This window comes from Corvus cornix, chromosome 24, assembly GCF_000738735.6.
Source record: "Corvus cornix cornix isolate S_Up_H32 chromosome 24, ASM73873v5, whole genome shotgun sequence".
In the NCBI taxonomy this organism is placed as follows: domain Eukaryota; kingdom Metazoa; phylum Chordata; class Aves; order Passeriformes; family Corvidae; genus Corvus; species Corvus cornix.
In genome coordinates this window covers 3063819-3127538 of record NC_046353.1, presented here as the reverse complement: position 1 = coordinate 3127538, position 63720 = coordinate 3063819, and the positions used below count along the sequence as shown (strand labels likewise).

Here is a 63720-nt window from a genome sequence, read left to right as displayed (position 1 = left end):
GAAAGCAGCAATGGGCGAAAGGGAATTTCTGCGAGCGGTTTGTGGCTCTGCAGGGAGGGCAGAGCTTGCTGAGGCGCTTGGGGACATCAGGAGCTCCCAGGGGGCACAGTTTGGGTTCCCCGTGTCCCCTTTGCAGGTCTGGTTATTCCAGTTTAGGGCCCCCCCGGGGTGTGATAACCACGGACATCACATTTATCCAAGTCTATTTTATGGTTTGTGATTTCCAAAAAACAAGTTTTGGCAGATCCTCTTCTGGCCCTCCATTGCAGCTGCCCAAAGTTCGGTGTGGACAACTCTTACCATCAAAATGAACTGAGTTTAATAAGATAATTACGGTTTAAAACCCGTTTGCATTTGCAGGATGTGGGTTGGAGCAAAACGGACAAAATAGTTAATTATAAATCCACTGTGTGTTTTATTTGTGATTCATTCGGACCTGTTTCCATGAAACTTTCAGGTGCAGGGAAGGGCATCACTCAGTTGGGCATTTGGTTGATAAAAGCTATGGTTTTATGCTCATCATCATTAATCAATTTTACTGGAAAACAGAGCTGTGGCTCACGAATTTAAAGCAGTTAGGTTGAAAGATAAAACTCTTGCTGGATTAAAAAAATCCAGATTAAGAAAAATGTGTTGGAAAAGTCGGTTTGGTTGGAAAGTTGTGCCTTCAGTTCCATACAACCAAACCTGAGACTGGAGTAACTCTGGGGAAAAACTGAATCCAGAGGGAAAACTCCATCCCTGAGCATGGAAAACCAGAGCCGAGAGAATTTTGTGCCATCTGCTGCCACGTGAATGAATTTCAGCCTCAGAAAAGGAAAAATTCTACCACGCTCCAGAGGAAATCTGAAATAGGAAGGGTGGTTGGCATCTTTATTAAATCACCTATGAGATACTTCTGTCTGACTTCCAAGAATTCCATTTAATGTGAGAAGCAAATTAAAATGCAGTGGTTGTTTTAACAGTTGTTAGCACTTGAAACTGAGATTAAAAACAACCACCCACCCTCCCTGCCTGCCCCACCCCCAAAATAAAAAAATACAGATGTCACAGGTAATTACAGCTATTTTTGGCAATACAATTATTGGGGTTTTTTTAACAGCAAACATTTTTTTTCCTCAAATAAATACAATCTGCTCACACTAAAAAAAACCCCAACATAATAAACAGAATGATACAACAGGTTGAAAATGAAACAAACAAACAAAAAGGAGCCGTTGATAAGATCAGGTCTGAAGAGATGTGACAGAGAGAAAGTTTGGAAAATACATTTTAATGAGAAATAACGAAGGAAGTGGCTATTTTCTGTTGTGGGTCATGAGGATTCCCTAGGGAATGCATTTGAGGAAGTGGGGAGCAGCAAGAAGCGATTTAGAGCCTTTGCAGCCACTCGCAGCCACTGTTAATTGCATTTATTTTGTTCCTTGATCGCCATCCCAAGCTCGTCTGCTCCCCCGGCCCTTCCATTTGTGACTGAAAAATCATTCCCTCTGTGCCTCTTTTTAAAGAGACGAACCCAAACCACAAACCAAAGCCATCATTTGGGGATAAAAATGATCACTTTCGTTAAATTCACTGGAATTTAATAGCAGAAGGAGCTGCTCTCCGCCAGCTTCTGTCTGAAACTGTTCAGTCGGAGTGAAACGGGAAATAGCAATTTTTTTCTGAAGTTATTATGGTCTGGATCCTCATTTTGCATAAACAAGCAAAGCTCTGTTGATTTGGGTATAACGACAATTTAATTCTTGTCTTTTTCTAAGCCATAAATTGCAAATGACGAAAATGAAACATTAATTCTTGGCAGGTTTGCAGCTTTATTTCTTAATTGTGGAGAAAGGGAAAAATCTGGAAAGTGCTGTTTGCCTCCTGGAGTAAAAGCTGGGATGTGATGCAGCTCACAGTGAAGGAAAAGACTCTGGAGGGATCAGGTTTAATGTTCTGGGACAAAACACTGGAGTGATGTTAAATCCACATTAATGAGCAGCAACGGAGTGAAAGTGAAGCAGCAATTCCTTTGTACTCTTGACTTCTCAATTAGACATTTAAAAGGAATACCTTTTTTCTCCTTTTTTCCCCCCAAAAAGCTTTTTCAACATGAGACTGCTTAACACAAAACCCCCAAGAAAACTCAAAATGCTGAAGAAAATAAGATTTTTCTCCCTGTGATTCTTGACACCTAATTGGAGACAAGACTACAGTTGTCAAAATATTTCCCAAACATCCAAAAATATATATATATATTTTAAAGAAGAGTATTTTAACATCTACCTCCTCAACCAGAACACTTTTTTCTCTATTACTATATGCAAAGAGCAGCTACCACCACTCAAATTGTGCATTCAGGTTTTGCTCCTTCTCTGTTTCACGCTTCTAAAAAAACTCCTTTTAATGTCACAACTCCAGCAGGATCTGAGTAGCCTCCACTCTTTCTACAGGCAATAAATATTAGAATATAACAACATTTATTGCCCCAATTTACACCTCCTGGCATGAAACAGAAAATCTGGAGAATTCATATGCCTCATACGCCTCAGCAACCAATTTTTTTTTTTTTTTTTGGGTGTGATTGTCAAATATTTCATTTCAAACTTTTGGCATGGAGGAAAACAAGCCAGAAAATGCTCTTCAGAATGTCCGTACACAGCCAAAAATAGTTTAAATTACAACAAAAAATTAACCTGACAGCAATAAAACCACACAGGAGCAGGGTTTTTTTCCTGCCCTGTCCTAAACTTCCTCCCTGACTTTTCAGTTCCATCCCTGCTATAATAATGCCTAAGGTGTGTTACACAGTCCTCAAGGTATAAATAACAGAATATTCCTATGGATTGTGGGAATATCCGGGATACTGCCCAGGATGCTGACTGTAAATATGGACAGGATGTGCTGTGCCCTCCCTGGCGAGCTCAAAGTTGAGCTCAATCCCTTGGGATTGGTTTGATCCCAATGGTTTTGCCTCGTTTGGGAAGAGGGAATTGCAGTTTGTCACTCCTCAGTTGTTGTGGCAGCTTGCGGGAGGTGACACCAGCCCTGTGCAAGCGGAAAATCCACTCAAACACCACCCAAAATTTGACTTTTTAATGAATAATAAACATCAAATCTGGCCAGTGTTGACTCCTGTGCCTCTCACCCATTTCAAACGAGGGCATGCAGCACTTTGAGCAGAGGCAGAGCTGGGCAAGGACGGCAGAAAGTCTCTCCTGCCACATCTGAGCGGGCCTTGGATGCTGTTTTTTATTATTTCGTGTTTTTAATTCATTGCCCAGAGCAGCTGAGGCTGCCCCATCCCTGGAAGTGTCCAAGGGCAACCTGGTCTGTGAAAAGTGTCCCTGTCCATGGGACTGGACAAGCTTTAAGGTCTTTTCCAACCCAAACCAGTCTGGGATGATCCCATTTCTGTGAATACTCAGACTTGTGGCCCAAACGAAGAAAGGAGAGAGCCTAAATCTCTTTCATCCCATTTAAACACATCTTTAAGTACCTGCTGACAGCAAGTCTGCCCTGCTGAAGTGTCTGCAGCAACTTTACCAAGACTGGTAATTTTAGATAATTCTAATCCTAAAAATCCCTGCTCTGATGGCACTTTATGTTATAAATACCCACTGTGGTGTATTTTGTGGTGCAGGTGGTTTGAGCATCCTGCAGGCTCTGGCACCAAGAAGATCCCCCTTGTGATCCCAAACATTTTGGTTAGAGATGGAAACCCTCCTCTTCCACTTTTCCCCCGATCCCAACCCTTCCCCCAGTGGATAAATAGCATCTTAATAAGCCAAATGTTGTTCCTAAATTTAAGAGTGCTGGGTTTTTTTAGTTGCTTTGTCTTTATGACAGATGGCACTTGGGAATTAAGGGTAAGGAAGCAAAGCACTCTGCAGAGGCTGAATTCCAACAGTTTTTCATTCCATCATTCCTGGAGCAACATGCTGGCTGCAGAATCCCACAAAGGGACACAAAGCCACCTCTGGGTTAATGGCCAGCACAAAAATCCTGGTATGAAAGGGGAAAATCCCTTTTCCAAAGCCTTCTGAAGGGAATTCAAGTGGCACAAACCTTTTAGGCTGTGTCTGGGCACAAGGGTGGATGTCAATAATCAAAGGAATAAAAACCCAAATCTGAACTTCCTAAATCTCTCAGGTTTGGTTGGAAAAGGCTTCTTTAATCTCCACTTCAAAGAAATTCCTCCCAGCTTTTGTTGTGCTGACTTTTGATGCTCCAACTTCACCTGGACCTGATGTGAAATTCAGAATTTTCCTCTGATGCAGATCAACACCAACCAAAGCACAACATCCAACAACATTCTGAGCACTCCCAACTCTGTCTGCTCAGGCAGAGCAGAGGAATAACCTGGTGCTGCCTGCAGAGGCAATGCTGGACTCTCATTTCCAGCGCTGGGGACACACTTTATTTTCATGGAAAGTGCTGAGGCTTTGGGGGCTGTGAGCAGAGCAAGCACGTGGTGCTGAACAAGCCTGCAGATGCTTTGCAAAAATAGCAGTGAGAAAACAGCCCCAGCATCCTGCCTGACCCAGGGCTCACTGTTCCTACCGTGGTGCAGTGAAAGTGTCACCAGAGCTCCCTTCAAGGTGGGGAAACCAACCTCGAGCTGACTCTGTGCTGTGCAAGAGCCTCAGGCTGGATTTTCATTTTTTTTCCCCCTCAGATCAGCCCCTTTAGCTGAGAATGAGACTTTTTTTATGGCTGTGGCTGTGTGAGATATGCTTGGAGTGACCCACTGGACAGATGATGAGGATTTTTCCCACTGTCAATAAAACACAAGGAAGAAGAGACATTCTCCAGCGCTTGGAAAGGCCATGGGTTGTCCTTGCTGGGCTTTCCCCTACTCCTGGAGCAGGGTTTCTCTCCAGTTAAAGCCTCCAGTTGGTCCATGTGTGAGAGGCAGGATGGGAGGGTCTGTGAGCTGCCAAACACCAGTGTCTCCCAGTTCTTCGCAGGAGCAAAACCCCAGGTAAGGAATCTGTGAGGAGAGAGATGGAATCAAGGCAGTGAGCAGGGACTGAGCTGGGCAATCCCAAGGGATGTAGCCCTGCTGTGCTACTCAAGGGTTTCACCCTTTTTTCTCTCTTTCCCTCTCCCAAAGTCCATTTTCAGGAAGTGACTGACTGACTGTGCACCACTGCTTGTGCAGAACACTGGGAAGAGGAGATTACACCCTTGGAATGCACTCTGAAAATGTAGTTTTAAATGGAATGTAGCTTTAAACTGAGCATAGTTTCAAATGGAATGTAGTTTCAAATGGAATGTAGTTTTTTAAATGGAATGTAGTTTAAAAAATGTAGTTTTAAATGGAATCTGGTTTTAAGTAGGGGCCACATCAAACTAAATGTGGTCCCAAACTAGCACAGCTTTGGAGGGAAATGTGGATGTTCCTGCAGCTCAGGTGTCCCCACATGAGCCCTGAATATGCGAGAGAGCCTCTAAAAGGCTGGCAGAGAGCAGGAAAGGAGAGAAAGTATAAAAACCCATTATAATTTCCAGCTTTTGGATGGTTAACATCTCTTTAAACGAGAAGGGGAAGTGCTCTAGGGCTGAAGTGCCCTGCTCGCTGTGCTGAGGGGCCTTGGGGCACTCTGCACAGCTCCTGGTACCCACAAAACACCAAACAATCCCTGCAAACCCATCCCAGGTGGGCACCTGACCCCAGAGAGCACAAAACAATCCCTGCAAACCCAGCCCAGGTGGGCACCTGACCCCAGAGAGCACAAAACAATCCCTGCAAACCCATCCCAGGTGGGCACCTGACCCCAGAGAGCACAAAACAATCCCTGCAAACCCATCCCAGGTGGGCACTTGACCCCACACTCTGTCCCAGCCTCTCAAACCCTTCTCCTTCACCCTCCTGACAGGAGTAAAACTCACAACAAAGCCTGGTTCAGCAGATTGCAAATTGTTTTTCCTCTCTGCAAAGCCAGGGCTTTGCTCCTTGCTGGCAATTACCTTTCGGACCATCTGTACAAAATCCTTGGAGTTCTGAGGCGACAGCCCTTGGAGCTGGCAGGTACAGGCCTCCAGGGAGGATGCATGAGCCACTATCAGGATGTTATTTCCTGAAATAAAAGGAGAAACACAGGTTGAGGAGGGAGGCAAAGCCAGATTTAGGGGCTGGTGCTCAAGATCAAGCAGACATTTAGAGCACTTTATCATATAACAGCACATCATTAATGGGGAAAATGTGATTTGTTAACAGGTTTAGAGCGTTTCTTGGCTTTCAGGGTAATGGTTAAGCTGCTCCTACTTAGTTTAAAAATGCTTCCTGGAGATACCAAGAATTCCAGCAAGGTTTCAGCAGTGTTGGGAAGCAGATGCTTTCTGCCTGTGCAGAAATTAATTCCTATGACAACAAACACTTTAATTTCACTGGCTGGCTTTCCACAGTGGCAGCTTTACGTTGCCATTTCCATCCTCCTTTACAACCAGTGCCCCACTGGGCTACTGAAGTCTGTGGGCAAAGCCTTAAAACCAAAGCTCAGAATGCAGAGGCAGGTCAGTGAAATGAAATCAGTGAAAACACCAGAATTTAGCAATTCTGAGAATGTTGTGAATGAAAGATAACAGCTGGGGATTTAAAAAAAAATTCAGTATTGTGTTTGGAGAAATGTTCTAAGGTCTCTTTGGAGGAGGAGCTCAGACAGGGGAGGGAAAATGCCCCATTTAATTCTGGGAACACATAGCAGAGAGCAAATAACTCATTTATGCCCTTGGGAAACAGCTGCCATTGGTAGGGATCCCTAAAAAAATTCTGCTATTTAACTTTATGGCCTTTTCTTGTAAGCTGAGTGTATCTAAACTCAGTTCTGATGAACACAGGGGTTCCCAGTGCTTCTGGGAGAGAGGATGAGAGATTCAGGTGTGGGAATTCATCCCCTAAAGAGGGAAAAACTGGTCAGGAATATTGGAATGCACATCCCAGCCTGATTGGCTTGGTTTTCACCCCCTCTGCAGCACTCACCTTTGCCTTTACATTCACTGATGATTTCCTTTGTTACCTGGTAGCTTCTGCTTATGTAGGTATCATAAGACTCAGAAACCACCAACTTGCTGACAGGAATATGAGGTCTGTGAGCAGAAAAACGCATCCAGTGAATGGTAAAAATAAAGAATTCTAAGTGCAAGGTCTGTGAGCAGAAAAACACGTCCAGGTTGTTTTTTTTTTCTTTACCTTTTCCTTCTTTTTTCAAAGTTTTAATGTTTCAATTGCTTATTCCACCTGAGGGTTCTTAAACACAGGGGTGCAACAGGACAAGGGAAAGACCAGGATTTCAGGTGATACCTAAAAGCAGATAAGGCCTGACACAAAATATCTGTCACCAAGGCCAAGGAGGTGGCACTCCTGTGTGTGTTAACTGAGCCCAAACTCTCAAGTTTTAGGAAAAGCATTAAAAATGCTTTGGGGGTTCCTTGGAAACACAAAAGATCCCAGGACAAGGAGTGCTGGAAAGAAAACCTCCATGATCAGGAATATGGCTGGAATTGCCAGGGATGAGGGAAATTTGGTTTATAATAGGCCTTTTTCAGGTCATGTTCAGCACAGCAGCCTCAAGCCTGCTCCAAGTTTATTTTGGGAGCCTCAGCAGCTCTTCCAGTCAGTGCCTAAACATCAAAACTCAGCAGAGTTTGGTGCTAAATCTTCAAATAGGCAACAGCAGACCCTCTCAGCCCCCTTTTGTGCTACCTGTAGGTTGTATCAACGCTTAGAGTAGCTGCAGCTAAATCCACAGGGGGTATCCAGGCTGGCAGAGTGCTCCCAGACACCCACTTGGTCCACTCAAACAAGCCTGGCTCTATCCGGATTTTCAGGTTGTTCTCCTGTTGCATACCTGGAAAAGAGGGAGAGGAGACCAGATATCAGTGGGAGTAGCTGGGGAGGAAGAAAGCAGCTTTAGTGCTTCAGTTTGACTGTTAATTTATTTATTTTCTATGGAAAATGAAGTACTGAGTGCATGTCTTTAATATATGCCAGGGAATGTCAGCCTCTGGCTGGCAGCTGGTGCAGTTAGAAAAGGATTCCTTATGGACTGTGCTAATATAAAATATATTCCTATGGAAATTATAGTTACCATCCACTTAGGCCCATGCTTTTTATCAGTTGGTCAGTGTTTCATGCAGAAAGTGAGGAGAATTCAGCCTCTCCCTCGTGGGTTCTTACCTTTCAGGATATTGTGAGCTGTCTGGACACACCGCAGGGATGGGGAGCTGTAGATGTAGTCTACAATGGTATTTGTTTCTAGCAAGGCTTCACCTGCAAGAAAGTTTTGATCTTTGTGAATAAATGCAGGTAAATGGCATTGCAAGGAGCTGCTTCTCATAGGTCTGGCCAAAAAAACACCCAGAAAAATTGTAAAGGTCTTGGATTTGATTTAATTTCATTTCATTTGAAAGCTGTAAATCAAATGATTCAACACAACTCAAAGCTAGCTTAATTCAACTGGCTGGATTCTCAGCTAGCATAAATCACCATTTCATTACACAGGTGGGAGATCACTGCAAACGAGATAAGAATCAACTCCACTGTCAGGGTTTTGAATATTCCTGCAGTGCCTCCGGGAACCAAAGGAGAGCAGGGATCTGCTCAGGCTTGTAGTGAGCAGCAGCCACATTTTTGTTCTGTTGGAAGAGCAGGACAAAGGAGGGGGAGCAAGGAGGGGACATTAACCCTGACAGTGGCTGTCACCATGGCAGGCTGACCTAGAAATCTCTTGGGAGAAGTGGGGTCATTTAGAAGGAGAGGGACATCTACCAGCCCTCTGTCACAGGGAAGCTGCTCACGGGCTTTGGTCATCACAGGAATTATGGCAGAAGCACCATCGAGGTCACACGGTGCCACCACAGCTGCAGCCGTGTCCTTGGACCCCTTGAATGCCACCAGCAAAGCATGTCCTTGGAACCTTTTAATGCCACACAAAGCCAGTCCTCAGACCCCTTTATTGGCACCAGCAAAGTTTGTCCTTGAACCCTTGAATGCTACCAGCAAAGTGGCCTCAGACCCCCTGAATGCCACACAAAGTGTGTCCTTGGATCCCTGAATGCCCCACAAAGTGTGTCCTTAGACCCCTTTAATGCCCCACAGTGTGTCCTTGGACCCCTGAATGCCCCACAAAGTGTGTCCTTAGACCCCTTTAATGCCCCACAAAGTGTGGTGTGACACTCCCAGCCGTCCTTCCGTCATGTGCAGATTGCAAACCCCGCTGCCATGTGGCCAGGAGTCTGAGCATCCTCCTCGTGCTGCTGCTGCTGCTGCTGCTGCTGCACAGTGATTTATTTGTGTTCAAAAAAGCCAGGATAATTTTAGCTGCCCTAGTTTGGATGTGACCAGCGAGGAGTGCTCGGAAGGATTTGAGCTGGAGAAAATGCTCAGTGCTGGAGCTCGTGTCTTTAAGGGGCTGGGCTCCCCTCATCATCACAGCTCTCAAGATGTGCTCTTTGACTGGCAAAGGATTTTCTGTCTGTACACAAACCAACAGGCTCAGCAGTCAGGGACAAGGATGGGGAGGGTGGGAGAACACTGGAAAAGATTTGGGCTGTGTTTATGACAATATAAAGCCAGGCAGATTGATAAACGTGTATTGGTGAGGCAAACTGGAGATGAAAAAAGCGCATTTTGCATGAGGTGCCAGTCACACTGCTGCAGCTCTCCCCAGCATCGATAACAACAAAATCTTCCCAATGCACCCATCCTGCTGATGGCTCTGATTTCAGCCCATGTCCTACAGATCCTGCTTTGCCTTTTCCTCAGCTGCAGCAGCTGAAGGAAATGAGCTGAAGGATATTTCCTTTGAAAGAGGGAAATTGCTGGGGAAGGTGAGGGGACTGCAAAGCTCCTTGAAACGTTTAATTCCCATTAGCTCAGGGCATCCAATCAATTTCCTGCCTTGCACTTTACCTTTCTCTGATGGGGGGTGTGGGAGGAAGATTGTGAAGCTTCCTTGGTCAAGCTCTTCGTGGAATCATGGAATAATTTGGGTTGGAAAAAACCCCCATGGGCAGGGACACCTTCCACTATCCCAGGTTGCTCCAAACCCCATCCAGCCTGGTCTTGGACACTTCCAGGGATGGGCAACCTGTGCCAGGACCTCCCCACCCTCACAGGGAAGAATTCCTTCCCAAAATCCCACCCAAATCCCACCTCCTTCAGCTCAAAGCTTTGCCTGCTGAGCAGCACTTACCCACGAGCCTGGCCTGGGTGCAGCCCAGCACGGTGATGGGAGCGTCTTTCTCGTAATCCCTGAAACCACCACTCCTCTGAGGTAAGTTGTGAGGCATATTCAGGTTACTGCGCATGTACCTTCCTGCAGGGACAGGTGCCAAGCTGGAATTATTCCCTCAGACAGAGGCAGAAACATCACACCTGATTTTCCCCTCTCCCACCACCTCGGCTGTGCTTTGCAGCTCCTGCCCAGGCCTGGCTCGTGAGCACTTTTTCCCATGTAAATCCATCAGGAATCTCACAGAATTAAATCAAACACCTTTCACCAGCTCAAAGTCAGCACAGAATGTTGTTAAGGTTTTAAAATTTTTCTTTAGAATCGATTCTCCCCAAGGCAAAGTCACTTCTCTCCCACAACGAATACACTTTTACAGGACGCTGGAAATGTCAGAGCTCTTCAGGCACAGTTTAGAAAGAAGGGAGTTGTGAAATCATCCTTCAAGAAACTGGTGGTTTTGAACAGAAAAAAGACTTTTAGGACAAATTTCTGATCAGCTTTAAGGCCAACAGAGCCTGAAGTTATAATTTTTTCACTATAGTCTGAAACCCAAGCATAACACTGGGTTGAAAACACTAATTTGTGCCCCCAAAACCACTCTGAGCAGTGTTATTTTCATTCAGGACTGAGAGCCAGCAGTGCAAAATATTTTCTTGATGGTAGCAAATGTTTTCACTGAACACTGGCTACCAACATCATGCCTACTTTGCTCTTTGGTGATGTAATTGTAGAGTGTACCGCAATATTTTCCCAAATATTGGCAAATGGAGTATTTCCTCCCTGGATTACTTTCTGCTGCTGACTGCCAGCACAAAAAGCATCATTTTATGTAAACAACCACAGCTTCCACCAGGCAGTGGCCACTCCTAGGAAACCCCCCGGGCTCACCTTTGGCATCGAAGCACTGGGACAGCCAGTACTTCCCAAAAACCACATCCATCCTCTCCCCGTGCCTGCAGACGAACAGGCAGCGCTTCTGAGGGCCCGGCTGGCTGCTGATCCTCAGCGGCTGCAAGGGAAACAAAAGCAGCTCTGACCTTCAGCAGAGACATCTGAGAGACCCACAGGAGCCAGCACCAGGCCCCTGCTGCTTTGCCCTTGTGCAAACACCACAGGGAAGGCTGCAGGATTTATGATTTTTATGGATTTATGGAGCTCTTTGGGTATTTATCATCCTGGTAAGTTTATGCTGCTGTAAAGCTGCTGAAGGGGGCAGAGGATGGGGCCCTAAAGGAGGGGGAATGATGCCTTAGGTTTTAACTTTTATATTTTTCAAATCTCGTGCTGCTCAGTGTGTGACTCTGGAGTTTCTTGTGGCCTGTTAATTTCTGCTCTCTCAGGCCAGGCAGACATAACAAAGCCTCTCTGGGCCTGCTCTCCAAGGACACCCAGACCATCCTAGGCCAAAAATATAAACCAAAAGCCTCTGAGAGGGGGGCAAGCTGAGGGGAAATTACATCATTAACTGAAGCTTTAAATGGAGAATTAACCCTGATATGCCAATGAACCAAACCTATAAAAGTGTGAAGAACTCGTGACCTGGGGTCCACCTCAGGGTCCATTTTGAGAACAGCCTCTGGCTCCCCAGGGGTACCTCTGAAGGCCTTTCAAATAAATTCCTACCTTTATTCCCTTACTCCTGTCTAGTCTCTGTTTTTAGGTGGCCTCTCAAGGCATCACTGCCACCCCATCCTCTGCTGAAGAGGCAGTTTGGGGACAGGGCTGATTGTGCCATTCAAAAACTTTGTAACTCGTGCTGCAGGCAGTGAAAAGAGCCCCGGGGATAAATTTTGGGGGAAAATCCATTCACTGGGAGCTTGTCCCTAATGATTTACGGCTGTGGGGTCCCTACCTGCACGTTCTGGCAGATGATGGTCAGTGGCCCTGCATCCCCTGGCCCTTGGTCTTCCTGCTGCCTTCTCTCCAGAGCTCCGTCAGCGAAGGCTTGAAGGGATGGGGAAGATGTGGTGTTCAGAATGGAGTAGGACCTGCCAAAAATAGACGAATATTGGCTTTGGGAATGCTTTGTGTGCTCAGGCTGCTCTCAGGATGTTTCTGTAGCCTCCAGGAGCTGGTGGTAATTACTGTTGCGATGTTATTTCAGTATTATTTGGGTTTTAGTGCTGCCCAGAGAGCAGCTTGCCAGGTGATGCTGACACATGAGGAGGCAAATTCCATCTCCACAGGCTGTTTCCTTAGAAACAGGTTACAGAACAGTTCCCAAACTTTGGTCTGGGAAGCTCTCTCTGCCCTGGAATATTCTCATGGAAAATGCCAGGACCTTCCTGACGACCACAGGATGCTCACTAACATCACCTGGGCACCAGTTCACGTCACTGACCATGGGCTTGTGGTCCAAAGTTTGGGAATTAAAGGCTACAGGGAGTTTTCACTCACCTTTGTAGCACAAGCTGTGTCTTCAGCAGGAAGCTGGGGCCTCTCCCTGGGCATTTTTCAGGGTTCCTGTGCCCAGAACAGCTTCTACCCCCTGGCAGGGACCTGGCACACTCAGCCCTGTTGTTCCTGCATTATTCAGTGCTGCCTGTTCCCTTCCCCACCTCCTTGGGAATTTATTCCCCTCAGTGCTTCCTGTTAAGTGCAGCCAAAGGGATATTACAGACCCCATTCCCCCTCGAGGGCCTTGCCTAATGATGAATAAAGCTCTCACTCCCAGATCCTCAAGGACTTTGACCAAAACCCTGGGGACTAAACTGTGACAGGCAATTCCAGAAGCTGCAGCAACCCTCTGCTGACTCAGTTACCTCTGCTTAGTCATTAAAAGAAAAAGAACATTATCAGGTAATGGATGCGGTCATTTACTTTGACAGAAATAGTTGCCAGAGCTGGCCACTTTTCAGTGCCTTAAACATGTCAGGAGTTGCTTCCTGATAGCACCCAGTTAGGAGAAAATCTCAGAGGGGTTTCACAGCTGTTAAAATAACCTCGAGTGCCTCTGCCAGAGGGACAAAAATAGGTCACCTGCATGATTTATATGATTTAAAGGAGAAAAAAACCCCACCATGCTGTTGGTCCTGATCTGTTATCTGGTGGAATTAGGGTGCAAGGATGACACTGAGGTGCTGGATTATTCCTGAGTTCCCAACAAGGGCTGGCCCTGCCTCAAGGAACTGCCCCCCTCATTGCCCAAACGCAGGTGGTGCATTGGAGTCAGCACAGATCCCTCCTCACTGACCCCAAAACTTGAGTATCTCAGTATGAACAGAATCTCAATTCTTACTTAGGACCCATCTCTAGTTCAGTACAAAGTGAATTTCTTCCAGCTGTCAGCCCTTCCTCCCATTTCAGCCCTTTCCTGCCTTGCCCATATGACAATTTTTTAAGGACACTGGTCTGGAAAATAACAAGAAATTTTTTTGTTACCCCACTTCCCTTTGCCCCCAGGAGCTGCCACTCAATTTCTGAGTCTTTCTTTCTTTCTAAGCCTTTTAATAAAGGCCACGAGTGCTTCACCATCTATTTATAGATGGCTGGACTTGCTGGGAACGATGCTGAGGCAAAGGCAAACTCTCTCAGAGTGCCTGGAGAAGAGCCACCAGCCTGTCTCCAGTGCTGCCTCCTTCCTGCTGCTGGAAAACAGAAACTGCCAGGCTGTTCCAGCTTAGTCATCTCCTAAGGACAGGTCATTGTTTGGAAGCTTTTCCCCAAGGCTCGTGGTTCCTCTGCTCAGCAAACAGGGACTGAAGGCAGACAACAACCTCTCCTGTCTTCTGGGTGGCGCCTTGTCTTCCCTGCTCTGCCAGGGATGAATGAGGGGTGAATGAGAGATCTCTCTCTGTGCCTGATGGAGTTCTGGGCTGGGGAGGACTCAGGGCTGAGCTGGTTTCCAGAAGGGAGGAGGTGGTGGTGCCACATCTGGACATCAGAGCCGTGACTGCCCCGTGCCTGCTCTGTGTCTGTCCCTCACCACCTTGCTCATGTGAAGCCTGAAAATTCACAGCCAAGGAACAGCCTGGGGTGTCCTTTTTTGCTCTTTTGTTTCCTGCCTTTTGTTTAATTTGAGGAGGCTCAGTCTGCATTAAGTGCTGAGTTAGGTCAGTTCTGTCTGGCCTGTATCAGGGGTTACCAAATGCTTTTCCTTTCTGCTCAGACCCCTCCCCACAGGGCAGCTTTGCCCACTGAAATGTGAAATACAGACAGTCTGTGTTTTGTTCCATGCCCCATCCCTTCCCTGGGTATCTGACCTGCTGCCTGGTGTAATGGGACCAGATTTGTGTGATTTTATGGTGCTTGGAATGTGCCTCTCCCCCCTTTTTGTCACCTTTTCCTCTTCCATAGAAACAATTCCCTCTGCTCCAGGTTTGCCAAAGGTGTTTGGGTTGCTTAGATATCAACCCACCCCTCAAACAGAACTTTTTAAAATTGCTGTTTAACGAATTCCCACAAAAGTCAAGAGGCATAACCTTATTCAAAGGTGAGGGCTGCATTCTCACTGAAGCCAGTGGCAGGCTTCTAAAAACCTTGCTAAATACCCTAAGAAATGTTGCTGATCCAAAGTCCTTTTCAGCAGGGTGTCAGGCACAGAAGATGCCTCTTCCCAAATTAACGCTCAAATTTACACCTCTCTGATCCCAGGCCCACCTCAGAGGTGCCTGCACAGCAGTGCCTACAGCAGCCATCTGCTCCAGCTCCATTAACCAGCAGCAGTCCTGGGAGTCATAAAGAGCTGCTGCAACATCTCAGCTAAAAAATCACCTTGTCCTCTAATCCCACGCTAAGGGAGAGCATCTGCTCCTCCTTGGCTGGTGAGACCGGGCTCTGTGTGCCAGCTCCTTCCCCTCAGTGCCCTTCTAAGCAGCTCTCCTCGCTTCCCAGGTGAAATCCCAGCTGCTGAGTCCCTTTTTGCAGCCATGGGACGTGGGGTGAGCAGCTTTACCTACCCATGGAACACCCAGGTCCCACATTCATCCGCCTTGGTGATGTAGTTTTCAGGCAGCAGCCCCGAGCAGCCAGTTGCAAGGGAAATGCCGTAAATCCAGCCCTCACTTGTGCTGGTTTGCTCCACTGGAGACATGAAAATGAAATCCCCTGGGACCAGCTCCAGCTCGTCGTCATTCTGGGGGGTGTAGGGGTAGATCACCTGCAGAGTCTGGGGGAGAAAAAGCACAAAAGCGTTGTTAATGGAAGGGAATCTTCAGCAGAGTGGGGCAGGAGCACTGCCAGCCTTTAACCTCAGCTCCTCTCCCAGAGCTTTATCCAGGAAAGCTTTCCTTCAGGGAATTCCTGCCACTCTTTTCTCTTGGAAAGCTTTTCTAGGCATTTAATTCTTCCCAGCTTGATTCCAGTTGTGTTTTTGGTAACCAGGAGGGCAAGGGGTGGATGATTTTTAAGAGCAAGCAAAGCCATGACTGTGTGTTTAAATCCAAACACCCCATTAAAAATGGAACTGAGTTCTGGAATTTAGACAGCTCTGGTGGTCACTGACCATTCTTGATCTCCCTACTCATGTTTGATCTCAAAGAGCAGTTCTGTTTGCTGTTGCCTTTGAAGACAGAGCAGAGACATTATTGGGGAGCCTAAAAGATTTGACATGCTGCCCTCAGAGCTTGGAATTCATGGGAATGCACAGCAAAAAGCACAGGTGATGAGAAATTCTGGGATGTGGCCACACTGTTTTCTTTGTGTCTCCTGACATGAACAGGATTAAGTTGAAAGGTGGGGGGAAATCAGTGAGTGTGATTCTGTAATTCACTTGAGCATGAGGAACCCACATGGATCGAACACCTGCAAGTAGCTTTCCTTGGAAGTGGCCACGGAAATCCTCCATTTAGGAGGAGAACTGACCTGTTCCCATCCCTGGACAAGCCTGACTTCTGTGGTGGCACCATGAAAGAAAAGCCACCATCTGCTGAGCAGCTCGGCTCTCCTGCTGGTGGCAGCCCTCACTAATCCTCCTGCACCATCTGTGGCATCTCCAAAGGAAGGTGGGAACCAGTCCCTGTCCCCTGATAGCTCAGGGCCAGACCCTTCACACGGGGCTGCAGTGGGATCTGCAAAGCTGGGGGCTGGTTTCCATCCCAGCTCCCCGGGCCATCAGTGGAGCTTCTGAGGGACACGGCTCTCTGGGTGGAAAGGAGGCTGTCACACGTGGCAGCACAGCCTGGGCTGGCTCAGAGAGCTCTCCAGGAGCTTTGGCACTTCTGGTGTATCCTGTGCTGGGCTAAAAGAGCTTTTTTCCAGCTCAGCCACAGATTTTGTGTGTTGGTCCTGGGCAATGAACTTTGGGGAGTTAATTGAGTTGGGAGCCTGAGCCTGAGCAGGCATTTTCTGGAGGTTCGCTCCTCCAGACATTGATTCATCTCATCCTGAGATGGACATCTGAGATGTCTCAGATGTCTCATATTCTGGAGGTGCCTGTTTTTCCACCCCAGGCCTCAGACTGGCTCAGACATGAGGTCAAACTTTGGGATATTTCCAGTGATGATGGATTTCACATGTGGCTTCTCTGTGCCCAATCTTCAAAACAAAATTAATGTTTTATGTTGGAAAACAACATAATTAAAGAAACTATCTGATGAGGCTTAGATACTTCAGGTATAAGAATCCATATGAGTAATTGAAATATAAAGGCTGTGAGGGTGTTTCCTACATGATGAAACTAAATGCTGTGGTTAGGAACAAGGTCAAGACTGTACAGTAGAACTGGGCTGGTCAGGTTAAAATGCTGGTCTGGTTCTGGAGAGATCAACCCAACTTATGCTGAGCTCACAGGAGAGTCATTATTAGAATTAATTACTCAGCAGGACATTATTCCCACAAGAAGCAAGGAATGAGGTGGGTGAAGGACAAGTTTGGACAGTGTGAGTAAAAATCCCCAAAAAAAGGCAATAAGGTCTGTTTGTTGACTGGTTTGTTTGGAGTTTTGGGGTGTTTTTTGGGATGAAACTGATGCCTTTTCCTGGTCTTAAAATCAAGAGTCATACACAGTTAGAAGGGGAAAAGGGATTTTACCTTGGCATTTATTTTCAGGATCCTTAGGTGTACACGTCCAGGTCATATGCATCGAGATGCACCCCGCCGAGTGTCTCCTCCCCCCAACATTGGGTATAACATTATAGGTTTTACTAATTAGCAGATCTATCAAAGATTCCCCAAGGAGAGGCTCAAGTGAGCCCCCCCTCCCCAAGGAACCTTCCCTGGATGGTTCTGTCTTGGTTTACAGAATGTGTTCTGGAGAGGACCTTGGGCTCTGGGGCACACTGATCCCTAGATACGAAGCTTCTAAAATGTTGAGTCTCTCAGCTTAACAAACAAGTCCAAGAATGTAGGCAAAAAGCACTGGGAATACAGAAGCTGTAAAAAGGTATAACAGGGGTATAAAAGAAAAGGCAAAAATCTTCATGGCATCAAAACAGCTCCAGGACTTTACCTCGTGGTTGACGAAGCGAATGTCCCGGGAGAAGATCGCGGCCACCCAGTCGCAGCCCAGCTTGACATCGATGCTCTGGGCCAGCTTCTCCAATGTGGGCAGGTGGCTGCTCTGGAAGTGATAGGCCAGGGTCACGTGGAGCTGCTTCTTGTGGGGCTCCACGTGGACATCTGCGACGGGAAGAGGAGGGTTAAAAACCCCTTTGTGCTGGATTAGTGACTGTCGCCTCTAACAGGAGCTGGACTCCCAAAAGTGCTCAGGAGGAACAAATTGTAGTTCACTTGGGAAAGGCTGTGGGGTCTCTGATATTGCAAATGGATCAGAGGTTCGGGGTCTGATTCAGCCCTGAGTCACAGCAGGGTGCCCGACAAGGCATCCTTGCCAAACTGCCAAGCAGCGGATGGTGTGACAGTAATTATTGCAGCTGTGAACACGCTGCATCTCCTGCCAACAAAAAAGACGCTTCTCCAGATACTGGGGAGGCTTTCATGAGCACCTGAGGATCTGTCCAAAATAAGCAGGTTAAAAAGCATAATTTTTACTCTCCCTCCATTGTTCTCTCTGCTGCACTAACAATTACAGATCCATGGAATTTGCAGGTTCGTGCAAGTTGATTAAATTGCTTCCCCTGACATTAGCTGGATTATCAGTTTAGCCACTGAGGGTGAGCTAGTCCCAAACTGTGGAAACATAATAACGATTCAAAATGGCCCAAAAAAAGAACCTGCATTAGGAAAAGATTCCAGGTGAAAGTATGTGAAATATTGGGGCTCTTCCAGCAGATGTGGAAATCACAGGATACATTGTTTGCGTGTAATTTATTCTTGCTTATTCAACCAAAAATTGCAATTAAATTCGACTGATTATTCAGTCACAATTGCAGCTATTCAGAGATTTGGCTCCAAGTGCCAGCCAGGGGTAGCTCTGCAAGCTCATCCATCCTTTTTTTGTTGTTGTTATTGTTGTTTTTGATCAGCAATAAAAAATATGTTCAGGATCTCTGAAAAAAACCCAGAGACTTTAATGTGATAACCCACCTAAGCTGTGGCTGCAATGCAGCAATTGCCTTCCCCTAAAAACCCCAATTTGGCCTGAACTGGAGCAGTCTCAGGGGCAGAAGATTGTTGGAAGCCACCAACGCTTCTTTATTCTGGGTCAGTGGGGGTTTTTTTGGGCAAAAATTGCACTTTTGGCTGTGCTGGTTTGGAGGGGAACACTGATCCTGCTCTCATGTGGCTGCAGTGTCCTTGGACCCACCCAATGTCGGCCTTCCAGAATCTTCTTTTGAAAGATAAAATTCCCTCCTTCTTCTAAAGGGAAAGGAAGTTCTGGGTCAGGTGAAAGCAAAGCGTTCCAGAGGTTCTGGACACTTCTGGATCCCTCCTCTGGAGCAGGGGCAGACTCACAGCATTCCTGCATGGTTGTGGGGTGCCTGTCCAGCATGGAAACACCCCAGGAATGCAGAATTTGCTGCCTCTTGATGCATTTAAACTCCAGGATAAGCCTGGAATAGCGAAGGACTAAACCAGTTGTGTTGTGGGCAGCCCAAGCTGAGCTCTCTGGTGATGGAGGGTGGGAGGATTAATCAGGGAGATGTTACAGTGCTCCTAGGCTGTTGTGACTTCCCAGTTTGGAGGTAACTGGGGGACACCCAGCGAGGTTGTTCAGCAGTGGAGACCATGGGAGGACGAGGTGTTCTGGTGATTTCTCCTTCCAGAAGCAGGAGAGGACCGTGGGGACAGCCCTGTGAGCACTGAGGTTGGAAAGGACACTTGGGGTCTTTTCTGGAGCCCTCTTTACACCTCAGACATGCAGTGAACAAACAAACACAGCCTTGAAATGGCCGGGGAAAGTTCCGTGGTGGTGGCTGGAGGCAGAGAGCGGGGCAGGAAACGCCGAGCCCCCTCAGAGCGGCTGTGTGAAAGGTTAAGGAACCACCAAATGTCAGCTTCCCTTTCAGAGACAGCACTGAAAACTGGGTGTGAGAGATAAAAGCACTGAAAGCCAAAGCACCGGCAGGGGTGTTCCCCTCAGTTTTCACTTAAAGATCAGGGATTTGCTTTTGAGCTTTGCATCAGAGCTTTGGGCTTCTGAAAATGCCCAAACCGTGAGCTTTGGCAGCTGCTTTGCTCCTTCGTGGCATCAGAGCTTTGGGTTTCTGACAGTGCCCAACCAGGAGCTCCTGGCAGCTGCCAGAGCAGTCACTCACCTGCTTTGGAAGCCGCCTCTGCAGCGAAGTCTGCTGCAAACTTCTTGAGCACCTCAGCACTCTCCTCCTTGACGAAGAGCCCGATGAAGTTGGAGGATGTGTACAGCTCCAGGGGCAGCGGGGCCGGGAATTTGCATTTCCAGCGCATCACCGTGGCCTGCAGGGCTTCCGTGAGGGCATCGACCTTGCTGTCCTCGCACTGCCAAGGGAAGCAGGACAGGCATTGCTCAGGAAAGGAAGGGATGTGGGTGGGTGTCAATGGTTCACCTTTCCCCTCATGCAGTGAGAAAAAGCACAGGGGCATGGAGAAAAAAAAAAAAAAAAAAAAAAAAAAAATCTATGTTTAGAAATGCTCAGCCCCTCCCTTGTCCTCAAAGCAGGATCAGCTATCCCCAAGTAACCTTCGCAAGCTCCCCCACCCATTCTCATGCTAAGGATCACTGGAGAGGATGAGAATTTGGTCTTCTGCTGCTGCTCTTCCCTGAAAACAACAGCTTAAAAAAACAATTACCTCCTCCAGAAGCCCAGGCATCAGCAAAACCTCCCCAGCCCCCCTCTAAACTGGGAGGAAGTCTCCAGGCTGAGCCTGGCAAGGGCTGCTCAGGAATGGCTAAAGGAGAGACAGGAGAGGAGCTGTGCTTTACCATGAAGAACTGGCACAGGGTGATGTGTGGGAAGATGTTGTGAGCTTTGTTCTTGCCACAGATCTGCTTCGACTGCTGCCAGAACTCCGACAGCTTCTGCGCCAGGGGCCCGGTGGGGCGCAGGTACAGGACGTACTCCCGGGGCAGGGTGTCATCCAGGAACGGGTCACCCACGTGGGAGAAGAGCCTGGCAGGCAGAAAAAACTGTTCAATTGAGAGATAATGACAGATTTCTTTTCCCCAGCAAAAAAACCCCTTTTTCACCAGCTTCCCATGTGCTGGCTGTCATTCATTGTCCCTTTACGGGAAAAATCAGCTCTGGCAGGTCAGGCACTGCCTCGCTTGCAGCCCATTATCACTGCTAAGTAATACTGAGAATTGGGTTTGAGTTTCAGGCCGGCGCTCTGCAGGTCTAACCCAGGTCACTGCTTCTGCCTTTTCTGCCTTTCAGTGTGTGAAACACAGGGAGGAGAGCACCAGGAATGGCTCCACGCCTCTGGGAAGGCAGCTCTCAGCTTTCCTGCTCAGCTGCAGAGAGTGGGGGGGTTCCTTCTCTCACCTGTTCCTCTTCCACCAACTCTCTCAGGCCAGGCTCATTTCTGGATTGCTTATTTACAGCATCTCACTAATTCTGCAGGTGCTTTTCAGGCAATGCCCCCGTTTAAACATTCCACATTCTAATGGCTAAAATCCTGAATTCACCACTTCTTTTACTTTTTAACATTTATTACTTCATACCAACCAGTCGCATGCTGCTTGAACACTCCTTCCACCTGTTGATGCCAGCGCTTTTTGTCTGCAGAGAGAGCAAAATAAAGAGAGAATTTCAGTGCTGCTGGGTCCTGTGGCTCCTGCCACAGCTGCTGCTGTGTGTTTGGAAACTCGTGGGATGCCCTTTCCAATTCTCTCACCCCTGGGGCTTTTTTCTGGATGTGCCACCTGTCAAACCCCCATAAACTGTTTGAAGGGCAAAGTCACACAGCCAGGGCAAAATATGAAATATGGACCTCTGGGTTTTCCCACTTCCCCACTTTTTCCGGACAGAAAAACACCAGCATTTGATGGTCTCTTTGCTGGGAATTTCAGCATGAAACCCCAAAGGTTTGGGTCTGAAAGTGCAGGCGTTGCACCGAGGACAAGAAAAATTCAACTGCCACGAGAGGGCACAAAGCAGAGATTTTCCAGGTTAGAAAAGTTCCCTTCACTCCTGGCTACACTCAAAGAGCTCTTTTGCTTCCCTCTCTTCAGGATGCCTCTAAATCCCTTTTCACTCCAGCTGGGAACACCCAGGTCTCCTGTTCAGCAAGTTTTCCAGAGCAGACCAGCACAGCTAACAGCTTTAGACATGGAATTGTGTTCTCCAAATGCTCGACACCAACACTGGAAAGCAGCTGTGGATCAGCTCAGCTCTGTGACACCAGGGACAGCCAAAGGGAGGGATTCACCCAGAACCCAAATGGAGCAAGAACTATGAGTGGAGGAGGCAGAAAAGGATAGAAATTTCAGGGTCATGGGGCAGAGACAGGCTCTCAGTTGGGGAAGGTGCAGAATTCCCCATGAGCAGGTGATTTCAAAGCTTCCTACTTAAAGGAAAGGGGACAGACTGCAGGGTCCAGCCTGTAGCTCTGGGTTTAGAGCAGCTGGGACCCTCCAGGACTTGTGACCATGCTTGTGTCACCCTTTCTGTCTGCAGTGACGACTTTCAAAGTGCTCTGACAACCACGGAGGATATTCCTGCAGCGTCACCCACCAGCGCCCAACCATGTGCTGTTGACTCAGCTGCGCTTCAGCTCTGCCCTTGCCGTCCCCACCCCTTGAATATACACATTTTTGCTTGTTTGGAGGGTAAGAGGAAGGCAGAAAGATAATGCTGCAAAAAAAAAATTTAAAAAGGGCTGTGTTGCAAACGTGTGATTATGAAAATACTTCCTCCCGAAGCCGTTTTGCTGCCCTTATCTGCCAGCATTCCCTCGAGGTCAGCAGAGTGCTGGGCCCAGCACCTGCCCTCTGGGAGGATGGATTTGGGGTGGTGGCCACCGTGGGTTGCTGTTTCTGCCTGGCTGACCTTGCTCTGCTCTGGAAAATGTTCGATGCAAAGCAGCCACTGCTTTGCCTTGGAAAGCAGCTCAGGCAAAGGCAATGAGCTAAAAGATAAGGGGGACCTCTCAGGGAGCAGTGCCTGTGGATTGTCCCTGCTCCCATCATTTGTTGTGCTGCCTTTGCCCAGTTCACCTCCCCTCCTGTCCGGGTTGTTTCTGCTCTTTGAAACACCACTGGGATGTGACTCTGCAAAACTCTCCTCTGAAACGTGTGAGTTAAAACTGCCCTCCCAGAAAACCTCTGGCTCTGAAATGAGCAGCTTCTCCGGGATTTCCTCTGCCCAGACCGCAGCACAGGCCTCTGGAGGAGCTGTACACAATCCAGGTTCTGCCACCCACCCTCGGTGACTCTTTTCCTCAATGACCTGATGATTCCTTGGAACAAATCACACAGCAGAGCCCTGCTGGAATTAACTGCAGCTCCTACAGTGCCTGGGGACCCCAAAGGGCGCCAGAGAACATTAGGCTGGACCCACACACGTTTGATCATGTGTGATTTCCAGAGTTGCCTCCATCATCCACAGGGACAACCAGCCCCCTTTTCAATTTAATTTTCAGTGTGAGGAGGAAATGCTGCACAAAGCAAACAAAGCCAAGGGATATTTTTATCCCAGGACCTGCAACTGAGAGATTCTTTTCTTTTTTTCCCCTCTTACTTTTTAATTGAGTGCAGGGGATGGTGCTGATGACTGATAAGTCTCTGCATCCCTCCCAAAATTCCACCCTGGCCAAAACCTGGAGAGGACCCAACCTCCGGCTCCCGGGCCAGGATCAGATTTTTATAAGTTGAGTACTCAAAACTGGTCACAGCCATACAAAAGTGGCCTGATTTTCACAACTGCTGAGTGCAGGGGGAGCTGGAAAACATATCCTGCTCCTGAGAAAATCAGGTCACTTAATTAGGTGACAAATTATGTCTTAGGTGCTCAGATTTCCTCACACTGGGTAGCACGTGTCGGCTGGAGCATTAGACAAAACTGTGACTCAGATGAACCAGAAAAGAGGAGAAAGTAAGAGAAGAACTTATTTTTTCAGCATTTACTCGGTGGTATCACCCAGTAACCATTTCTGGTCACGCCAAATGGATTCAGGTAGGGCATGAGAAGCTTTGTGCAGCATTGCTGGTCCCCTGAGCCACCCAATTCCTCCATCTCTTGGCTTCTGCTGCCTCTGAGATGAAGTGCAGGGAAATGATTTAACAGCACCCAGCAACATGGAATAGCAATTTTGAACAGCAAGGCAGAGGTTCTGTGCAACTGCAGGTCTGGAGAATTCGGGGAGGGGGAAAGAAAATCCTGACAGCGATGACTTCCAAAGGCACAGCAGGTATTTTATTCATCAGGAAGAATTAGATGTGTTTGATTCTTCAGCCTCAAAGCCCTCCCCATGACAAGGCCCAAGGAAAACCACTCAATCACTGCTTAAACAGGATGAAATACTGCCAGGAAGCATCCCAGCTGAAGAGCTGCCCCCTTGGCCCAACACACGACAGCAGAATTGGTGCTGCTGCCCCGGCTTACACATTAATGTGTAAATGGTGCCCATTTTAACCCCAGCCCACTCAGGGGCAGAGCACAGAGCTCTGTGTGCTGCAGAACTTCCCTCCTTACTGCTGAAGGATTTTTGGCTTCCTGTCACTTCTGGTTGGGAAAAAAAAAGGGGAATGTCAATTCAGCTCGGAAATACATATCAATAAACATAAAATATAATGGCCAAATCCCATTTGCTTCAGAGGAAATGGCTGTAATGGGGAATGAGGCATTAACCATAACGAGAACCTCCAGCCTCAGAAGCACCACACAGAAATCCTCCCTCTGTTGAGTGCTCAGCCTTCTGTTTCTAGTCCAGTTTAAAAAGTGCTCAGCTTTATTCAGGCCCAGCTTAAAAAAGGAGGGGCTGCCAGTGGCAGTGAACACTGCAAACAGAGCAAGAGCAAGGCATGGGGGAACTATTCTGAGATAAAACATGATGCAGATAAAGACACCACTAAAAATGTGTGTGAAGTTCAGGGGGCTGATGCCTCCAGCAGGGATTTCCATCGGCTCTCCTTTCATTTCACCAATTGTGCCATCAGCAGAGCTGAGCTGGCTCTGCCTGCGAGAGGGACCTGGATTTATTCTCAACTTCTGCTCTTAGAGGCTGCAGAAAACGCCAGCAGCAGCCTCTGCCTCCGCCCCAGCTCCGCAGGCACCGAGGGGTTTGGGAATGAGCCCTGGAGGGATGGAGACAGCCCCTGAAAGAGAGGGAATGGCCAACTCTGCCCTTTCAGCCCATCCCTCAAGCCCACACAAACTCCTTCCCCCGGAGCACAACCCCTCAGAGGGGTGAATTCATCACCTGAGTCTTCGGCCCATCAAATATTTAGCTGTGTAAATGAAGATTTTTTTAAAAAATATGATGGAAGTACTTGGCTCTCCTGATCAGGACCCACTCCAAGGCCTGCCTGACAGGGTAAAATAGGAATTACAGCTCATAATTGATGCCAAATGAGTTTGAAAGAAGGATGCTGTCAAACAGAGCATTTTTCCTCAGGAATATAAAATAAGCACCTTCATTTTTGCTTGTTTGTGCCTATAAAACATATTTATATAAACATATATTCAACTAGCTCTGTGTATCTATTTAAAGCTTGGCTTTTTCCACCTCTGTTGGTTTATGGTGAAAGAATAGAAAGCAAAGATGCTGGCTGGCTCCAGGGAATGGGAAAAAATAGGAATTGTCTGGCTGCAGCTGCTGTTTGGAGCACATCTCTCAGTCCAGGTACAGGTCAGGAGCCCAAAATTTAAATTTCTCCTTGCCTTACATGCCAAAATCATGGGGTGGGAGGTCCCAAATTCAAACTCTGCTCTATAACCTACAGGAAAGCTGTTACAAAATCTCCACAAACAGTAAAATTCCCAGTATTTTCTGTGAGGCTTTTTCCCAAATCGCCAATCAAGTGACCTTTACAGATTCCTGAATTTTTGCAGGTTTAATCAACTGTTTCTTAACAGTCCAACAGTGGAAATGTGCCTGTTCTAGGCTTTCAACACACAATTGCACATTGAGGAACAGTTTTGCAAGGAACATTTCTGTGCATTTAATGACTTGCTTATGTGGTGTAGGGAAAAACACCCGAATTCCTGGCTACCATGAATTCCTTAATTACTCTCCACACAAAAACAGCCACAGGCAGGTTTCTTCCCAAATGTGCTGTGCTCCTCTGAATTCATGCCGAATTCACTCGGCCACCCCAAAAAAAAATCATATGATGCTGCTTCTGTTCTTATTTGGGTGACCTTCCTGCTATAAATAGGGACAGGACAGGAAGATATCACCAGGGATCCAGTTCCTGTTTAGGGCAGGGGGTTGGGGATGTTCCTTTTCTGCACTTGAGAAGGAAAAAACAACAAAACCCCGGGTGTTTTTGCGAGGAGAACGACTCCGATATGAGAGCATGGCAGGATAATTAATTCTTCTTCCTTCACTGAGTCTTACCTTAACTTCTCCCGCTGTTTTCCTGCCTGCTGGATGGCAGAGATAAATCCCTGCTCACGCTGAACTGAGTGACTCTAATTGCAGCCACATCCCCCCCAGAGCACGAGCTGATTTTACACCCCAAGATCCCCTTTCGGAACGCGCCGTTCCCAACCACATCCCCGACCTGAGGTCAGCAGGGGCCACGAGCAGATCCCAGCCATGGAAAACACCCAGGTCCTGCCTGGAGCACAGGAACTTCCAGAGGGGCTGGGCAAGTGCCTGGGAGCACAGGGACTGCAAGAGCTCCGGCCGTGCTGCATCCTGGAGGTCACGTAAATGTTTATGGAAGGTGCCTGCTGGGGCTGGAAATTCCCTTCCTCCCTCTTCCCAAGGGCTGGCTACTCATTCCCAGATCTGGCATAGCCAGGGAAGAAAGGCAAAGGGGAAATGTGATCAGAAATCAATTTGGAAGCACGCTGCTGGGTGTTTGTAGTCTCCACAATTTAAAATGCTCCTTTTTTTCAGAGGACAAGCAAACTGCAGCCTGGCCACAGGAGGAGGAGGAGGAGGAGGAGATGATGATTTTTATGTGCAAAGAATGAGGGCCTGGGCATGTGTCTCCTGCTTTTTAGAGTTACGTAAGATTTTGAAGGCGGATTTCTCTCCCCACATGTGCACCGAGTCATTCCCTAATCCCCTGCTTAGCCGGCTTGCTAAAGCAGGAGGAGAGGGAAGCACAGACTCCTGAGAAGTGGCCGGGATAAAGGCAGGAATGTAGCAGCCATTTACCATTTCTAAAGAGACACAAGTTTAAAGAGGAAGCAGGAGAGTCCCTTCCTTAGAGCAACAACAGGGCAGCTTTTTATGAGGCGTGGGATTGCATGTCCCGCTCCTGCCAGCCACTCCGTGTCCCCGCAGGATGGAGGAGGAACAAGGCACAGGTTTTTGGGCCGATTTGAATTGGTCACACCCCATCAGAATTCCTCTGTCCTTTCATTCTCCCCTTCAGCTGCAAAGCCCTGCCATTAGGTTTGCTTATAATCCTGATATTGGTTTTCTTTTCAATTTCTGGTTTGGATGACATTTGCTGTCTGGCTTCCTGGTTCACTTCCTTCAGCCTCTCTCCACATGTGCTAATCTAGAAATGTATGGCTGCTCAAACAAGCTCTGAACATAGCAGGAGGCCCGAAGCTGGGAATTTAAGAAAATTATGCCTCACAATTCCCTAATAAACCCACAAAAATTGGCAGCACCTCAGCTGCCTGGTTCAGATTCAAAACCGTGATGCAGGGCAATCACTGCAAAATGGGGACTTGGTTAAGGAAGGTGGGAAATAACTGCTGCTCTTACAGGTTTTGCAGCATTGTGACCATCAGCAAAACAGCCAGATAGAGTTAATACAAATAAATTCACTCAAAACTGGAGCACACTCAGCAGGGACTCATCCCCTTTGAACACCTGATTTTAACAGTGGCCAGAACGCTGCAGTGACCGCGAGTTCATTATTCACAGGGAGCAGGAGCTTTCATCTCAAAACTATTAATCCATTTTTAGCTAACCAGGAAGACAATGTCCTTGCAAGGAGCCAAGCTGGAGGTTTAAGGATGCTCCAATGCACCATCTGGATGCTCAGTGATAGCCAGAAAAGGAAGCAGTTGTCACGCTGATTGGAAAGAAATTAAGTCCCTCGCAGCGTTTGAGGCAAACACGACGATTTCTTCTCCCTAATTGCTCTTCTCCCTATCCAGGAATGAGATTTGCCACAGCTCTGCTTTTGGGATCAAGGTGCTCTCATTGCCACAGCCCCTTTCTCCCATCAGGGATGGGGTTTGGGCTGGTGGAGCTTCCAGGGGGATGGGAAGCGGGGCCAGGTGGCTGCTCCTGGCGCCCCGTGAGTCACCAATGTCCCGCTGCCACCTCGGCAGCTCCTGCCCCTCCATCTGTCACAGCCCATCCGCAGCATCCCCAGTGCCCAGCACAGCTCCAGGACCTGCTGCCCCAAACCTGAGAGCCCTGCACACCCTAATTCAGGGAGGTGGAGCAGGTCAGGGATGCTCTGAAGCTCCCCGTGCCCTCTTTCTGCCCCTAGTCCTCAAGGCAGCCCCACTTTACTCCTCTGTACATCAAAATTTTTAGCAGATCTTTAGGAAGGGAAGAAAAAAAAAACAAAAAGAAAAGCCACAAGTAGCACTTTAAAGTGCCAGTGTTAACATTTTCCAGCTTCTTGGGGTTTCAAAACAGGAAGTTTGGGGGCGGTGCAGTTGCACAATTTGCCAGAAAGCTGCTGTTCTGTGAAGCTGGTGACACGGGGCTGTACCAGGAACTTGAGCCCGGACGGCCACCAAGGATGTGACTTTCTGGGACTAATTCTCAGTAGGTTTTGATGTGCTGCTCCTGTTTGCAGGAGTCTGAGCTCCTCTTGGCTGCCAGTGGAGAGCTGATTTGTCCTCCAGAGCCCGAGCAAAGGCCGGTGCTCCGGGGCGGTTTCCCGGGCTGACAGAGGAAGCGAGCAGAGATAACACAGCCCAGGGCCAGCGTGGTACAGCCACAGCCTGAACACAGAGCGCTGAGTGCTTGGCTTGGATCTTGTGAGGAAAGCTGTGATGCAGAATTCCTCCTCGGTGAGAGTCCAGGTCTTGGTGTGATGGACACCCTCAGAGGGAGAGTCGGAGTGTTGGTCTGGACTTGTTGGCAGCGACAGGATTTGGATTGAGGTGCAAACAACAGGTTTTGGTCAAAACTTTGCCAGGTTGGGTCCTGCACAGCCAAATCATAGAGTCATGGGATGGTTTGGGTTGGAAGGGAACTTAAAGATCATCTGGTTCCACCAGGGACACTTTCCACTGTCCCAGGGTGCTCCAAGCCTGGCCTTGGGCACTTCCAGGGATGGGGCAGCCACAGCTGCTCTGGGGAAGCTCTTCCAATGCCTCACCATCCTCATGGGGAAGAATTTCTTCCCTAAATCTATTCACTCAGTCCCTTTCTATCCAGTGAAGAAGGGAGTATCTTGTCTTTGCCAGAAATGGGTGAGTTCAGCCACCCCCATCCCAACATCTGGACTCTGCTTCATTTGGTGTCCTTTGCCCTGATCATTTTTTCCATTATCCCCTGCAACATTCATTCTGACCCCTTATTTTCTCCTCAAGTGGTGATTTTCCCTTCCTCAGGGGCAGTGCCTCCCCATCATGGGGACTCTCACAGGTTCTGTGTGCTCACGGACTCACAGCTTTGCTGAAAAGGCAAACCCTAGAGATGGAAAATGGGAAGTGGATGCCTGGCGAGAAGCTAAGCCCGCTCTCACACCTAAAATAGACTCAGGCAAAGCAGCAAGAAGGAAGTCTTAAGAAATTAAGGAAGGTGGAAGGAAGAAGAAGGGTGGGGTGCTGAAATAGTTGGGTCAAAGGCAGAAAGAAAGACTCAAAATAGCCTCCTGCTCTAGACAGCTCTGTTCAGGAAATTTTTGAAGCCTTGTCATTTTCAGTAATACACAGGTTTCACAATAATCCAAATCAGTATTGCTCACCTTTTTTTGGTTATCTAGAGGGGACCAAATTATGTCAATATCTATTATGTCAATATCCACGTGGGAGGTGTGGCCAAGAAGCCGAAAACGCTGTAGGAACAGGGGAAAAGAGGGTTCATGCAGCAGATGATGAGGGACATTTGCCACTGACTCAAGGCTAAAACACCCCCTGAAAGAGAATCGGGGCTGGGAGTCCCCTGGTACCACAAGCTCCATTTGGGGGTGAGAAAACACACACAGGGCTCGGCCTCTTGCCTCAGAGATTTTGAAGTGTGCGGTTACAGCAATGAGCTACTGCTAAAGTCAAAGTTTCCATCAGGGGAAAGAGAAAACAAGCGAGGTAGCAAGCTCTGCTCTGAATTTCAGTTTGGGGGGCTGTATTTGGTCTCCTTCAGGTCACTTTGGAGTGACAGAAGTTGTAAAAACGCACAATTATTTTGCTGTTATAACCATGGTAAGTTGTAAACTTGTGGCCAGACTTGAAACTCGAATTCCAGCTTATATATTAAAAATGACCCTGCAGTGTCTGGCTCAGTAATCCGTTGTTTTTTTTTTTTTTTTTTTACATGAGGTCTAACCAAGAGACTCCAAAAAGTTTCAATCTTCACTAGGAAAGGCTTAAAAAAAGCCCCACATTAAAAATAAATACGTTTGAAGTCTAAAAGGGAACAGGAAATGAAGAATTGTGATAAACTGAGAAACAGTGAGATAAAGAAGGATCTAAGAATTTAATGAGAACACTTCACCACAGACTGGGAAGATTTCCCTGCATACTTGCCTGATTTTGTTATGGCCTGTCAGCTCTAAATGGAGAGCCTTTATTCTTGTATCTGATGCTGCAGAATATGTGAGTAAATTACAAAAAAAGCAAGAGGAAGACTTTAACGAGACCTGGATTTAGTAATTAGCCCTACACCAAAGAGTACTTATGCATCTCTTTAACTTCAAGCGTGTACTTACAGACTCCAGCCCTGCTCTTATGCAAAGCAGGTGCTGGAAGGTTATTGCAAATCAAGGCTTTGGGTCTCTTCTTCCTCCCAGCACAATTTCCAAGGATTTTAAACCAAGTGTTTGCCGTGATAAAAGGAACTTTGTTCAGCTCCCTGCAAACCTGGGGATTTGATGCTGGCAGGTAACACAGGGGTGTGTTTTTGCTGGAGCGTTTGCTCACAAAAATCCCCTCAAGCAGCAAAGGTCTGGCACAACTCTCAGCACTGCACATCCCCTGCGGTCCTGCTCCATCCCCTCTCCACGGGATCCTCCTTGACCCAGTTCATGGCCTTTAATTAAAGTCTCCCAAATCCAGCGGGTATCACAGAGCACTGGTTACTCCAGGGCTTAATTCTCACGTTTGTGGGGGAAAAACGTCACCTTCCCGTGCCCCAAAATGTCTGTTTAACACTAAAATGCTTCTGCAGCTGTGTCAGAGGCCTCAACAGGGCCCAGCCATGGTATAGATCAGAAAATACCAGCTCAGCAGGTCTCTCCCTCCATCATTTCAGTCTCTGCTGAGCCACCTGGGTAAACACAAGCAGTGTTAATCTTCAAAAGTGCCCAGCACACGGTTTCCTCTGACCACAGGGGATGGGAATTCCCAGGGCTCAAGCCCTGCTGAAATCCTGCCAGTTTTACAGCACTGACCACAAAGGTGTTCCACTCCAATTCTGTGTTTTTCATATCCAGGATCAATGTGATGTGGGTACTACGATCTGATTAAACCTCCTTTTTCCTCTCCTCTCCTCTCACCATTGCCATTTTAATTTTAGACACCTAAGAGGTGGCAGCAATGGGGTGGGAATAGATAAGGACAAAGCCCTCATCCCTTTTTCCTGAGAAAAGCTTGCTTTGTGTGTGCGTGAGGATCAGGGACACAGCCTGGCCTGCCCTCCACCTCCTTTATCCCTGTCCTTGGCCAAAATTTCTACGGATGTTCTGTGAAGAGTGGGAGATTTGGGGCTTCCCTTCAGTTCAGACCTTTGCCCACAAGGATTCCCAGCTGAGCTGTGCTGCCTGAGCATGAAGCAGCTTTTCCCATGGTTTTTTCCTCCCTCCCCAGCCAACAAACACAGCTCACACCTCATCCTAGCACCTCACCAGCACCAGGGACACATTTCCTCCCATTGCCAGGGCTGTGTGGGAGGCCAGGCCTTGGATGCTTGCCTTGGAGCCCTCGTTATCCAGGCTGAGCTCTGCAGGCAGGTATTGTCAGACAGACAGACAGACAGACAGACACCCCCCATGAGCAGCACCTCATTTCCAGAGCGCAGCTCTCCCCCGCACTGCAGCGAGTGCTGCTGTGGGGGTGTGCTGCTAAAATTATTCATGGGGGAAAAAAAAAAACCTTTTACAACTGAGCCCCATCTTCTCTGGGTTTTCGTGTGTGGCTGATATCTAGAAAGCAGCCTGAGAGGTGCAGTTTGACTTTCCTGAATGCAGAAGGAGCCTCTTTTTCCATCTGTTCTGGCCTCTCTTCCCACCCTGCTGAGGAGGCAGAGTGTCCTGGGATGGAATCAGTGATCCAGGGACAATTCCAGCCAGGCACTGGCACTAACAGCAGCATTTGGAAATAGAAAAACACCTTGCAGTGTTGCTACTTCAAAATACTATCTGTGCTCACAGCAATACCCCTCCCTCCACCTGTCAGAGTGGGCTCCTGGGAGCTGGAACCAGAAAAATAAATAATAAAATGAACGGCAGGTGCTTAGAAGGGTTGGTTGTAAAGTCCTCTTGGTTTCTAAAGATTAGTTTGTTCTGCAGGCTCCTGTGGCGATGGCAGAGCACCTAGACTCATGTGAGGTCCCTTTTTGGTAAATATTTAAGAGCTGCCTCGGGAAAAGTAGGCAAGGAAGGAGAATGTATCAGTTCAGAGGAATTCTTTGCAGTAAATTTCAGGGGCTGATAGAGTGAGGCATGCCTGATAAGTCACAGAATCATGGAATCACGGAATGGTCTGGGCTGGAAGGGACCTTAAAGCTCATCCAGTTCCATCCCCCAAGCCTGCCATGGGCAGGGACACTTCCACTATCCCAGGGTGCTCCAAGCCCTGTCCAACCTGGCCTTGAGCACCCTTCAACCTTTTCTCTGCCTCTCTCAGGTCTGGTTCTCAAAGGAGCTGGGGCTCACAGGACTGTGCTGCACCCCTGTGTGTGCCCTTGGGTCTCTCCAACTTCTTACAACAACCCCTGAGCCTGGGATATTTGAACGCAGCGTGGCAGAGACGTAGAGCTGCCAAGGGTATTTCATGTCTTGCAGCTTCTGTGTGATAGAAAAATCAAAACAGGCTCTTGGACAGCTCCAGGAGTGCACCATCTGGAAAACATTGGGAGGTGAGCTTCCTGGTGATCAGCCATCAGAGGATCCTGCCAGGAACAGGCCCTAGGATGGGCTGCAGCCACGGGAAAAGCATCAGCCCCCAGACAGAGGCTTTGGGAGTGGTCCTGGCACTCCCAGAGCTGCCAGGCCAGGTTCAGAGGCACCTCAGCTGCTCCGCACGTTCTCCTGCCATGGATCCAGCGGGGCAGGCAGGGCTGCTGTGCAGAGAGGGAGAGGACTGAAGGGCTCAGATCTGAGTGCATAAACCACACCAGCACTGTGATACAGCCACAGCTGCACAGGGAGGGGGAAGGTTTTGTAGGAAATGCTATCCTGGGAAAGCCAGAAGAGCAGAATGTGTGTGTTGAACAAGAAGAACGTGTCAGGTACAGCAGCTGAGGCTCTGAGTCAGCCAATCCTGCAGGTAAAGGGCTCCCAGCTGCAGCTCTGCAGGACCCTGCCCTGCCAGGGCCAGCAGCTGCTGTTCAGGCTGTGCACAGACACAGGAGAGAGCACAGCCCTTCCTCAGTGCTGCTCTCCCAGCCTGCTCTCACTGCTCCCACCTCCCTGCACCCCCACAGAACACCCCTGGGAAGCAGAGATAAGCAGGTTCCACGAAAGGAGGATTGCTCTGTGTGTGTGCAGGTGTCTCTCCCGTGTCTCCCCTCATCCCCAGAGCAATACAAGATTTCAGGCTGCAGCTGAAACCAGACCCTTTTTCTCAGTGCAATTCTCTTTGTTCTGCAGTCTAACACCTCCTGCTTTCTCTCTGCAAAGCACAAATAAATCACGTGGAGTGAGGCTGAGGTGAATTATCAGGGCGAATTCTGTAGGTAGCAGACAGACCTCGGCACCATTTGGGAGTTTGGGGATCTTTTATGGAAGCTGAGCCCAGTTCTGCCCGGATTCCTGTGTGGAAATGACTCCATCCTGCCAGGCAGGTGAACGTGCAGCTTGCTGAGCTGCATGGAGACCACGAGGCTTTCACAAGAGCTCAGCATCAGCCTAATTTTGCTCCCACTGGTATTGAATGAGGCAGAATTAGGCTGGAGCCGAGCTGCTGAAAGATCTATCCTATCTTCCTCTTGCTGTAGTTGCCTAAAAATAAGGAGTCCAATTAAATCTACAGCAGTACAAAGTATGAGGGAATGTATAATTAATTTAAAAAATCAAAGGCTGTCTTACAGCGCTGATCAGCATTTAGCAATGCTGCTACCAGCTCTTACTCTCTTCATTCTTCCTTTTTAATCAGTGATTATTGTTGTATCTCCTGACAGTGTGATCACATATTCTGGTGGTATTTCAACAACTGCATTCCCTGGGAGCTGTAAACATACCCACAGGAGGAAAATGAGAGAGGGAAAAATTTATTATCCAGCCCAGCCCTGGTCCTGACATTTAACTGGAGCCCTGATTTTGGTGAAGGATGAAAATTTGCTCGCTGTGAAAGTCAAGGCTTTCATTTGCAGCACAGCCCTGACGAGAAACTAAAAGCTGTGAGAGAAGAAATTGCATCTCCAAGGTCATCTCCCAGAGTTATCACTCTCCTTATTGCTGTTTTTCTGTATCCAGCACTCCCAAAAACAAAAAAAGGGTTTTTTTTTCTTGATCTACCAAGAGAGCGTCCGGTGGCCACCTGTGAGCACAGGGCTTTGCCACCTCCCAAACAAGAGTTTCACACTGGTACTCTGCCCGTGCAGCTGAGGGGAGCTGGAGAGGACGTGCTCCTCGCAGTTCTCCTGGCAGGAATCCCCAGGAGCTGCACTGGATTCGCAGCAAATCTGCAGTGACTCCATCTGGGTCCCGCAGAGCAGAATCTGGCTTTTATTTTGGGTGCCAGCTGTTCGTGGGACAACAGCGAGGGAGGGTTTGTGCCAGCCCTTCCTGCAGCCTCTTGCCCGGGTTATGCCCAGATTTCCCCACTTTTCCCTTATCTACTGGCGTTTCAGGCTGAATCCCTTCCTTCGTGGCACCGTTTAAAAGCCTCCTGCCACAGCAAGGACAGACTTTTGCCTCGAGGAAATTCTGAGGGGAAATCTCTCCAGAAGCCGGGCAGGGAGGGCACCGATCGGTCACTCTGTGCAGGGAACGAGTCCTGTGGCCAGGGCACCATTCCCCTGGAACACAGACCTGCTCCAGGCTGCCCACACTCCTGCAGGGCACGTCTGCTTTGCCGTGGGTGGCTTTCCAAAGAGTTCAGATGGTTCACGGGCGGGAAGTGCCTGGGATAAGAGTGAGGTGGAGTCCAGACCCTGCTGCCACGCCAGGTTATGTGAAATTCCTCCTTCCCTCTGCCTTTTCCCTGCCTCTTGCTGTGCCCCATCCCTTTCTGCTGCATATTTAGCCCACGGATTCCCCCTGGCACTGCCAGCTCCTGCCATGGGTGATGTTATCCCAGGGCTCCTTCAGCAGCACTGATGCCATGAAGATTTTTGCCTTTTCTTTTATACCCCTGTTATACCTTTTACAACTTCTGTATTCCCAGTGCTTTTTGCCTACATTCTTGGACTTGTTTGTCAAGCTGAGAGACTCAACGTTTCAGAAGCTTCGTAGCCAGGGATCAGTGTGCCCCAGAGCCCAAGGTCCTCTCCAGAACACATTCTGTAAACCAAGACAGAACCATCCAGGGGAAGGTTCCTTGGGGAGGGGGCTCACTTGAGCCTCTCATTGGGGAATCTTTGATAGATCTGCTAATTAGTAAAACCTATAATGTTATACCCAATGTTGGGGTGAGAGGAAGAGAAGAGAGACACAGAGACACAGGGAAAGACTCGGCGGGGTGCATCTCGATGCACATGACCTGGACGTGTACACCTAAGGATCCTTTAAATACCAAGGTAAAATCCCTTTTCCCCTTCTAACCGTGTATGCCTCTTGATTTTAAGACCAGGAAAAGGCATCAGTTGCTGGCGACCACGAAGGGACCCTAAAGACCTTGAAACTCGCAGTCTTGGGTTGGAACACATCTTGCTTTGCCCCTCTCTTTGCCGGCAAATTACAGGGGGGCCGGAGCAACAATCTAAGACTGTGACCAGGACTTCAGGACCCAGCACGGAAAGGCATCAGCACCGTGGCAAAAATCACAGTGCAAGGCTCTTTAATTAGCACAGGCAGACAGAAATTAAATCAACTGTGAGACGTAACCTATTCCCAGTGAGGTCTCTGCACTCCCCAGGGGGAGGATCTCTCACCTTAAGCCAGGAAAGCAGCTTTTACATATGACTCACCATTTCTTTATCCTCAAGAAAATACCTTTTGTAAAAGAGCTGATAAAAGTTATTAGGGAAAGATCAGCCATCCCTAAGTGCAGTGAAATTCAGTAGGAAGTTCTCTCCCTGCTGTAGGTTGGTGTAGAGCAGCTCAAGCAGGACAAAAAGGGATCTCAGAGTTCTCGAGGGACTTTTATTTGTACAAACATCAGCCCTGGGCTGCGTTTGAGTGTTTTTCTGTCAGTTAAGCAAAAAAAAAACCCCCATTTCTTTTCAGTTTGAAACATAATTTCCTGCATTATTTTAATATTCTGTTCAGTGCACTTCTGAAGGATCACCCCTCCCAATAGATTCAGGGTTCCAGGATCCAGCTCTGCCACTGTCAGATTTAAAAATAAAGATCTCTACAGGAGGGTTTTTTTTTTTTTTTTTTGTAAGGAAGAGTAATTTTTACTTCTCTGCTGCCTTTGCTGACTGGGCACTGGTTTCCAGCTATAGGCTGCTGCTCTGAACGACGCATTTGAAGTTATTTTTGAAATGTGTTATTACCCTGAAGTTGCATCTCTCCCTTTTTGATGCATAATTTAGATTTTAGCCTCTCATAAATTACATGCCTAAGGAACAGCTGATGCTTCTGGGAAAGAAAAAAATAAACCAACCCAACAATAATAAGACTGTACAAAGTATTCTTTGTGGAGCCTGTTCTGGATATGAACACATTTATGCTTCTCTGAGTTTTCCCCTATTTTTGTCTCTGGGATGTTTACACAAATACAGAACCTCTATTGTTGGGTGATTCACCAAGATCAGTGAATCTCATGAATTCTCCTGTCATCTGCAGCATGAAATCACAGCTCTTTGTGGGACCCAGATGGATGGATGGAGTAGAGAAGAAATTAAAGTAAATTTGCTTTTTCTAATGGAGGAGCTTCTTCCTTGCAGAGCAGGAAGGCCAGGCAGCAAAACTCAAGATAAAACAGGATTATTAAAGTCGTGAGGGGGCTTGAGCAACTCGATCTCGTGCTGGATTTGGTTCTATTCTGCTGCTTGATGTTGACAAATCCATTTATTTTTGGGTGCATTTTATCCTCTGCCCAAAATAGAGGTAGGGAGGTCTCTGCCTGTTGCTGCTTTTCTTTAGGTTACCATAGAATTTCTTCCAAAACCTGCTGAAAAAATTCCCAGTGGCTTCCAAATGTCTCCGCCTTAACGTTTCTAATAGAAGGTGTGGGCATTTTGGACAAGTGTATGAAATGCCACAGCTCCCTACTGAACCTGGCTTAAAATTAGTAATGCCAGGTCTGAAATGAATTAAAATCAGGGAAAATAAACCTTCTGTTGCAAAACAAACTGAAGATTTCTGAAGGCTCTGCACTGTACCTGAGGAATTGCAACTGAGTTCATCTGCTGCTCCTGAGGTTAAAAAGAAGAGGAAATTATTGCCTGAAATTATCTATCCAAGGAAAATTGAGATACAAGGGGGGATGGAAAAAAAAAAAGTTAAAAATGGGATGTTTTTCTAAGTATTGGAGGCAACATCAGCAGGTTTTTAAGTGTGTCATTTATAAGGGAAGTGATTCAAATGAAATTAGGCACTTCAAAAAATCAGCGAAGTGTTGTGGACCTAATAACCTTTGAAGAATTTTAAAAGCCATTTCACACTCGTATTGTTCGAGTTCCTCCTGTAATTTTACCTCTCATTGTTGTTGTTTTAATGGCACAGCTCCTAATATCAAGTGATTGTTTCAGAATCAAGGAGTTTCATTAGTAAAGGCAAAGTTAATCCATGCCCTTCCTGTCTGGCGAGAAAAGCTTAAGAAAACAACTTCAGTGTGTCCTAAATCGTAATAGAAAAAAAAAAAAATCTCAAGTTTTAACGTTCTGATAATTAAACCTCACTGTCTTTAAGCCTGGCCCAGGAGCTTCTGTCCTTAGTCAAGCCCTGAGTTTTGCAGATTTCTGCTGGAATAGGCACAGGACGGAGAGGAAAAAAGCTCAGAAACTCCAACCCTCAAACTTTGCGGCAGTTCCCCAGAATTATTACAAATCTCTGGCAGTTTTTAGCGAGGATGTGGCTGATTTGCTGTGTCCCTCCGTGCCATTAATAGGGAGAGCTCCAAGAGCATTTTTTGGGGCAATCCACCACCATTTAAAAACCTCCTCACTACACTGAAGTTCCCATCGTTTTCCTCCTCTCAAATCAAGGTGGTTTGAATTATTTCAGACACTTCCCACACGGAAAAGTCTTCCTTGAGGTTTTTTTAAAGCCTTTGGCCTCCTGCACCAGCTGCAGGACCTTTGCTAAAACCAGGAATACAAGAACCTGGATAAAAGCCAAACCAGCGACAGCCTCACACCTTGTCCAAACCCATGAGGATTAAGCACTTTATGTAGCCTGAAAAATCAACTTTTCCCCCGTCTGAGAGCTACACATTTCCAAACCCAACACGCAACTTCTGTCAGCATTGAGAAGAGGTGAAATCTTCCAACTCGGATTTCTTTTTAGGGAGCGGAGCTTTTTGATGACAATAGAAAGTTCCGCTCAAGCGTTCTGCCGAACATTTCAGCCTTTGCCTTTGCCTTTGTGGTGGAAATGTGGGGTTGCAGGCGGTTGCCGGGAGGTCACCTGGGGGCAGGTTGGGTTTATTATCCCGCAGGCTACCTCTGGGAGAAGAAAGGTAACAGCACTGCCCCAAACTCCGCCAACACCCTCCACAAAGGGGCTGGAATTTGCTCCGAAAGGGCTCAAACAATAACCTTTCAATGGATTCCATCACTTCCGTAATCAACAAAACATGATTCCCTCTCCGGCTTATCTGGGTGCCAAGTCCTGTGCCTGCAGTACAATGGCTGCATTGTTCTTGCAGGCTGCCGGCTAAAATGTATTTTGGTAACTGCTGCTCTTTAGAACACGATTGTCTGCTGACACTTATTCCAGCACAGCCTTAACTCCTTCCAGCCACAGCAACCTCTTCCAAGAAGGGGTTTGGGGTTTTTTTCCTACTGAAAGGAACCTAAAGCTGGGACTCTCAGTGTTAGATAACATGTAAATGATGGTGAGTCATAGTGGAAAACCGTAGATAAAAATTGCACAAAGGCTTATTTAAGCTCCGTCTCATGATTTCTTCCCTGTGCATAAGCGTGTGAGATGTACTCACACACACACCCCAGAATAATGCTACTATTTGTCCATCCCTCTGCCCTGCAGCTGCCTTGGAAGAGATGAGATCCAGAATAAAAATGTACTCGCACATTCATGTTCATATTCATTTCCATCTCACATTCCCCACCGAGGCACGAATGAGCCCTGAACCAGCTTTAATCACTGGGACATTTGTGACGAACACCCCAATTCCCACAGTTTTTCTCATGGAAAAGCTTGCTGGGTTTTTGCTGGATTACTAATGGGATATTCCTGCTTCGCAGCCTGGGAAACAGGCAGCTGCTGGGTGATCCTAAGAACCCAAAGGCTGAGGATGGATTCCAAGGGACAGCTTCCCAGATTTCATTCCTTGAGCTAAAAAAGGAGCACACAGGGCTAAAGAACTGCTTGGAAAGAAGGTCAGGGCAGGCAGAAGATCTGACTTGTGGCAGGAAACACTGAGAACAAGGTGCTGGGTTTTTTCACTGTGTGCATGTGGTATTTCTGTAATTCAAGCTGCAGCAGCAGCCAAGCTCTGAAAACAAACCCAAAAGAAGAGCCAAATATGTCAGTAGGAACTGGAGAGCAATTCCAGCAGTGACTGAGAGTTTAAGGATGGGAGATATTCCTTCCTCCTGAATCAGGAACCTGCGTGAACTCCTCTGCTTAAGGAACATCCAGAGAGGACAGAGAAAACAGCTTGGCCAAAAATATTTTCATTCCTGAAGGACACAGGTTGACAAATAAGTGCCAGAAACCGTGGCTGGATTTCTGGAGAAAGGCTGAAAAAGTGCATTATATTGTAGAGAAGGAGTTTCCATCTTACTCATCCTGCCCAGCTCCCCACAGCCCAGAACTGTTCCCGGTAGGATCCTTTTATTTCTCCTTCCAGCTCAGCGCTGGGAGGCTGAAGGAACAGGGCCAGCCGACCTCACAATTAGAAATGTTCTTCCTAATGCTCCCCCGTAATTTGTCTCTGCTCATTTTCATGCATTAGCCTTTATGAGTTTCACGAGGCCACCTTAATTGCATTCCCTTCTGCCTGCTCTGGGAAGGGCTTTTTCTTTTTTTTTTTTTGCATGGATTGAAAGCAGGGTTTGGAGCCAGTGTCCTGGGAGCAGGGAGCTCTGGCAGGGATCATCATCATCATCATCATCCCTCATGGGGAACAGCACTGGGTGCCAGTCCCACGTCCCTGCCACAGGATGCTCCAGCCAGGGCTGGGATCCCAGCCCTGTCCCTCAGACAATGCCCATTTTATTCCTTTCATTCACTCAGGGCAGCTCTGGATTTCCCTGCTTTGTCCACAGCTCCCTCCTGGAGGTACCTCAGCAGAGTCTCGGTGGTTCTTTTCTTCCTGAGCACCTCAGCTGGGATTTTCACAGGCACCCTGAGCTTTGGGAGCTTCCCAAATCCCAACCACCTTGCTTTGCCAAGGTCTGCCTTGCTCCACTCCTTCAGCCTCTCTGAAAACACCATCCCTGAAAGAATTCCTGAGTCAGAGCTCATCTGTGATGTCCTTGCTGGAACTGAGCTCAGCAACTCCAGAGGGAAATAACCAGTGTTGTGTGTCACAAGGGCTAATATTCCTGGTTTTTTAGGAATACTATGTATGGACAGGGTGCAGCCCTGCACTCCCATCTCTGTGCAGGATGAGGAAAGCGAACCTTAATTTCCCCTCTTTCAACTTGAATTTGTTAAGAAAAACTCTTAGCAGGCAATCTGACTTTTTTTTCAATTCCCAACCATTTTTAGGAGAGGAAATAGAAGGTAGATAAGTGTGGCAAAACGGGAAAGTCAGGGTTGAGGTTTGTAATTTGCTCCTGCAGCAGGAAGGCTTGCGCTGCAGTGCTGAGGTGTGTGATGGATGGGGACAGAAACAGGCACCGAAATTTGGCTTCATTAAGGAACATTCACAGGGCTCAGGAGGGATTTTTGAGTTTTGCCTGCAGACAGATGAAGTTTCACAGGAAAAAAGCCACGAGGATCCCACGGAAATGATCTGGTTTAATGCTTAAATGGAAAGTGGAGAAGCCAAGAGCCTGACAAGCTGCCTGGGGGCTCTCAGCTCATCTCCCCAGCGGGACAGGGCCACGCTGCTCTTGTATTGTCACCGAGTGCCATGTGCAGGGTGCTGAACTTTGATCAGGACCTGCTTCGTTGTCTGCATCAGGCTCAGGAGCTCAAAAGACCCAAAAAGCGCCTGTGCAGAGCGGGGAGAGATGTAAAGGCTAAAGGCTGCTCCAACCACCGAGTATCAACTTCGTCCCCCACCCACCTCCCACACACGACTAGAAATAACTTGAAATAATTTATTTAAGTGTGTCTGTATTGCAGTTACGTCTTTAATGACTTAAAGGCACGGCGTTTCACTTCGGAATAAAGGTGGGTTTTCCATCGTTTGAGGGGAAGCATGGCTCCTGCACCCGATTTCCTGAGTTTTTCTGGATGTTTTGCAGCGCTCGGTGGATTGAACTCCAGGCTGCTGTCTCAGGTAGTCATTACCCTCATTAACAGGGAGAAAACCACAGCACAAATGGGTTCAGCAGCTAAACTTAGCACACAGTAATTCAGTGAGAGAACAAGGAACAAGGTAATTCTCCCATCCTGCTTGCTGAATATTAGAAGAAAAAAAAATACATCTCATCTTCCTTCTGCTTCTGTTGTTTGTTGCCTCAGGCATCGTCTTTTTGTGGATAATAATCCATTCAGGGCAAAGAGTTAAGGGGAAATGTTTATGGCAGAGTGCTGGGACATCATTTAGAAAGGAGGAGTAGAAGGAAGCACACACAGTAAAATCTCATGTTGGAATTAGCCAGGCTCATTGGGGACGGAAGCATCCGAGTGAGTCACGTTATGAATGCCATTAATATGGTGAAGAGTGCAAATCCCTGGAACTGTCTCTCCTTTTCCCTAAACACTTTTGCCTTGACAACAGCCACAGTTTAGTCCAGCTGCTTCCAGGAAATTCTGATTTTCATCAGTTTAGCATATCGGTACATCTGTAGAATTAATTTGGGTTTTATCAGCAGAGGAATATCCTTGAATGTGTTTTGTTTTTGTTTTAATGGGCTCCACTCATTTTGACCTTGCAAGTGGGCAGGAGAGCTGATAAAACCTTGTGTTTGTTGTTTTACCACAGCACAATGACTGAATTGTAAGGGAGAAAAAGAGCTGAAAGACCCAACAAACTTTGGTGGTTCCTGTGCTCACAGCTTGGTAGGGGACAGCACACCCCAAAAACAGGAGAGGATTTCACCTCATACTTTTGGCATCATTTTCCCCATCCCCTGAATCTGTTAGGCTGGAAAAGACCTGTGAGATCACAGAGTCCAACCTTTCCCCCAGCGCTGCCCGGCCACCACTGACCGTGTCCCCAAGCACCACATCCACAGGGACTTTTATAATTCCACCTGCTCCCTTCTTCTGGGTTAAAACCATTATTTAGTGCGTGGCATCCACCCGAGGGTTGGAACAAATGATCTTTAAGGCCCCTCCCAACCCAAACCATTCCATGATTCCCAGATTCTGGAGCAGGCAGAAGTCCGGGATGCATTGGGGGTGTCCCCATGTGAACATAATTCCCCTCAGCCTTGTGGTCTCCACCCGAAATGTAACATTTGGGGAGTCCTGCCCTGTGAGTGTTTCCTCCTTGTAGCTGAGTAGGAAACACTCAAAGAACCACTTCCTGTGCTGTCAGTGGGGCAAGATGAAAGTCGCTGTGAGTTTTGCATTTCTCTGGGCCCTGAAACAGTCAGCAGAGAGCAAACAGCACGTGGTGCTACCATTTTGTTACCAGAGGGAATCTCCTGATCTTTAAAGCACCATTTCCCCCCCGTTTACAGTGCAAAAAAGCCGATTACAGCCCCGAGGCTGACAATTCTCAACAACCCCCCAGCCAAACCCAAGAGCTTCTCCTTTCTGAGAAGCTACAGAAATGCTCTTTTAAAGGCACAACACCTGAGCGAGGTGTCAGCTCACATCTCAGCTTGCCTGGAACAAAGCAGAAAGCACGGAGGCAGCCGGGCCCTGGCAGCCTCTGAGGCTCATCCTGCTTCCATTCCCCATTCCTGGTGGCAGATGGCAGCTTTGCAGGGGTGTTAAATCTGCTCATAACTAATGGGGTGTTGCTTCTTCGAATGCTCCATCCTTTTCCACGGGAACAAACCATCCATCTTCACTAAAACATGGCACAACCCAACAGTCAAGAGACTAAAATGTGACCGGGGCTTAAAAAAAAAAAAAAAATTTAAAAATTCGCACCACCTACATCCCCCAACCCCCTCTCAAACAAACAGGGCTGTTTACTACATTTTCTCATGTCTTCTGTCAGTTTGAGAGCTGAACCCCGTGTGCTGTTCACAGCCACGCTGCCCAGGAATGCTGAAATACGAGGGGTGGGAGATGCCCTGACCTCCTTCAGGCCCGGAGCTGCTGTTTGTTCAGAGGATAAGGCACAGTCCCTGCCCTGAAATGCTCACAGCTTAAACAGAGGAGGGAATAAACAGCCCATGGGACAGAGGATGGGATAAACAGTCTTTGGGATCTCCTGGAGGGAGAGGGGCAGATGTGTTGTGTAGGTCTCAGACCTTGTTTTGGTAAGTTTTCCACTCCCAAAGCAGTGTGGCTTCTGCATCAGAACCATCATTTTGGATTTTCCCCTTTTCCATAAGCTTGGCTGTGTCTGGGAGGGTCCAGCTGGTTGACAGGCCACCAAGGAGGTAAATCCAGAATGGCTCCAGCTGCTGCGTAGAATTGAAAGTCAAGCTTGATCCAGGAGCTTGCAGCACTCGTAGGGACAGGAGGATGAGGATTTGGAGAGCAGCTTTCACCCAGGACACCCCACTCTGCACCCCCAGGGTGTCCCCCTGACACCCCTGTCGTGCACTGCTGTGAAATGCCCCGAAGTTTTTGCATCAAACACTCTTTTGTCAGTGGATTGTTGTTAACAACACCCAGAGGGACTTTCCATGGCAAATATTGAGAGTCAGAGACACCCCGAAGCCCAGGTAAGGCGTGTGCGGGATGTGAGACTGGGGGTTGGGTGGGGGGAGCCAGCGGGTATAGGACTGCCCAATGTTTGGTCACTCACATGACTCTCGGCTTTGCTCCAGAACTGAAAATCGAGACCTGTTTGTGTGACTCTTTTTCCATCCCGTCAGCAGCTGAACCTTCTGTCACCTCCGACCGCTGCACCTGCTCACAGCAGAACCCCCAGAGCAGCCTCCAAACGCTGCTGAGCCGTGAGGTGGCCCGTGGCCAGATGTGATTCTGCCCTCCCAGGCCTGCAGGGAGAAATTTTGGTTTTCATCCCAGCATCTGGTGTGCATTTGGTTGCAGAATAAAGGTTCATTCATCCTCCATGTGCAGATCTTCACCATCAAAGTGCTTCTGCCCAAACCCATCTGGGTAAAGTCCTCATCTCCACATTCGTGCTGTTGTCCCTGAACTTTTTGGCCTCTCATAATTTTCTTGCAAGCCGTGGTCAGGGAAAATCCTCTTGCAATGGATCTGTTCTGAAGGAAGAGGGGTAGAAGGCAGCCGGCCGAAGTCCCTGGTGGTCACAGCATGAGCTGTGCTCACCTGGACAAGCTCTTGGAACAAGCTCTGTTATCAGGTGTCAGGAAGAATGAACAAACAAAAGAGGCACCAACCGGATGGAAGGAGTTTTCCCACCCACGTAGCAGATGCAGCAACACCTTGATCTGCCACCAAGTGACAGCCCAGCTGTTTATCCCTCTCAGTCACCTCTGGAAGGCTGTGACCTTCCCTTCCAGGTCGGAGGAAATCGGGTGGCAGGGATCCCAGCGACTTCACAGCTTGGCTCTGGTTCAGCTCTAGGCTCCCTTTCCTGCAGGGCTGATCCTGAGCTCCTCCCAGCTCCTTGCTGGTGCAGATGTCAGCTCTCCTGGGGCTCCTTTCTTCTGGAGAACGGGGCAGAATTTCCTCCCAATATTCCTGTATGGCTTCCCCTCCACCTCCAATTAACTGCTATCACCCACCCAAGAATTAGCTCAGCTAAGAATCCAAGGAATTAGGTGCTGGGATTTGCTTGGATCACTCTGCACCATGACTCTGTAAACTGGTTTACAGCTCTGCTCATCCCAGGGCTGGCTCAGAGCAGAGCCACATGACTGCTCTGCCTGATGATGGCTCACTCCTGCTTTTGCTGAATAATTTCTGGGCTGTTCCACCAAGGCTGGGTTCAGAGGATTTAGAAGTGAGGTGTGACACAGCCACCCTGGCAGCCAGGAGAACAGGGGAATACCGGGCAGATAAGGCTCTCACACTGAAATATTAAGATAATTTTTTTATCTAAAAAGCAGAAGGGGGATTTCCCACTTCTGCTAAATGCTTTTTGGCTTCCCATTAAAAGGGAATTAAGCTCAATAGTACCCACCAACCTCTTGTTTGCAGTAACTTGTGTCCTCAGATCTCTCCTTTCCTTCAAAAATCAGTAAGATTGAGCTCTAGATTCCAAGCTGTACTTGCTATGATTTAATTATGAGTCAGAGCTCTGCTCCCATTGATTTTATGTGTCTTTGCAATATTGTCTTTGAAATCTGTGTCACACTCCTGCCCTCAGCCTGGTACCTGATGGGCTCACAGCAAGCAGATGCCCAGCCCAGATGAACCATGGCTCTGTTAGTACCTCCTGCAGGCCAGGATTTAAATCTGCCTGACCCAACTGTAAAAACTTCTACTAAGATTAATAACTGAACTCTTCCAAATGCATTTAAAAGAGCTAAGGGCATGTCAATGCTTTCTCCCAGGTCTCTCAATAAAAATACACAAGCAGCACCCACACAAATGTTTGAGGAACAGAAGGCTTGGATATCTTTGGGGAGAGAGGGAAAGCAGAAGTTTGACTTTATTTTGCCAGTAAAACTCAAGTCCTCTCTGCTGAACCAGCTAAACTCAGGTTTGGATGCTTCTAGATGTGTTTAAGCCACCTAAAATAAAAGCTCAGGAGCCTTGGGCATCCTCTGGAGTTGATGCAGATGGTTCTTCAGACAACCTGAGATCTGAACTTCAGAGTTCTTGTGTTTAAAAACAGAAGCAAACACACTTGAGAACTTTTAAGATGATGCACGGAGTGGTGGGACTTACTGGCACACGTTGTTGTGGTTGAAGTATAAACGCAGTAAGAAAAGGAAATTAAAATTAGGATTGGCTAACGGAAATGTTAATAACTCTGCAAAGGTGAGACTTTATTCACCAAGCTCCTATGAGCGTGGTCAGCAAGACCTACGAATACGTTGTAGGACAGTTTTGTGTTTCCAGTGGCAGCCCTTGCACACAATTTCCTTGTGGCTGAATCATTTCACCCTGCAGACCCTCCACAACCATTCACTGGGTGATTAAGATGCAATTTTCAGTCTTATTACGTGATGTTTGTCATCAGTCTTCAGGTTCTCTTCCAAACCAACAAGCTCTCATGGTTTGTGCTTCTAATTCTGATGGTTTGTATTGTAGGGGGGGGGGGAATAAAGAAGAAAGCAAGCCACACACTGGCCACAAATGGCTGCTAAACTTCAAATACCCATTGTAGGAACATTGTACATAAATGTGTGCAAATGCCTGGATATAGATAGAAAATAGGTATTTTCTGTGTATTTTTACAGCTACCAGCCCTAAGGAAGCTCAGGGATTTTCAGCTTTACACATCTGTTGTGTTTGGATAAATTTTTAACTGCCTCAGGATGTTTTTGGGGGAGCTGGGGAGTTGCAGAAATGCTGCAGAGATGAAAGAAGCCATTTCCTTTCCCTCCTCAGGTTCAGAAGTGCACAGGAGACAAACTGCCCCTGTGCTGGGTCCTGACAGCTTCCCTGGGACTGGCAGGAGGCAGAGCAGGGAGAGAACCCAAACACCAGTGCTTGGGTGGAAGAAGGGACCTCCACTATCTTCTAGACACTCTCTTATGGCTTGTAAAGATCGTGGAGACACAGGAAAGTCAGAAGTGATCCAAGAAACCAGAAGAACACAACTTGCAAAAAGTCAGAGCAATTCTAAAACTTGCACACTTCAGGAGAGGGAGAATTACTGTTCCTCTCCTTTGAGTGCGTCACAAGGAGCGGGGGAGAGGAAGACACAACAATCCTGTATTTCAACATTTCTTTTCACCTAAGGTGGGCCAGCAGCAAAATCACCTGGCACCAGAGCAGTGCTGTCACCAGAGCAGTGCTGTAAGCAGAGCTGACGCCAGAAATAGCCACTGCTGGCAGATTTACAGCTCCACATTTCTGACCTCTGCTTCCTGCCCCGAGCAGAAACAGTTTCATGCTGTGCCCCGTCCGACGCTCCTGGGAGAGGGAAGGGATGGAGAGCAAGCCAGGGACTGTGTTTCTGGGATGTGTTCAGTGCTCCCAGACATCACATCAGGGGAATTCGAGGTTCTGCAAAAGCAGAGACCCTGAGAAGGGAAAAAATTTGTGCAATAACCCCGGCAAAGCTGAGGAGCACGGCTGGGAAGCGTTAACATGATGGGGAGGAAAGGTGGCCACGTGTTCCCAGTGATGCTGAACGACCTCTGTGGGGAGGGACGTGCTCTGCAGCTGGGTGGGAGGTCACAGTGGCCATGGCCACCTCCACATCTGCTCTTCTTGTTTCCCCAAACCTCTGCAAAGGTGTCCCCTGGCACGGGGACTGGGTGCTCACAGGGATTCAGGAATCTCCTGAAAGTCAAACCCAAAGTTAATTCAGTGCTCCCTGGAAACTTTAACCGGTGCCACTAAAGCACAGCACCCTCTGAGGGCTGGGTTTGTTGGGCATTTGCTGTGTGGAACCATTTTGAACACGTGCAGAGCGGGGAAATGACTCTGCTCTCAAGCAGGCTGTGCTCAGCTTGCTCAGGGAGGCAGGAACAAAATATTCCTTTACCTCAGTCCGTGCCATCCCCTGAGGTCAACGGCATGTAAATATATGTTTAGGGCTCTCTTAAATCAGAACCTAAAAGTCCTTCTCTGCATGCCCCAACAGGTTCCATTCAGCCACCAGCACAGGAGATTCACTGTCACCAGTTATTGCGAGCATTTACACATTCCCCTCCCAGCCTGGCCCTCTGACCAGCTGAGCCCTGCCAATCTCCTGGCCAGGCTTATCACATTTCCAGAGCTGACTTGGATATCAGCAGCACACAAGGCAGGCAGGAAAATCAATGCTTCCAAAGGCTGATGAATCCAAGAATGATTCCTCTTCAAGGCAGCGTGCTCTGAGTGAGGCCGGACAAAGGGAAGCTCTGATAGCGATTGATTTTTGCGGGAGAGGAGCTGCATCTTCGGCTGGGTTTGAAAATCAGTTGTTTAAAGGTAAAGGCAAAAAAAAAAAATCCATGCTGGCTTGGGGAAGGTGGTTGTGGCTGCGCAGAGGGTGCAGTGATGAGGCTCCATCTTTAATGAAGAGAATTGAGAGGGGCTGTGCTGCAGATACAGAAGTGCTCTGCTGTGAGAAACGAGACGGGGAGAGCTGATAACAAGAATGAAGAACTTCCTTCGATTATTGCCTCTCATTTCCTATAATGCAATCTACATCTTGAAAGAAAGCTCTTGTGTTAGATGTCAGATCCCTCTGCCTCCTCCGTGTGGTTACAAGATCTTAAGCAGCAGCATTGAAAGGGAAAGGTTAACCTGAATGAGGTAGAATATAAACCTCTTTTTTTTTCCCCTGAATTATAAGATGCATGAATGCAACGTAACACCACAGGTACAAGAGGAGCCAGTGCAGATATGCAGCCGAATCTGGCACGCAGCAGAGTGCAGAACTTGGCTGGGGGAGCAGCCAAGACATTGCTGAGAGAATCACTGAGACCGAACAGGAGGGGCTGGAATTGTTGTCTAGATGCCTGAATACTTCGTAAAATCTATCCCCACACACCACTGAAAACAACTACAGAATTCCTAGATTATGTCAGAATTGCTAGATTATGCCAGGTTGTGTGCTCAAACTGGACTGTTAATTTGCCTTTGGACGAAGGACAGGCTCAGTTTGCCACGAGCAGGTGCAGATTTTGGATGCCTCCATCTCAGTTGTGGAAGGGTTTCCGAGGAGGGCGGGATGCAGCTGGGAGCGCTCACACATGCCTGCTTTGCCATGTTGAAACCCGAAAAATTGACAGCCAGTTTTGAAAACAGAAGCTCAATCCTTCTGTCCTTGCAGCTCCCCTCGCTGCGAAGGGGCGATGCAGATAACACTTAGCACCCTGCTGATGGCAAAAACACTGCCGGGAGATTTCTCTGCCTGCCTCACCCTGCTGTGGGTGGCAGAACAGTCACAGATCTTCCAGGGCAATGCCTGTGCTCAAAACCCTGTTCCTCCACAAGGAGGTGAGGGCCATGGGCAGTGGGCACAGCAGTGAGCAGAGCCAGAGGACGGAATGGCACATTTCAGACCAAACAGGATGCGCCAACACATCAGAGAAAAACCCTCCCTGACAAACACCCAAGAGGAAATGAAATTAGAGCCGCTAATCCTGATAACCAAATCGAGCAGTTCTAATGTGGGATGGCAGCTAGCTCACGGTAACACCAGCAGCAAAGGGCTCTCAGCAAAGCTCCACCCTGCACTGGATTTAAAACCAAAATTGTTTCGAGGCCGAGCTGAGTAATCCCAGTTAAAACCAACGGGGCTGCTCATGCGTTTGAACTTGAGCAGCACATTTGAATTTCTTGCCAGGTTGGCACCAAAATCCATCTGGGGCTCCTCCCCCGAGGTGGGACCCACATGTGGGGACCTGTGTGGCTGCTGAGAGTGCGCTGTTCAAAGGGTGCCGTTCCCTCTGCCCAGCTTTGCCCTAAACTTCAAAAACCACGGGGATGTTTATCCCTTAAACACCCCTCAGCACCTCCCAAACCTGCCTGGGATGCTGCTGATATTCTCTGCTTGTTTTACCACCACCACCACCACCACCACAAAAGCCACAGTTTTGAGGAATTTTCATTGCAACCAAAACCTTGTCTCTGCTTTGACTCATACCTTGAAGCAAAGGGACAATTATCTAATCACAACATTCAATCCCGTTTTGGTAAGCTCATCTAAATTGTTCAACTGCTTCAGCTACTTCAGTGATTAGAGAGATATTCCACAAATAAACTGCCTGCGTGCTCCTGACACTCAAAACTGATGTGCTGCAGGCAAGGGGAAGATAAAGCATGGAAAAAGGATTCCTTCCTCACCATCGCTTACACCCAGCCTAAGAAACCACAAAATTTCACGTCTATTACTGAAATGAAAGTCACATCAAAGGTCCTGCAAGATTTGGGGATGCGCTGCAGCAAAACTGAAATAATATCCAGCGGGTGCAAGGTTGAGGTGGATGCCTGGGACAGCAGCTAATTGCCACCTCAGAGCACCTTTTGGGGTTATTTATGGCCTGATGGCAAACCCAAATCACCCAGCTCCAAACCCAGCGCTGCCAGAGACTCTCTTTGTGTCCTCAGGCAAAAACCTTAAAATGCTTTCATGCTCCTTTCGAGGCGCTTAATTTGCAGAGACACTGAGCATCCCTTCGCCAAGATCTCCCAGAGTGGCTGCTGACTTCAGCTCATCCATTCTGGACTTCCAGAAAGGCCTTGGCTTCCAGACACAGCCAGGCCCTCAGGTTTCATAATTTAGTTCCTTTCAGAGAATAAACCCAAACCCCAGGAACACAACTTCCTCCTGTGTGCTGCTAAGTTAGAGTTTTAGGGGATTTTTTTTTTAAACTTTTGGTGATCCAAGGGGGAATCCTGCCCTTTTTGTGGTCCTAACACAACTCCTGTGGCCCATCACTATCACAGCTGGCATCTTTACTGAATTTAAACTCCAGAACACCTGTGAGACAGGGTGTTACTGCAGTCCTGAAGCCAAAAGAAGGCAGCACCCTGCACTTGGAGCTGGCTGTGGCTCAAGGAACCAAGGAAGATGCTTTTTCTGCACTGGTGGCTCAGTTGTGTTGCTCATTCCAGCTTCCTGTAAGATCTGACAAGGTTTTCTACTGACTTTTCGCTGTCAGAAAGGATAAAACAGCCCCTGTGAGTGTCCTCCTCACTCCCACAGAGGTACGAGAGGGTTTTGGGTGCTGGGTTTGGGTTGGGTGCTCTGGCACTCGCTGCTCTCATCCCTCCCCATGCCTGCACAGCCCCCGTGGCTGTGAGGAGGGGCTGAGGTGCCATCTCTGCCATCCTTCTCCCCTAAAACAAGCTGCTGACAGCAAATACGTAAAATTCCTGAGCTGTCATCCAGGGAAATCCCATGACACCTCAGCAAGCTCCTGGTCCTCTGGCTGGAAAGCAGCAGTGGCAGCAATTATGGGAGAATTTTATCCCCATTTGTCATGGAGATTGGTGGGGGCTCAACAGAGGGAGGAAATATTAAGACACGGCAATCCTGTTCCCCTACTTTGGGATCCCAGAATTTACTTCGAAACCTAGCCCTGCCAACCTGGCCTCGGGCTCTTTGGGGATGACACATTTCTGTGAAAGATTCTTCATTTTCCCCCTCCTGTTGTCACATTTTCTCCGGGCAGCCCTGGCCCTACGCTTTGAAAGTTCCCCTTGCAGCAGATGGGCCTCGCTGAACACCAAGAATGAGCACTGGAACCAGCAGCTGGTCCCTGGAGCTGCCCAGGAGAAGATGAAAAGGATCTCAGCAGGCCCTGTGCCCTCGGTCAGGCTGACTCACAGCAGAAGCCTGGCAGGACACAGCCAGGGCCGAGATCACAGGGTGATGAACAAGTTCCCCCACGTGGGATGCACTTCCAGAGGAGTTACAGGCTGTGCTGATAAAAGCTGGCAAATGTTGGTAGGAATATGTGAGTCCAGCTGAATCCCAGGCACACTCTGCACTTCCAGCACATCATCCTTCCCCCTGGAATTCCCGAGGGCTGGAAGTCCTTTGATCTCAGTGAGGATAAGCAGCTTTGGGACAGGAAGCGGAGGAAGATGGAAAAGATACATGGATCCCCAAAGTCAGGGTGTTTGTAGGGAGTTAAATCCTCTCTGTGATAGCATCTGATGGGCTTCTCTGGGAAGCTGGATGATGAAATGAAGAATCCTCAGAAAGCCTGACCTTCCCATGCAAGTAGAAAATTTTACCTCAGGGAGAAAACAGGACCTACCAGGGGGAGCAGGTGATTTCCCCCCTGCAAATTGCACTGTTGTTACCAAAGCTAAGCAACACTTAAAAATCCCCCCTCACAGAGCTGGTTTTGGGTTGGTGTGAGGGGTTCTAATTGTGCAGCTCACCCCACACAGATTTCATGACAGAGATTAACTGGTGGCTGAACAGGACAGAGGATGGACTCTCCTGTACTTGCTGTGATCCTGGAGGGCAGCAGCATCACCACACGCTGTGGGGCTCTGTGGGCCCTCCCTGACTCATCCTCTGCTGACGTCTCTGAGACCCAAATAATCAGGGTTCCCATGGATCCAGCTGCCTGGAAAGGCAGTTTCATGTGCCCCAGCTCCAGGCAGGGAGCTGGAGTCACTATTTATAAAACACTCCACGGCCCCAACGCATCAATGTGCTGTGAAACACCTGAGGTTTCTGTTTTCCTTCCCAGAGGCTTTGGTACTGACTCTTATTTATGCCCAGGCTTTTTTGCATTCCCTGAACGGTATAAAATACCCATTTCTCTAAAGGAAACTCTGCTAGCAGTGAAAGTTGGGTTATTTCTGGGGAAGATGCTCAGCTGGTGTGTGTTATTACTGCTCTGACAAAGGAAATGGTGCTGGGCTGATTTACACTGCTGGAAGGCTTTGCCCCTCAGAGCATGAATGCATTTATGATACAGCCATGCAGAGACTGTAAAGGGAACAGAAATGTCACCTGTAAGGTGCAGCTGTAAACTCCATTGACTCCCAGGCTTGCTTCTGTTGCCCATGGACTGGTGTGAATATGAACCAGCTCCAAATCTGGGTTAGCTGGAGATTTCTTTGAACGGAGCCTGGGAGAACTGGCTCATCCCTGGCTAATACATTGTGATTTGACACTTACTGGTGCTTGGCAGCTCCTCTCCAGAGGAAATATTGATTGTGAGGCAAAAATCCAATATAACTGTACAACGAGGGAGCAGGACATCATTGACACCACTTAGAGCCTGCAGCTCTGGAGAGCCCTTTGTCTCGAGTGGATGGCAAATGTTAATTAAGGTGCCCTCTCTGGCACCAGAGCCTCGATGTATTGTCTCAGGCTACATTTTCCTGTCTGTAAAATGGGAATGGCACTTATCTGGGAGTGGCTGCTCCTCACAGAGCCGTTCTCAAGCAGCTGTGGATTTACCCATCAATCCAACTTGCTGTAACTATGGGTAACCACCAGGAAAAAGGGATTTTGGAGGCAACGCTGGGATCAGGGCCTGGCTCCTTCCTCTGTGGCCTCTCCCCATCCTCCCCTCTAGAGGCTCTTTCTGGCTCTATTTAGTGTCAGCTCCTGGAGCAGGAAGGATGTTTACCTTTCCTCCAGGGCTGTGGTACATAAAAATCAGGTTTCTGCTCCCTGGGGCCATGGAGGGGAAAAATGATCCCAGGGGTTTCATCTCAGCACCAACTCAGGGCCTGAAATTTGCATCACGAAACTGCAAATCGCTCTCGGTAAAATGGGGAACAGCTTAGAAGAAAAACAGCACCACCTCATCCATTTCAGGTCTTCCCAGTGCCATCTAATGCCTGCTTGGGTGGAAATGTTTGGGACATCTCGGTCTCAGCCGTTCCAGCACGTGCTCAGGGGCTTGGATGAATTAGGCCATTAATGGGATGAGTCGTGAAAGAACGTGCTGGGTTTCATTAAGCAGAGGGGAAAGAAAATAGTCATTTTTACAAATCAGGAGATGAGAAAACCTCCCTGAAACACCCCCAGCTCTACACTGGCAAATTATGTCACAGTCAGCAGCCCCAGATGATTAATTGTGCACAGTCATGAAGAGCGGAGCACCACTTCATGAAAGGGTGAAAAGTGGCACTTGCCTTGCGTTTGATAACGGCAGGGGGTGACGGGTGTGAGTGCAGCACCGTTAAAACCCTTTTCCATGCCAGGCTGTGGGTGTCTCTCAGAGTTCCCAGTCTTTGGGTCCAGCACAGAGGGAAGAGATCCCAAGGTTTGCTCAGCCACATCCTTCCCAGCAGCATTCCCAGGGGGTTCTCCTGCTGACAGGGACTGGCCTGCGAGGTGCTGGCAATGCCAGAATTCAGCCTCAAGGGCACAGATTTGGTATCTGGGGAAAGCAGAGACATCAAACACACCTCCTCTCCCTCATTCCAGGCTCAGTTTATAATTACTGGTTTACTGTTTAAATTTTATTCAGGTCCTGAGCATACCTGAAGGATATTGTCACACCTGCACGTGCAACTGCGTTCTTTTGGGAATCTCTGTGAGAAATGGGAATTCTGAGGCTTCCCAGGGAATGGAGGAGCCCTCCTGTTCCCCAGGTGTGTGAGGCTGGTGTCTCTTAGCTCTGTACGAGTTGTGGGTGTTCAGGAGTACCTCAAGCAGCACTTTTGGCTGCTGGGACCTGCTAAACTTTAGGAGAAATTTTAGGAGAGTGGATTTGAAGGGTCAGCACCTTATGAACACGGACAAGAGGTCCAGGCTGTCTCAAACACTGCTCATGCAGGCTGGCAGCTGCTTTGTCACGGTGACTTCAGCAATTCCTTCAATTTCTCACTGGGTTTTTTTTCCCCTCCACTTTGCTGCTGTCCAGACTCAGCCTCTGTGCACAGCCAGGCAGCTCAGAGCGAGGTGGGGACAGAAAAACACCCAGGACTCTCCTCTTTGGGTGCTTATAGAGGGGGTGAGCAAGACCCAGCGTGGCAGTGCAGCCCATTGTGGAGCACAAAGGCTGCAGAGAGTCCCAGTGCTGGAATCCAAAACGCTGTCAGCTGCTGAACTCCAGCTCCTTTGATGACTCTGCTTGTTGAGGATAATTAGACTGGTGCAGCACAGACACACACACGGATGTCTCTATTCTTCGTGCAATTGCACAGCACATGCTGTGAATCCACGATGAGCTCTTAGTTAAAACCCAGGGCAGTGTTTTCAACTGTGAGCAGGATTTGGGAGTCCAAATTCTCTTTCAAAAGTGACTTAAAACCACCAAAGTGTCCTCAGGAGGCAGCAGGGTTAGCACTCGATATTTAAAAGCACCACATTTTTAGGGGTTTTTTTTAGAATTTTTTTTCTCATCATCTTTCAAAGAATGGAATTCCCCCCTGACTTCTGCCAGTCTCGAGGGCTTGCAGCATCCTCTGAGCACAGGCTGCTGCATAGCAAAGTGGCAGCAAAAATCCAGGGATGAACTTCCAGAGGGCTTCACAAGAAGCAGAATCCTACAGGAAACAGCCCAACACGCTGCCACCGCCACCAAGGGGGAAGGAGAATCAGCATTTAATGCCAACAAGGCTCCATTCAAACATGCTGGGTATCCGAAATCCTGAGCTCCTCCAGCGACTCTTTGTCTTGAGAATCTCATCAGTAAATTTAAACTGGCTCCTGACAGTGGTGTCAGGTCTGGAGATAGGTGTGAAGAGAAAGAAGAAGGGACAGAAGAGATAACACCGATATCTGTATCCCTGGAAGCTGATAGGAAGCTTGAAAGGGAATTGCATCCTAAGGATCAGGTTTTTAACTGCTTGGGGCTTTGACACAGAAGGCAGAGAGCAATTTTTCAGCTCCTTCAGTGACATATGAGGTCTGGGTTGCACTTTCTGAGCTCCTCTCCTTCCTAGAGCACAGGGTAGGATCAAGTTCAGGACCTTGGCTCCAAGACAAGAAAATCATCAGAGGGACGGAAGCCCAAGGAAATGCTTTCTTGTCACCATGTAATTTTAATACCAAAACAAACCAAGCACTCAGGGACCAGGAAACTCTCTGACATCTCTGTCAGCGTTTGCCAAAGTCAGATAGCCTTGAAAACCACATCTCAGCAATCCAGGGAATGCTGGCTGCTGGCTGACCCGGGACCTCCCTGCACGTGGTGATGCTGCTTAAACACTCAAATACGAGATCCCGGTGAAGTGTGGGGTGTGCAGGCACTAGAAAGGGGTTTGCTGTTTGTTTTCCTCCCTGAACACACACACGAGCTTGTTCTCTGGGCCAGCAAGTCCCACAGGGACTCGCTGACCTTGGCTGAGCAATCTTTGTGCAGGGGTGCTCTGTCCTTAAACTCTTTCCTCGATGTTTGTGGCAGAAGCATTTTCTTCGTGGATATCAGCCCTGAATATCTGATTGTTCCACATCTGCCAGCCAGAAGATTTGATTAATGGCAGTTCTCTGTCCAGCATCCTGAATCACTGAGGTAACACCAGCACTGCTGCTGCCATTATCATTTTACAGTGTGATCTTATCACGACTCCTTTGCCTCTGATAAGAGATCTCCCTCCCCCTGAAAATGCTGTAACCTGCCATGGAAATAGCTGTTGTACTTAGACCAGATCTAAATCTTGTCATGAATGGACTGAAACTCCACAGATTTAGGCGCAAATATCAGCCTAACTACAGATCTGGTATCTAAGCTTCTCTGTGCCTCAGTTTTCAGAATATACAGTGGAAATAAAGAGCCCTCTGTGCTTTATCACTTTGGGTCTTTAAAGTAACGAACATGGAGATCCCCCCACCCCAAACACACTGGAGCCGCCGGCACAGAACAACCTGAATCCTGCAGGAATCATCTCAGTCCCCCAGCAGAAATCTGCAGTAAAGGCAATGGAAAAACATTAAAAATCCACGTGCAGAGCAGCCACGGGGCTGAGTCCCAAATGGATGTTTCTGAAGGCTTTCTCCAGAGCACCTTCCTGGCAGCTGCTGCCTCATCTCACTGTCCCTGTCCCACCGCAGACCTGTTGGATCCCCTCCAGCACAGATGGAGAGAACTGTTCCGAGGCCTCAGAGCTGACCCAGGAATTGCAATACACAAACCAGAGCAGTTCATTGCTCAGACTGTTCCAACCTCATCCCCTAAACCCCAGCGTGGGCAGAGCTGAGTGCAGGGAACCAGCGGCTTTTGCAAGTGACCTCCCACAGGAGCACCTCCAGCCACTTCTGCCCCTGCCACCATTTGGAAACAGGTCACAGACTCTTCCCAGGAAGCTCCTGCTCACAAATGTCCTTGGGCAGCACTGGAAATGGAAGAATTGTCTTAGATGGTTTCTCTGCCACACAATCCACGGCTCTATCCAAGCCCCAGACTCGCTGTCTTGAGCGATCAGCACAGACAGAGCATTGGGGGAAGCTTTTCCCTTAGCTCTTGTGCCTACAACACCTGCATTTTCTATTCAAGAGTTCAAGATTTCTTCCAGTGCTGCTAAACTTGGAAATCACTTCCAAAGGAGCCTCCCAAGCTGCTGCTTCCACCAACATTTCTGTCCATCGGTTTCTTCCCTCCGTATGGGGTTTCCCTCCACACCCTGGCCCTGCAGGAGTCACTGTGAATCAGGAAAACCCCTCAAATGCTTGGGCTCAAGTGGAGCTTGGGTCTGATTTTGGGCTGGGTCTTTGTAATAGGATGAATTTCAGCCAGGAATATTTGCAGAAAACAAACACCCTGAAGGCAAGGCCGTGCAGGAAGGGAAACCACTTTGAAATCCAAAGATTACGAGCAGCACTTTGCTTCCATGCAGTAATTCCCCAAATCCAGCTCCAGCCCTAGAGGAAGGAGAGACTCCCAGCCTTGCTGTGCTGAAATCCTGCGATGTTGCTAAGTCTGTTACTAAGCAAAACATGTCTTAGCAGGCTAAAAACCCTTTCAAAAGGCCAGAGAAGCCTTTACTGTTTGTAAACTTGATCTGAGCTTCATTTCTTTGACGATAATGAAACCCTGAATACTTCTAAATTCTCATCGTTTCTGAGAAGGCAAATCTGAGTCAGACTGGTTTTATTCAGGTCCAGGGGAATTAACTCCTCTTCAGGCCAGGAACACAGAGTTAAACCCTTTTCCAGGCCCAGATGAGGGGAAGGAACATCCATTTAGTTTTGGAAAGCTTTACCACCTGTGTCGTCTCTCCTGCTTATCAGAGACAGCACAGTGACAGAAAAAGCACAATATCTCTAATTTAAGTGGTCTGGTTACGGGCAGTGATTTACCCAGCCTGAGTAATGGCAGGACCAGGGAATTATCTTCATTTTCTTAGGCCTGGATCTCTTCTGAAACAGCAGCTCAGAGCTGTGGCTTGAATTCAGAGTTGTATGCAGCAACTGAAACATTTGAAATTTTATACATTTACATATTCATGCACAAATGTGAACGCAGAATTAAAACACAGAAAGCAGGATTAGTTCTTTTTCCTCATGGTATAATTTGAACTTTCTGGTTTTGCGGATGTTCTGGAGGAGTTTAAAGGCTGACATGAAACTTTTAAAACTTGCAGATTCTGGAGCTGCATTGATTTCTGCACCATGCAGGATAAATAAATTTCAATAATTTAAGTTTGGTCAAAGGTCATGTTCCATCCTGACTGAAACTGCAATCCATCACTAATTTTTTTTTTAATCTTAGCCTTTTATAGACACATTATGGATTTTTTTTAATTGCTTCTACATGCATAAGAGTTGTAAGTGAACCCCTGTAAATTACTTTGTGCTTTTTCTTCTCTCTACTCTCAGGGATATACAGGGATTAAACACAACAGGGAGAGGTGCTGGCAAGCAGACTGGATGAGAATTAGGTGCCAACCACTGATGGGAAATTCCTAACAAGATGATAAATAATATTTTGGGGCAACTGGGAAATAATATTTGTATGAAAACTCTTTCTGGAGGAATCCTCTTGGGGCATTGAAGCACTGGGGGTCTGGTTTGGCCTTTGTGTGAACAAGGGTGAAGTGTTTTTCTTGGTGCCCAAATTGCAAAATAGGAATTGTAACATCACCTTTGCCTTCCTTCCTTGCTTAAACCAGAGACTCCTTGGGATAGGGACAGCCTGTGGGACCAGACAGTGCGTAATCCAACGGGCTAATTGCAAAACAAAATAATAATGGCTGTGTGCTGGCAAAACCCAGCAAGGCAGAACAGCAGCTCGTGGGGCTGCTTCAAGGGGATGACACATGGCAGTGGTCGGAGCAGGTGCCATGCTCAGGCAAAAGCTCCCAAAGGTGCTTTGAACATCACCCTGTGATTTAGAGGAGCCCTGAACTGGAGCTGGTGCTGGGAAGAAGGAAAACAGACAGCCCTGTGCCAAAAAATTCTTCAGAGGGGGGAACAGGGAAAACCCTCAAGGTCTCGGTCTGGGCTGGGGGACGTCAGCGCAGCCCCACTGATTTCAGTACCCGGGCTCAAGGTAGCTCAGTTCAGAAAGCACTTTGGTTCAGAACTTAGTCCAGAAAAGAAGGACATGTTCTTTGGTGGGCCCTTTGTCCCCAGTCCCCCATAAATCACCTGCAGGATGGACAAGTAAAGGCTCATTTAATAACATACGATCCACGGCAGTTTTGCACTCCCTACCTGACATCCTCTCTTGGTTCCAGCCTGGCTCAGCCCATTTCCTCCCCTCAACTCACCTAGTCTGCATTAACCATTCAGAAACACTTGGAAATCGCATTTGACCTTTTACCTTTGATTATTTTAACATACACAGGGTAAAGCTAGAAGTCAGGCAATGTAAGTTCTCCCCAGGATCTCACTCCTGGTTCAATACCACACCTGAAAATTCTGATTCCAGCTCACCCCTGTGTCTGTGACCCTGCCCAACCTGCTCCTCTCTGTCCCCTGCCCCAAACAGTTCCCCCTGGCTCTCCCAAAAAGCCAGGAGGCCGCTGCTGCCAGCAGCGATGGTGTTTTGTGACATGCCTGACAGACTTGTCTGACAACTTGGAGGTTTGTTTTGCATAAGCCACCCAAGCAGATGGTCACCACTTTTAAGTACCAGCCTGGCTCGTGTTCGTGTGCACAGAACTGAAATCCCATTTCACCGAATTCCGTCTCCTGCTGCAGCTGCGGCTTTGGGGCAGTAAACAGAGGTGGGAGAGTTTTGGGGGAAAACTCACAAGGGCTTTGAGGCTACTTCTCCACACCATCTCTGGTAGGGAGATGATGTTTTTACCTCCCCGGCATCTTCGTATTCTCTTTCCCACTTACAGAGAAATAAGCTCTGAGTTAAAAAGCATTTTCTGGACCTTTAGGGAATGTCCTTTTGCCATGCACTCCTTTCTCTCAAGCTCCCAAACCCGTGTTCCATTCCACATCCTACCCTTGGTGGCACTGCTTGGATTTTATTGGGTTTATTTCTGTTTTGCTTCCTGGCTGGATTTTAATGATCAATTATTGGTAGCATTTCCAGCCGGCTGGAACAGGGGCACTCACTGCTCCTCCAGATGGGATGAGGGGTCCCTCTCCCAGCAGAGAGCTGAGCTGTCACACAGGCTTATCTTGAACTCAGTATCAACACATCTGCCTGGCTGGATTTCCAATAACTACTTTTTGCACTTAGGGATATTTTACCCTTTTTCTGGCTTGCTCCCTATGTTTAACCTCCTCTGCTCTGCACGGTGAAGCTCTGAGTGCATTTTAACAACTGTCAGTGCTTTCCTGGGCAGGAATGTGACCCATAGACACAGTTCCTGCATCAGGTAAGAGCAGGGCTGCCTGGCAGCCTTGATGGCACTGTTGTGCAGGTAAGAACCACTTTCATTCATAGGATTAAGCTGGTTTTTTATTCCAGCTCCACTGAAAGATGCACATCTTTTCCTCCAACCGAGCAGAGCATGAAGTCACCGCTCTGCTCTGCTCTTCATTTGCATTCGCTGTACCTAAAAGCTGTGTGCTGATCTCAGGAGACAACTGACAGCCACAAGGAGTGCAAAGCAGCACCGTGGAAAACAAAAATAAGATTTCCTGCATGTGCTGGTGGATCCATGCAATCCCATGAATCCACAAGGAACATATGTCCTTAAACTGCATGTGCCTGTCTCTATATTCATAAAAAAGCCCCCTGTGACAAGATAGGCTGCAAAACCCCGGAGTTCTGATTGGTATCAACAACAACCAGAAAACTTGAGCAGATCACGGAACCATCCCGATCCCCCCCGGTTTCATTTGCATCCTAAAGCGAGCGAGCAGTCGCACTTCAGGAGTCACTGTTCCATCACTAAGTTGTCATTAGTTTGCTGCCTGATTAATTTAAAGCGTAAGCACAGGCAGGGAGATTACACCAGGGCATAAACTGGACAAGGAAAAACCGAACCACTTCGGGCTACGTATGGAAATCTACTTCTGTTGTTCCGTTGCTTTTAGGGTGATTTGTACACGGATTAAAGAAAATCTCCCGGCTGTCCGAGCTACAGCAATTTCAGCTTGGGTTGCAAAAACTGCCTCCCTGGCGATCTCCAACTTCCCGGCGATTCGGGCGGGCTGCGGGGACGGGACCGGGTGTGCCCGGGGCTCCTGCCTGGCCGCGGTGGCCACCGAAGGATGAGACCCGAGCATCCCGCGGGTCCTGCAGCATCCGGGAGCGCATCCCCCGCTGCCAGATGAGCATTCCAGCTGTCCGGGCCGTTCCGAGAAGGCATCCTCGGGCCGTATATCCCCCGCAGCCCCGGAGAGCATCGCTCCGCTGCCCCGGCAGCGCATCCCCCCGGCTCTGGGAGCCGGCAGAGCATTCCCTGCTGCCCTGGCTGCTCCGAGAAGGCAGGAGCGTGTCCCCTCGCAGCCGGGGAAGCACTGCCCGCTGCCGGGAGAGCATCCCCCGCTGTCCGGGCCGCTCCGGCAGAGCACCCCCCCGCTCCGGGAGTGCATCCCCCTTCTCCGGCAGCGCATCCTTCTCTCCGGCAGAACATCCTCCCTCTCCAGGAGCGCATCCCCCCGCTCCGGCACAGCATCCTCCCTCTCCGTGAGCTCATCCCCCCCGTTCCAGAAGTGCATCCCCCCGCTCCGGCAGAGCTTCCCCCCGCTCCGGCAGCGCATCCCCGCCGCTTCCCGGGCTGGATCCCGGCTCCCCGACGCTCCCTCCCCGCGTCCGGCCCCGCTCCGGTCCGGAGCAGCGGAGCCGAGCGGCGCCCGCCGTTTCTCTCTCTATCCTCCGTAGAGCGAAAAGAAAGGAGGGGGAAAATCCCTGCGGGGCAGAGACTTACGCCCGTGCTTTGGGGAAGCCCATGGAGAGCAGGATCTCCAGCGACGAGCCATGTTTGATGGTCCCGGCGCGGTGCTGGCGGTTCCGCCGGGGGATGACTTTGCTGTACAGCTCCTCTCTGGCAGCCATGGCGAGCGCGGCGGGCTGGGCCATCAGCGCGCAGCCATCGCCGCCCGCGCAGGGCCATGCACGCCGCGGGCTCGGGGACAGCGCCGGGGGGTGGCCACACGGCTCCCCGGCCCCGAGCGACACCGCCCACACGTGCGCGCCCCGCGCCCGCCCCCGGCAGCGCCCGCGGAGCGACGCGGGGAGCGCAGCCGGGATGCTCCCGCCCCGCGGAGGGAGGGAGGGAGGGAGGGAGGCACAGGGGTGGGTGGGTGCGCGGGAGCGGGCAGGAGAAAAGGAAGGTTTCCTTTAATTAACAAAAAAAAAAACCAAAAAAACAAACAAACAAAAAAAAAAACCAAAAAAAAAAAAAAAAGAAAAAAGGAAAAAAGAAAAAAAGAAAAAAAAAAGGGGAAAAAGGGAAAGGAGAAAGGGAAAAGAGAAAGGGAAAAGAAAGCACGTGCACGCGCGGTTATTTAGGTTTTATTTATTTATTTATTTATTTGGTCAGTTTTGCATTTCTTACAATTATTATAATTGTTATGTTTATTTTTTTTATTTATTTGTTAATATTTTTCTTTTGCCTTTATCATAATTCCTGTACTATTTATTTAATTATTTATTCTTTCCTTTTTTTTTTTTTGTCGTTAGTTTTTTCCTTTATTATAATGGTTATATTTATTTGTTTGTTCATTTATGTATTTATATATATACATCTAAAAATTCTGGCTCTTTCTTTCTTTCTTTCTTTCTTTCTTTCCCTCTTTCCCTCTTTCTTTCCCTCTTTCTTTCTTTCCCTCTTTCCCTCTTTCTCTCTTTCCCTCTTTCCCTCTTTCTATCATTTTTGTAGGAAATCCTCTCTGTGATCCCAACCAAACTTCACAAAGAGCAAAGAGGGGAGCTCAGGACCCTCCAGGTCTCCCTCTGCCCCGTAGTGTCACAGAATGGTTTGGGTTGGAAAGGCTCTTAAAGCCCATCTCATTCCAACACCCCCTTGCCATGGGCAGGGACACCTCCCACTGTCCCAGGCTGCTCCAAGCCCCAATGTCCAGCCTGGCCTTGGGCACTGCCAGGGATCCAGGGGCAGCCACAGCTGCTCTGGGCACCCTGTGCCAGGGCCTGCCCACCCTCCCAGGGAAGGATTTCTCCCCAATCTCCCATCCAGCCCTGCCCTCTGGCACTGGGAAGCCATTCCCTGGGTCCTGTCCCTCCATGCCTTGTCCCCAGTCCCTCTCCAGCTCTCCTGGAGCCCCTTTAGGCCCTGGAAGGGGCTCTGAGCTCTCCCTGGAGCCTTCTCCTCTCCAGGTGAGCACCCCCAGCTCTCCCAGCCTGGCTCCAGAGGGGCTCCAGCCCTTGAAGCATCCCCATGGTTCCTCTGGAC

At 48.3% G+C, this 63720-nt stretch overlaps 1 protein-coding gene across 2 annotated transcripts; it reads right to left on the bottom strand.

Annotated features, from left to right (window-relative positions):
• Window positions 1-4654: 4654 nt before the first annotated feature.
• On the bottom strand, window positions 4655-62490 carry UBASH3B (ubiquitin associated and SH3 domain containing B). 2 transcript variants are annotated; one of them, XM_039564864.1, is made up of 14 exons: window positions 62236-62490; window positions 21203-21256; window positions 20461-20647; window positions 19817-20015; window positions 17608-17777; window positions 15119-15327; window positions 12073-12208; window positions 11109-11229; window positions 10182-10304; window positions 8165-8257; window positions 7691-7835; window positions 6968-7074; window positions 5956-6065; window positions 4655-4975 (listed from the first exon to the last, which is right to left on the bottom strand). In XM_039564864.1, exons 1-14 carry the CDS (start codon window positions 62385-62387, stop codon window positions 4838-4840), a joined length of 1944 nt encoding a protein of 647 aa, XP_039420798.1. In that variant the 5' UTR covers window positions 62388-62490; the 3' UTR covers window positions 4655-4837. The 2 variants fall into 2 exon arrangements, with proteins under 2 accessions (XP_039420798.1, XP_039420799.1); XM_039564865.1 differs by having other exon boundaries at window positions 21199-21256; window positions 62236-62382.
• Between the last annotated feature and the right edge of the window lie 1230 nt (window positions 62491-63720).

Coding starts and splice junctions, on each gene's coding strand:
- UBASH3B (XM_039564864.1), bottom strand. CDS start 62,387: ATGGCCCAGCCCGCCGCGCTCGCCATGGCTGCCAGAGAGGAGCTGTAC. Junction 17,778..19,816: donor AGAGGCGGCTTCCAAAGCAG/GTGAGTGACTGC, acceptor TTCCCGTCGCAG/ATGTCCACGTGGAGCCCCAC. Junction 8,258..10,181: donor CACCCAGGCCAGGCTCGTGG/GTAAGTGCTGCT, acceptor ACTTTCTTGCAG/GTGAAGCCTTGCTAGAAACA.